The following is a 72,089-nucleotide window of genomic DNA, read 5'->3' as shown; positions in this document are numbered from 1 at the left end:
GAGCAGCCCTGTGAATTGCAGCTTACAGGCATACATCTTGTGGAGGCCTATTTAGTCACCTTGCAATCATCGCCTGCAATTCACTGTCTGTCTCACCTTTTTACAACACAGTCATATATGAAAGTGGGAGACTTAACAACAGCCGAGCAGCTATGTACTTGCACTCTGCAAAGCACATTCTTGGTCAGCTAAAACATGTAATTCCCTTCATATTTGGCTGATTGACCTTGCCCTTGGCTTGTTGTATGAGTGACTTCTTGTTAAGGGTGTGAAGAGTCTGTATGCCATTGTAATAAATCCAGATGCTGTATATATGTTGGATATAACATTTCTCTTGAAGTACATGCTGGCACAGCAATAGCCCTCATTAACAATTGTCTTCAGCTGCTGCAGCTCAACCATATATTTACAAAACTACAATTTATAAACCAATCTGTGAGGCTTCAGTTCAGATATTGTTTGTAGGATGGCACCTGGGTGAAACCTTGGGAATATACCACCAGACTAAAACACTGGTAAAGTCTCCAAATCAAACAGCCAGAAAGGCATCATCTTTATAGACCTACTAGTTAGAGAGGGCATATTGTCCTGGCTGAACCTCCTGGCACCTGTCCACATGGATTCAGATCTCTGTTTCTGCCAGTCAAGATACTTCTCTGAGCTTCACACGATATATGGGGCATGCCTGGACATCTAGGCACAAAGATTTCTGAGCAGAAATAGATGTATAACCTATTAGGCCCCAGGACACAAGACTGGGCCTGACTCAACTACAGGAGACGTTTTCAACTCATCCATACAGAGTTTTATGTCATTAGACAGCACAACAACGCTGAGCATGAACTTGTTTTATATGCATGGCACATAATAACCTGTACCCCTTACCAGCAGAGTGTCTTTTGCCCCTTGTCTTCACTATGATGCTTCTGTATGCCCACTGAATAGAAAGCTTCAGATGACTTGTCCTATTTATAAAACATTTCAAAACATTTTCTTTAAGAGCAAATCTCTCATATAGGCCAATGAAGTACTTCTTGCATCCACGCTGACAAAAACTGTCTAGTTAAATTCTCTAAAGTTTTCTGGGGAAAGTTGTGCCTCCTGGCTTCATATCACCAAGATTATAGCTTTCCAAAAAATACAGAAGAGAGTAAGATGAAAAACTTAATTGAAGATGAAGAAGTGGTACAATGCAGGAAAGATAATCTTTGGGAAAACATCTTTAAAGAGCAGAGAGTTGGGATTAAACAGAATACATGTTAAAGAATCTTTCTACCTGTATGTGAACTCTTCTGAAGATGGTTTCTTACACCCAAAAGTTTTAAAAAAGAATAAAGATTAACAGATTTGTCAAGTAGCGTGTTTTACACATCAGTCTTGTTCTTTCAGTCACAACACTATGTTCCCTCTCCTCAAACTTGTATAACGCAGCACCAGCTGTGAAGCTGCTTCTTGTACAAGAAGGAAATCCTAGTTGCAAAATAAAGTGTCAGTAAACACTGTCTTTAGCTTTGAAGACAGATTATGAAGGCCATGTGATACTGAAAATTAATTTAGCTCTGTTTTCCTGTCTGCTATGCCGATGTTGGTTTGCTAACTTCAGTTAATAACGTTTATGATGCATATTGGTAACACAGCTGGAAATTTCCTATTGTTTTTAACATCAGTGTTCAGGGCAAACAGGAAATACAGGAGTATGCTCATTACACTGCCTCTCTCCCTCTCCACTGTTCTTCACAGAGGTTATATCCCAGCTCTATCTGTGTGGACATGTGAGTAACAGCTCCAGAAAAAAAAGACCCATACAGAAATGCTGTGCAGTACAACAGCTCCAGCAGTCCAATAACATGCAACAAAAGCCAATTTGGTGCATTCATATGCCATGTTCTCCTTTCATCTGAGCACATCCTCTTAGTGACATACCTGTCACAAATGAAGTTAATCAAAAACACTGCAAAAGTTCAATAGTAAGACATCAATGATAAAATGTATGTAGGCCTACCTCCGGTCCAACAGCTTTAACAGGGAATCATCTATAAACATAAATCCAAGTGCAAAGTATATACCTAATGCAAAGTAATGTCCAATGCTGCAACTCAAATAGTTTGAGATGGTAACAGACCACAGTCATGTATCTACTGTCCCTTTTGTACTGATATCAGGCAAGCTATGCTGTCAGTCAGTTTCACCTCATCCAAAATTTTTCTCTTCTGGTTTTGTCAGGCTATTTTCCATCTAGATCATCTTTACTGACACAGGGATGTAGCAGAGAAATGGGAGCCCACATTTAGACAAGCCAAAACTGGTTACACAATCACTGCTTTAATGCTAATAGCTTCATTATATAGAAGATTGTAGGACCTATTTCAAAAGAAAACAGCAACCTGGAATGCAGAAGCAATGGAAAGAGCTAAATGTCAATGGCGAGAAAATCTTCTAATGAATTCCCATTACAGTGTATAGGCAATACAACATCCCATGGAGACAAGAGAAAAATATGATTACGTATTTTGGCAATAGTTACATCATTAATGGAATCTTACCTGCATTTTTTCATCTGCACTTTATAAAGGATATTGAAATCTGTAAAAGTTCCAGGAAAAAAAAAAAGGGAAAAAAAGAAAAAGCTATAGGTATCATTTAAGATACAAAAACATACAATACAATGAAAAGTCTAGCAAGTTCAGTCCATTATGAAGGCAAGAGTAACCACTAACTTGATCTCCCACAGTATCACCTAGGAAGATATTCAGTCCCATTGCTTTGTTGAATTCACAGAGCTATTTTCATAGTTTTACACAGAAGTGCCCCAATGAAGCCAGTGTACCTTTTACATGGAGACAAAGATGTCATTCATTACCAGTGTTAAAGAGTTAGATTCACCCAGTATTTGCAGAAAGGCTGATTACTAGAAGTCTCTCAAGCTAATGGACTGGTACTGTCACATGCACATTGGTTTATGTGACATGTGAATGAAGGCAATTCTGGAGCAGGCTTTGAATCCACTATCACTGAAGGTGTTTCAAGCGAAGAAAAAGAAAGCGCAAAGAAATGGAGAGAAGATGAGACATTATTAGCAATTAGTGCACAGATTCATTGCAAACTATAACATTAAAAGCCATAAACATGAATTACAAGCAATATCATAGTGTTAAAACATTACTATATTATTAGTAGAGTGTCTACCACCCCTGACTAAGATTGAGATTTTGCTGTGCTAGGCACTGTACAAGTGTATAAGAAGAATAAACTGCCCTCAGCAACTGACAAAAACTGATGGATTATTTTCTGACACTTAATAAAATATCTATCACCACAGAGTCTGTATCCACACTCCAAGGCAAAACCCTCTATGTTCACACACTCCTACTTCAGTCCTGTTTTTACCAGCTTTGTTGATTTTGCTGTTTATTTTCCATCTTCTCTGTACTGCTCCTAGATCACATCACCAGTACAGGCGCCACTCACCAGGAGATGGCATCATTAGAAGTTAATAACACTGACTCTTAACTCTGCAGACTAATATAAATGTTAGACTGAATACAGCACTAATAAATGAGTTCCTGAGCCTCACACTACTGATAAAACCTAACATACCCACAGCAAAGCACATCAAGTACTCGAATGCAAGGTGTCAGTTTTTTAAAGGTAATTTTCAAAAGATGAAGCTACTATGGTCTGCTACATTGGCTACAAACCATCTATCTCCCTGTACGTACTAAGGCTGAACATACTGTCAGCACTCTGCAAAGGCTATCCTTACATTACCTGTAGAATCAATGAGAGACAATTTTTCATATACAATTAAGAGAAAGGAAATCTTAGGCTGGTAAAGGAGCATACAACTATATAAAGGTTAACACAGAACTAAAGTTATGGGCAATAATACATTATTTTTTTCAAGTGATTTCCATATTAGTGTTCCACTCATGCTAAATCAAACTTGCAGTGAGTGAGTAAATGTGATCCAGCCTACTTGCATGGATAAGGAATGATTCTTGTATCACTGCTCAAAGACTTACAGAAAGTGAAATAGTTACCTTTAACCTTACTGTTCTATCAAAGAGACCAAGGAATCCACTTGCTGGGTTAAGTGTGTCAGAAAGACAAATTATACCAGTCTTGTGTGCATGGATTCTGAGGTGCTGAATACTAATTTTAAAGGAGTTTTATCAGATAGCCAGATGAAAAGAAGTAACAGGGACTTGTTACTTTTCAAGAGTATATGCTTTGCCTGGCTGTTGGCAATTAAAGTTTGACAGTATGTTAAGATATAGATACAAAATAGGCTTGAATATATTTGTTTTCAAAAATCATTATGTTGTATAAAAATTCAGATCTTGGAACATTTTGTAGAGTGGAGGGAAAAAATAGACTATTGTATTGTCATCATTTGGGAAATCAATAAATAAGTATGTGATGATACACTAATTAAAGCACTTCACAGAACTTGGCCTTCTATTATGATGCTAAAGAGGAAAATATGTCAGTAAATAAAATTCCCAAGAGATAAATTATTTTTCTGCTGTATTTATTGTTTTTCCTTAACAATCTCATGTACCAACTTCAGTCCTCTGCATATGTGATTATCTCAAATATATTGAAGCAAGTACTGTGGTATATGCTGCCTGGTTTCCTTTACTGTATCATTCAGCTCCTGAATAGTGATGAGAACTGCTGCTAGGCAAACTAAAGATTCGCTTTAACCTTAGAAAAAGCTACAGGTAAACATCTCTGCCTATGACGACATCCTCTGGAATTAAAAGTAGAGTGGTACTTTAGATATGTCAGTGTGCTCCAAATCACAGAAATATTGTGGTCAGGAAAAAAATTTATGGTGCTCTGAGCAGTCAACTGCCTTCTTTTAATGACTTGAGGAAAAGTATATGTTGGATGCCTTTTTTCCAACTTCATACACCAGACCTGTGCTCTCATTAAATAAAAAGCTGTAAAAAACCCACAAGTATTTATCCCAGGTATTGGCTAGTGCTGTCTCACTACCTGTTTGCTCCCTGTCAAAATCTACTTGCAAACCCATATGCATTCTGCACGTACTACCTCTTTATTTCCAAATAGCATAGTCAACTCAAGATCACTTCCAAAATACAAAAGTGTTTTCTGGCATGTGGAACAGGCAAGGATCTGTGGCAGACCATCTCCACTGCATCTCTCTGGCATGTGGAACAGGGTTGTGGATCTGTGGAGGACCATCTCCACTGCAGCTTCAGTTTAAACTCAGAAGATCTGAGATCTGATTTCTACCTCTTCTGTAAGGAAAAGAGACCAAGAAAAGACAAGAGAGGGGAGTTTCAAGGACAACCTGAAAATAAGATAGGTAAAGATCAGCTCTGATAGCCATTTGAGTGAACAAGAAATTATTTTTTTGTAAATATATTAAAAAATTAAAATTAATTAAAAAAACAACTAACTTTTCTTAAGGGCGGGTCTATGGAGCAATCTCAGAAAGAAGAAATGCAGGAGAAGTAACATACTTTAAAGTCTGATAAATACTACTACCCAGCATATCATAACAGGAAAGGATTTTTCAGCTATGACTGATTATTGCAACAGACCATTTTATAGATTATGGGTAGGATTTAATCTTGGTTGAAGAATCTATGCTTCTTCCTAGACTGGCTTACAGTATATTTCTTCTAGTGCCATTTTTATTCTCCACCAGTGCTTATGATTCAAGCAGGAATATCAACTCAGAATCTATGACAAGTAATGTTTTTTAATCATTTTTCCATTACCTGGTTAATTAATAACCCTAAATTTCTCCAACATAACTGGTTGTACAGCAACCACAAGCCTGAAAATCCATTCCAGGAGATGAGTCTGTAACTGAAAGGCCACTTTCTCCATAGTACATGTTGAGCTAGCTCATAGCACATACCTTCCTGTTGGAATGTATCTCAGAACGCTGAGATATGTACAAAATGCATGGGAATATATCATGGTGACAAACGTGAAGTCACAGGTTATAGGACATATGTGACTTGAAGGAGTTATTGACATGAGTGTTAGATTTGAACATTTAATAGAACTTTATTTGTATTGCTTTGGTCTATGCAGTCACTTAGTGCTACTATTTAGAGGAACAGCTCAAAGACTCAGACTTACACAGCTGTTAGTAGATAAGTTCAGCACCAGCTAATGGGGAAACCATGGCAGGAAAGGAGGAAGTAGTCATATAAGAGCAGTCGCTTTATCCTCATCACATATGTCTCTCAACTACCTGCATAAGACTGGGAATATGAAGTCAAATGGGGGAATTCTGTGGGATTCAAGCTGCGTTTGCAAGATTGGCAACCTTCTCACCAGGATCAGAGAAACTAGTGGTAGTGATTTCATGGGGCTTACATTATATCGAATGAGATTATTGTTTCAGGCCTGCTTCTTTTATAGAGGCATTGCTTTACATAGTTACCTTAACACTGGCGCATTTTTGCATTCTCTGCATAAACGTTCACATGTACTTAGCACCTCTGAAAATGAAAAGGCCCCGAGAATATCTACAGGAATTGTGGCACAGTTTGAAGTAAGGATAGATACTCAGACCAAGATAACAGACAGACAAACCAATTATGGACTTTCAGAGCTTTCCACAATTTGAGGTCTTCACCCTACTAGTACAAAGCACTCAAATTAATGCACTTCCACTAGGAACTTGCACAGTCATCCCACTGCCTCATCCATGAGTCATCTCCCTGACAAGAAAGTCAGAGACTGATTCATCCCTGATATCTTCTTGAAAGTAAAAATGTATATGATTACTTGTATTTAAAGCCAGAAGGCAACTGATACTTAATACAGTCCACTAAGAACAGGTTCTCCTGTTATATTACAATAGGTAACTTTCAAGAAGAGTTTGGTATGGTAGATTTGTATGTATATGTACAACATACTGTCTAGAAGCTTTCAGCAGCTAGTGTATAGAGGATATTGGAGGGAGGGAGACTTGTTTTGAACCTGAAGTAGAGCAGTAAATACATTTGCTGAGTGTTGAAGCCCTGTGGGTACTATGTTGTCCTCATCAGAAGTGATACTGATGGGTCAGTGACAAGAAAAGTCTTGCCCTCTAGACAAAAAAATTCTAAACACAGAAAATGTGTAAACATAAAAATCATATTGCTTCCTATTATATACCTTGCTTCAGACATAATCTTTCTGTGTTTTGAGGTTTCCAACTTTGCAGATTCATTTAATGAAGTTAGTAATTCTTCTGCAAAACTAGCAGATGAAAGTTGTCTTTATCCACTGTTGTCAGATGGAATTAGATACTCATAGAATACTCTAGGTTGTAAGGGACTTTTAAATGTTATCTAGTCCAACCCCTTTGCAATGACCATAGACATCTTCAACTAAACAGAGCCCCATTCAACCTGACCCTGAGTGTTTCCAGGTATGAGGCATTTATCATATCTCCAGTGTTTCACCACCCTCATCATAAAGTTTCTTCCTTACATCTAGCCTGAATATACCCTCTTCTGGTTTGAAACTTACCCCTTATCCTATCACCACAGGCCTTGCTAAAAAAGTCTGTCCTAATCTTCCTTATAAGTCCCCTTTAAGTGTTGAAAGGCCACAATAAGGTCTCCCCAAGGCCTTCTCGTCTCCACACTGAACAAGCCAAACTGTCTCAGCCTTTCCTCGTAGGAGAGTTGTTTGATTCCTTCTGATCATTTTTGTGGCTGTCCTCTGGATCGAGTCCAGCAAGTCCTTATCTTTCTTGCACTGAAGATTCAAGATGCAATATTTCAGGTGAGGTCACAAGAGTGTAACAGAGAGGCACAATACCTCCTTTCACCTGCTGACTAGGCTTCTTTTTAGGAGCCCAGGATATGGTTGACTTTTCCAGCTTTCCATCCACTCATACCCTCAAGTCCTTCTCTGCAGCACTACTCTTACTCACTTCAATCCCCCAGCCTGTATTGATACCAGGTATTGCTCCAAACCAGGTACAGACATTGCACTTGGCCGTGTTGAACCTTATCAGGTTCATATGTGCCCACTTCTCAGCCTTGTCCAAGTCTCTCTGAATGGCATCCCATCCCTCAGGCATGTCAACTACACCACTCATCTTGATGTCATCTGCAAATTTGCTGAAAGTGTACTCAATACCACTCTCTATGTCATTAATAAACACATTAATCAGTACTGGTCCCATTATGGTTCTCTGAGGGATACCACCCATCTCTGATCTCCATCTGGCCATTGAGCTGTTGATCAGTACTCTCTGGATGTGACCATCCATTCAAGTCCTTATCCATGGAACAGTCTATCTATTAAATCCAGATCTCTCCAGTTTAGACAGAAAGGTATTGTGGGGGACTGTGTCAAAGGCCTTACGGAAATTTGGATAGACATTATCCATAGCTCTTCCCTACTCTGATGTAGTCATACCATCATAGACGGCCACCAAACTATTCAGGCAGGATTTTCCCCATGTTGGCTGTCTTAAATCATCTCCTTGTCTTCTGTGTACCTTAGTGTGCGTGGTGTGACTTCTTGGAGGATCTGTTCCTGATCTTTTCAGGCATAAAGCTAAGTCTGACAAGCAGGTAGTTCTCATGGTTCTCCTTTCTACTAGTTTTAAAAATTAGTGCAATGTTTCTTTTTTTTTTTCTTCTCCAGTCGCTGAAGAATTCACCTGACTATCATGCCTTTTCAAATACCCTGGAGAGTAGCTTGGGAACTACATCAGTCAGTTCCCTCAGGACTCTAGGATGCATCTCATCAGGTCCCATAGACTTATGGGACCCTATTCTGTTCAGATTCCTTAGGTGGTCATGAACCTGATCTGTGTAACGGTGCACAGACTTTTCCTGCATAGACAGTGAAAGGGATTTTACTTCCTCAGTTTCTGTCTTGAGCTCCATCCGTTCATGAGGTGTGTGAAGAGAGGTTGCCAGGGAAGAATCAATTGTTACTAGTTTGCCAGACATGTTCATCAGGAATAGGATACACCCAGATTTATAGCTAGAGTAATAAACTGCAGACTGCTCTGTCTGCAGACATTCTGTCAAATGTATTCTTGACTGTAGTGGTTTTGTGTGGCCAGGTTTTGGTAGTGGGCGGCTACAAGGGTCGTTTCTTTAAACAAAGAGCTGCCAGAGTTTCCCCTGTAGCTGATAGGGCCACTGCCAGTCAACTCTAAGATGGACCCACAGATGACCCAGGCCTGGACAATTAGGGACTGCAGTAACACCTCTGAGAATAAAATATTTGAGAAGGGGAAGAAGTTGCTGTGCAGTTGCTAAACAGCAGCAGCAACAGGGAGAGAGAATGTGAAAAATTCTCTGCAGACACCAAGGTCAGTGAAAAAGGAGGAAGAGGTGTACAGACACTGGAAGAGAGATTCCCCTGTGATCTACGATGCAGCCCACGGTGAGGCAGGCCCTGCCTTGCAGCTATGGAGACCACAGAGCAGAGATCCACTTGCAGCCTGGGGAGGATCTCATGCCAGAGTCAGTAGATGCTGAGAGGAGACTGACTCTGTGGGAAGTTCCAATTGCAGTAAGTTCCTGGCAGGACCTGGGAGCCTGTGGGGGACCCATGCTGGAACAGTCTGTTCCTGAAGAGCTGTTCTCTCTGTGGATGACTCACATTGGAGCAGTTTGTGAAGAGCTGCACTCTGTGGGAAAGACCCACACTGGAGAAGTTTGTGAAGAACTGTATCCCATGGGAAGCACCCACATTGAAGAAGCTCGTGGAGGACTGTCTCCTGTGGGAGAGACCCCACAATGTAGCAGTGAGAAGTGTGAAGAGGCCCACTCCAAGAGGAAACATCAGCAAAGTCCATCTGTAATAAACTGATCAAAACCCTCATCCCCCTGCCTTGCTGGGGGGAAGTAGGGACCTGGGAAGAAGGGAGGGGTGGGGGGAGGTATTTTAAGATTTGGAGTTTATTTATTATTTTCCTATTGTGTTTTGGTTGTTCATTAATAAATCAAACCTTTTCTCCCCAAGCTGAGTCTTTTGCCTGTGGTAGTAATTCCTGCTACCAAAACCTGGCCACACAAAACCACTACATTGTCCCACCTCCCAGTGACTTTCCTTGTATCTGAACCATGTACTTCATCCATCAAGACTCAAACTCCTTTATGAAGGCAGCAAGGTTTTCAGCAACAGAGCAGCATCACAAAAGGTAAACAAGCACAGACCAGGAGCAGAGCATCTAGTGACCATGAGCCATACCTCTTTACTAACATTTCTGTGCACACGATAAATTAGAAGGGAGACAAGATGGTTATCCAGAGAACAGATAACAGAGATCAAACAAGTGCAAGGATGTGCTTTGAGAATACCCCTACACACTGACACAGTTGCAAAAAATTTTCTGAGTCTCTTCAATCTTGTATCCAACCTCTTGCAAAGAGAGATTTTAAAATGCATGCTTAGATAACATTATTTTCTGGATAATTCAACTCCAGAGTAACTTTAATATAGATCAAATTTATACTGAAGAACTTTTTCCTTCAAGTTAAAGACGTTGGGTACTACATTGCGTGAAGGTTCTTTTGGTACTTGCTAAGAATATAAAATCCCCTTACATGCATTTGATGGATATGTTTGACATATTAATCATTTTAAAATTTCATTACCAATTCATCTGTAGATAACAGGCAAGGAGAGGATTCTACTGCTGTGCAGGAAAATATTAATTTCCTTTTTTTATTCTGAAGTCACTGCAGTTTTCTTCCAACAGCTATGGATAAGTTTCAACTCTTGGTACACAATATTAGGCATTAAAATCCATATTTAGGAAGTGGTCTAAGCGATCTAATTTGCCATAGCACTCACAGTTAAAATTATTGATTTTCTATACTAATTTGCATTAGGTATATGCAGTAACACAAAGGAAAAGGAACAGAAAATCATTTATATTTACTTTCATCTATCCTTCAAGTTTGACTGTTTCGCAACTGGTGCATCAGTGTCTCCAAACAATTGACATAACAGGTCTTGCAATTAAACAAGTAGAGCTTTTGCAATGCTCAGGATGCTGCTGAGGTCTGCTGCTATGTAATGGCTTGGGCTGCTCCCTACTCTCTTGTAAATAAGCGATCTTAATCTGACATGACCGAAATTTTACTTAACACATACCTGGCACCTTTTAATCTTGCTAGCAATCTTTGCTCACTGAGGATTGGTTTAGTCAGAGACTTTTGTAATGACAGCTTCTAAGAGCTAATAGTCAGTTTGGGCCCCAGTGTTTACAAGAAGCTTGTTGGTGACAACCTTTCACATCCAACATTACTTTTCATTACTGAACTGAGGACAGAAGTTGAAATCAGATTTCTTTCCTGGAAGCATATAAGAGTCAGAACAGGATCTCAAATCTCACATTTGTGTTCTCCTAACTCTCAAGCCAGCAAGAATAAAGACTAGGCTATCTTTTTAATGCAAACTTACACAGTCTTAACAGGAACCAAGGAGTGACGAGCACAGTCTGCTTTTCAGTTTGGTTAATTGGCCATAGTAAAGCATTGTAGGGCAGCATAGAGGTGCTCTGAGGTGTAATGTAGTCACATCCCTTCCTATGACACATTGGAGAAGGAACTTTTGTACATCTATGTCTAGATGTACAGTGAAGTAGTATTTGCCTCTGTGTTATGTATAGAAGAGTTGGACATTTAAGTTCTGGTAAATATTAAAAGAAAACAAAAAGCCATGGATTAATATGTTTCCTTTACTCTCCACTTCACTATCACCAAAGTGTCTGACATCATCCCATTGAAAATAATATCAATAACAAAACCTCTATGGACATGTATTAATTTTCTAGCAGCATGTGTGAAGTCTCCAACAGCTTAATTTCATCTCATTTAACTTTATCTAACCAAAGAATCTAAAATTTTACTATATAGGAAGTACAATGCTATAAAAAGACACAAAACACTGCATCACTGCACAGTGATACTGTTCTCTCTGGTTTGTGCAGCGGTAGAACAGCTCCAATCTCAGCTCAAACAGCATGTGCACTGGAGTACACTCTGCATAGGCTGATTTTAAGAGAGGATCAAAAACATCTTTCCTGAATTCATTAAATTGAAGCCTGAGGGTGTCTAGAACAATTGAGTTCCAAGCTCCAGTGTCATAGTATGACTGAAAACCAGGCAGAATTTGCAGGTAAATTCAACACACATCATAGAAGCCTTTCTGGACAGACCCCTGTAGAAGTTCATTTGATGTGGACTTTAAGGTAGTTTCAAACACATGGAAATGCTGAGTGTAGGTGAGACCATCAGCTCTTTCCTTCCTTTGTAGTAGAATTCTCCCCTGCAGTGCAAGGAGCCAGGCTAATTACACTTCTATGAGAAAGCATCTGTGTATCTAGCAGCTCCAGTGAGTAAACTTCAGCCTGATGCAATTTAAACTGCTTGAAAACTTCACATTCCTGGAAAAAAACAGAATAACGAAAAAGCTGTAGGCAGGCAACTGACAAGAAGTTTACCAGAAGATACTACTATATCTTTCACATCTAGTTTTTTGGGTCTATATCACAGAGACAATATCATTATTAGAATAACCATTAAACATCCTCAGTAAGTGTTTCAGATGTCATGTAAGGGATGTCAACAAGAGGTTTCATTCAGCTAATAAAACATGTCAGCTCTTCAGTCCACTGCTTTACTGACCTTGAGATTGCCCCATTAAAGTCATTACAAAGAAAACAATTGTGTGTTATAGACATGGATGGTGTGCTGTATGCACCATCCAGAATGCAGTTTAGAGGGAAAATCCAATGTAGATTACAGGTATTCTTGTGTGACAAGTGGTATAATAGCTCTTTCTTAATCCTGATGGGTTTTTTTCTGTTATTTAACAAGTCCTCACTGTTTTTTACTGCCCAAGACAAGGTTCAGGCCAAGAAGGGAAAAACGGTTTGAAACCTTCAGTGAAATTAATTGACCTATCCAATCGTCCGGTCACAACAATTTTTCCCACATACATTAATTCAATACTCAGCGTCATATCCAGCAGGCAGAGCTAGAGTCTTCTCAGCAGACTTCATGTCTCCAAATGCACTTTTGAGATGCCAGTGCAGCATAGCAATATTCAAATTGATCCATGTGCAGCAGGGAAAGTTGGAAACACTGGCCCTCCACATAGATGTGTTACACTGGGTACGGGACAGTGCATCAAGGAACCTCCTGCCTGCTGTCTTTCTGTGAAGTAGCAGACCCACTAAAGGAAGTAGTCTGAGCTTTCAAAGGCAGATTTTAAAAAAACATGCTGTAAATATTTACATAAGCATCAAAACCAATTAATAACCATCTGCCATGGAAAGGTAGACACCTAAACTGATCAGGCTCTTATCTAAGCCATCTACTTCGTTTGGTAATTTGTGAAACTTGAAGAGGACTGCTATAGCTGCCATGACTTGTGCTGCTCCTGGACTAGTGAGGACAAAATCCAGTAGTGACAGAAATCTCTTAACTTTCTGCCTATCATTACATCAACAAAGAATGATAATGATATGAATACCAGACAAAGAGTAAATACAGAAGAAAGCCACTTCAACAACGTAGTACAATACCTGCTTTATAAACTTACCTCTTTGGATTTTATTCCTTCTAACATAGGAAAGAGGCACAAGATATTTACTTAATTAGCAAGTTATTGTAAATTTTGTACAATATCTTCTCCTTTCACCCTTTCCTCTATAACATTAGGTCCAAGAACATACTGAGAGTGAAGGGGCTAGACTGACAAAATACAGGAAAAATGTACCAGGATTACTTGTATAAAAGTAAGAGATGATTGCTGTTTCTATTTCCAACTATCCCACACAAGAGTAACCACAGGCAGTCAGAACACCAAGGCAGAATTGATGTTACAGATCCATAACACCTCAGGCCCTCCAAAGGTTTGCATTTTGTCAGTCATTTTACAGATTCTTCTGTGGTCCCTTCTAGTAACATTAAGCAGATGTTTACAAGAACTTTCACAAAGTAGAGATTAGTTCTGTCATACTAGCAGGTTATGGTGAGCAGCTCTGAAATTTGCTTATGAGACAAACAGGGTCTGAGGTACGGAAACAATTTACATAATTTTCACTACATAAAAGCTTATTTGACAACTGCCCTGCTTTTGAGAGTGAATTGTATCTTTCCAGTCACCTGTTACAGGGCTATCTCTTCAAATATGGGTAGTCCAGCAGAGCACTAGTTCTGTTGAGGTTTTCTGGACTCTGGATTGTAAATACAGTCAATATGGATCATGCAAGATGTATCTAATCTACGGCAGATGATCAGAGTCAGTGCAACATCTATCACCTGTTGACTTTGCTTTACACAGAGCATCTAATTTCCACAAATCCAGAAATGCCAGTGTGTCTATAGCATATCAGACCAGAAACATTTATTCTGTTCTGCTGAAGCCTAGACACAGTCCTCTCCTGAAATTGTATGTTTGCAAATGTTTAGGGAAGGTATTGCCTATATTATATCATTAAAAAACAAAACTTTATTGTAAATTTAGCTAGATGTGTTTAGGGAGAAGGGGAAGTTACACGAGCTCTGAGTCAAATGGCAAGGAAGTGGTTACACTGCTCTGTAGCACCATGGTGGTTAACACCACTGCCGCATCAAACCTGGGCACCAACATGTCTGTATAATGTCATATTATTTTAATATTCATACAGCAGACTGCATTTGTTTGTAGCTTCCAAAACCAGAGTATGGTCTGATTTTCAAACAATAGAGCAATCAACTTTACCTTTGATATGGCTTAATTTTTCAGTGTCATTCAAGTACTTTGGATCAAAAGCTCTGAGGCCATATTACTTTTGTTATTTCATATCTGTACAGGGAAGAGTCATTTTCTGTAGTTTCCTATGATATGAAGAGGGACAACACTGCAGAAAGTTACTATTTTAATGTTTTTAAGGAGTTAAACAGACTGCTCTGTATTTGGAAAGAGTTTAGATTTTTCTTTACAGAGAAAAGAAAACCTAGCAGCGCTAGGTTTTGCCCAGGGTTTTCAGCTGTAGAGCTGACTGCAGAAATATGAACTACAGAAAGCATCCATTTAATGGCTGCTGCTTGTGCTATTTGGAGTCTGAAAAATTACAACAAAGGAAGGTTAAAATAATCAGCAATGGTATAAATACTACTTAAGCCAGCAGTCACATATGGTATATTAGCAATGTAGATGGATTTAATGAAAACTGAGATCAGAGCATACATCTGTCATCAACCAAACCTACAAAATATTTTCCTTGGAAAATGGAATGTGAAAACAGAAGTGCTCATCTGTAATAGTTATAACAACTCCGAATAGAAAAACTAGTGCTGGTTTAACATATTTTGTCAGTTAATGTTAACTAAAGAGGCAATTCCTGTGACGACTGCCTTGAACAGAACAGATTGTGTGATAGGTCGTAATCAAACACACATCCTTAGATTAACAGCTCCAAAGTACTGCATACTTCTGTAAGTCACCCTGTAATGCAAAACCAAGTGTGATTTGTCACACCATTTCAGTCTTCACTACAGCTAAGATAGTAGCTGGAATTTTTCAGGCTTCACAGGAGGAATATTAAAATGGATAATACTAGCATGCATTTTAAAGAAAATTCTCAGCACTTGCCAAGTCATGCTCTCTGAGGTATCTGCCAGTGTGGGAGGGATGCATGCTCTCAAGGGGCCCTGTGTTTCATGGTCATCTCAGGCAGGGGGCTGCAAAGTTCATTAAATGATCTTATCTCACTGCTTGTTCTGTTCAAAATAGCCTTGATATGATGAAGGATTTATGTTACCCTCACTTCAAATAAAAAGTACCGAGGGATGCATTTCATTACTGCCCTGTGACATTGGAGAAGACAGGGCTGCAGTAGTAGTATTCCTCATTTGTTTGTGTCACACAGAGGATTTATTTGCAGTAAGAGTCCAGCTCCAAAGGTAAGTAAGTATTCGTTTTTTGTAGCAAGTTTTTCATAATAAGGTCAACAAGAAATGCACTAGTTCTCTAATTCTCACAAAAGCATGTTCTAGGAAAGATGAGAGTGTGAGGAAAATGCCAGGGAAGACTGCCCAGTTTAGCAGCATTCTAAGGAAGCTGAGTAGCATTGATACAGAAAAAATATGTACGGGCAATTTCCATGCCACAGCTCTGAATAAAACACCAGAAGATGTGGCTCTATATTCTCAGTTGATGGGCTAAATGGTAGCCCAGTTTACACACACCCTCTGCTTGCAAAGGTTTTTTTAACAACAATCTGCAACTAAGAGGCTGCTCAATTAAATTATAGACACCTTCACATGAATCAAGATCATCTTGTCTTGAGTATTTTGTCAGAAATAAATGATCTAATGAAGAACATGAGCCCCCAGAAGGATTTATCTTTTTTGATCCAAGACTATCAAGTCCTCCTGTACTCAAAAATCAAAGAGCAAAATGAATAATTTCTAAAACTTTTTACTAATAAATGTTAAAGTATGTTATACGTTCGGTCTTATGAATTCTGCAGTTCATAGGATCAGGCTTCAAATATACCTGGCAGTGGGGAAAATTTAGTGATCAACAACAGTATATCATATGAGTGAAGAATAGATTCTTTAAATATGTCTTAAATGTGGAAAATTAAAAGCCAGTAAGAGTTGGACAAACTTATGGAAAGTTCAGGAAAGATATTTGAACATTCTGTATTGCACTATGCTTTTGGATGGCTGTTCACTTGATGCTCATCTCTGTGTGACTGTCACAACACTTCTGTTTTTGTGTGCTGGTGACAGGATGTTTGAGAGCACAGACCACCACTACAGTGAGCCAGGTGCAGAGAGGGAGAAGCTGAGGAGCAGAGGGGTGCTGAAAAGATGCTCCAGGGGAAGTTTGGTAAGATCAGCATGAGCAGTTGGGAAGAAATTCAGCTCCAGCAAGAATCAGAGACATTTTCCAGAGGGAACAACAGAGCTGAGGAAATCATCCAGAAAGATATTTGAAAGCAGAGGTGTGAGTCAGTCAGGTTAGACTGAGGAGCTGGCATGGGAGTTGAAGAGGGCAGACATGGAGTCAGAGAAGGGAAAAGCAAAGAAACATCTCATGGAAGTCCTTGGTTGTAGGCTGAAAGAGAAGAATCAGTGAGAACCACAGAGTGGAAGATAATAAGTAGCTAAAAAAATAAATAGGCATAGGAGAACTAGGGTAGCAACACTTGAAAGGATGACCTGTAGGGAAATGAAACTGTTTATTCCTGAAGTGTTTTGGTCAAAAGTTTTGAAGAATTTTAACCTTCAGCTGAGCCCTCTGACACAGAAAAGCAAGGTAGTGAACTAGTTCCCTCCACTTTGGTAATCCAATAATTCAGGTATCTGGTATCCAGGGAAGAGTGATAACAGGTAAAAAGAAGTGAGACCCAATAGAAAAGGAGGACAGAAGGAAACACAGTGCATAGTGTTCAAAGGCATTGACACTGACACTGTGTCAATATGAGATGCAAAAACCACATAGTTACCACCAGCCTGCCCTAATATATTTCTTTGTCATAAAGGTATCATAGGAGAAAAGGTCTGAACTTTGTAACAGTCCAAAACATTTCAAGAAGAGTTATTCTCCAGATCCAAAAAAAATAGACTCAGATACATCAGCTTTTCATAGAAAAGCAATAATGAACTGTTGCAATTAGGAACAAGGAGAATAATTGAACAGAGACTGGTGCATAGTGTCTGAGTGGAAATGTTTCAACTTGCATGTTAAAATTGCTTAACTTGCATGTTGGAATTGATTTACTAGATGCACATATGTAACTCATGCACACAGGTAACTCCTACTAGTATTACTGTCACCTCAGTATGTTTGTCAGTTTTGTATACAGAAAATTCCCATCACATGGAAAAGTCCAATTAATTTGACTGGAGTTTATATGCAAAGAACAAACTCTGACTGAGTGCACATGCCAGTCAGATCATGTACTTCAAATTCTGTCAAACTAGGAGATACTGCTAGCAAAATAATCCCTTGGCTAAAATTCTCTTATTTCATTGCAAACTCCAGATCATATCGTTTACAAAAGAAAAGCACAGCTTCATAGCTGCAATGCTGAAGAGAAAATGGAAGTGGAATAGTACATACATGCAAAGCCACACATTTTTGCTGACGATTTACACATGAATTTTTAAAGAGATCAGCACAGTGTTAGGGACCTGCATGTACCACAAAACCATATCAGAAGACTGTACCAGTTGTCCCCCATTCCCAGGCTGGTTCTCCAGACTAGCTTCAAGAGGTGTGGCTCTGTATCTTGAACACAGGCGAGGCAGTCCAAAGTTGCTGTGAGAAACCTTTACCCATATTTCTCATGAGTGGCACCAAGACCATTCATGAGACAGAGTGCATTACGTGACCCATCACACAAACAAAATGGTACAGGGGATTGAATTAAAATGCTTCCTCACCATAGAATCATTAAGATTGGAAAAGATCTTTAAGATCATCAAGTCCAATAACTAATCTCACGCTGTCAGGCCCAGCACTAAACTAAACCACATCCCACAGCACCTCATCTATGTATCTTTTAAATAACTCTAGGGATGGTTACTGCACCACCTCCCTGGGCAGCCCATTACAACGCTTAATAACCCTCTAAGTGAAAAAGTTCTTCCTAATGTCCAATCTGAACCTCTCCTGGTGCAACCTGGGCCCATTTACTCATATCCTAACATTCATTACTGGAGAGATCGACCCAGGGTCTGAGACATCACTTAGGCTTGAAACTGGTGTGCTTGTCCAGGCAGGATCTCAAAGCTAACATTAATCAGCCTTTTGAGATGTGAATTGCTGCCAGCTACAGAGCAGAAGATAAATAATGGACCAAGATCCCAGGAAAAAGAGAGAAATCATGGCTATGATTGCTAGTCCAGTTTTCCAAAACCAAAGCAGATTTCTTATTCTTTTAAAGCATTAGCACAGACAGTCTACTCTCCTACGCATCATGCAATTTTTTATCAATCTAATGCAATCATATAATAAACACAGTCCACAAGAAATGTCCATGAAAAGATAGATTAATAAAATACTGTATTATTTTCAAAACTCACCTGGACGTGTTCCTCTGTGACCTTATCTAGCTGGACATGCTTTGGCAAGGCAGTTGGACTAGGTGATCTCTAAAAACTCTGATTGTACTGTGCAAGAAGAACAAGGAGGAAAAAATACCTCTCTTGACTCAAGTAGATTCTTTGTAAATTAAAAAAAAACCCAAACTTTAAAATAACAATTTGTGTGCTACTACAGGAAAAATACCCCCACACTTTATTTACCATTTTCTAGCTAAGAAACTTGTGACTTCCAGTTCTGTCTGTGAAATGGTATGTTTCTTTTCATAGCAATGGTTTCTCATAGAACCAGTGAGTTCCAGTCTCAAACGATTGATTTTTTTATTTATCAAAAAAGTGAAAATGTCACATTGAATTGATCTTACATTCTTCTTTCGTTCTACCAACATAATTTCTGAGTTTGAGATAACAGTAGTAGTGTCACAGCTTCCTTACCTTTCTTAGATATCCTTTAGCAAATTGAGTCTTAATAATATAGCCCTGCTGTAAAATTATTAAATTTAAAATAAACAATCATCTTCATGTTTGGCAAAATAAAACCTTCCTGAAGTTTACTCAGCAATTCCTTTTATTTGAGAGCAGCTACTTTTGTTCACCAGCTTGCAACCAGAGTTCTGTCAATGATGATTACCAGAAAGAGTTTCTCACTGTTGTCCTCTTGAAAGATTGTCACTAGAGACTTAAATAAAGCTGCATTTAGTCCTAGCTGTTGCAGGGTAGTTTAAGTCAGACCTAACTGCAAGATTTATAAGAGTGTTGTTACACTTTAACAGTATATTTCTGCCCAATTGTTACAACATTCTTCTGTTTCCGTGTTAAATGAGGTCCTTTTTGCCAATTGAATATAAACTGTATACAAGTGATAACTACTGGAGCAAAGCCACAATACAGGCTTAATTCCTGCTACTCTCCTCTAAAACAAAGCTGAAGTAGGAGGGGAAAATAAAGATTTTCCATCACTGAGGAGATCTTAACACTGAAACTTTATATTAGGACAAGTGAAACACTGATAGACTCGGCTTGATATCCCTGATTGCCCTCACAGAACTGAAGCTTTCTGTCAACACTTTTGAAATAGATGCCAGGACGGAGATGGATTCAAGCACCTATGCACATAATTCATAAAGGCAAAAGAAACAAGGTGGTTTAGCAAAGTTATCATGCAGTTCCTACAATCACAGCACGAATAGGTTCAAATAGAGGACTGAAATGAAAAGTACTTTAAGGTAGGATAATCCCACAGTTCAGAGAAGCAAACCCAGGCAAATTGACACATTGGTGTTTATCAGTAAAATAATTATGCAGAAATTCTAAGTTCAGTTGCTTTGACACATATTTGAGTGTTCATCAGTATTAGGCAGAAAGAAAATAAAGAGGAAGGTTAAAGGCTGAGCAAGGGAAAATTCAACTTCAAGCTATCCATACATTAACACAAATAAAACATTAGGAAAGGACAAGCTTGGGCAATGTTCTTCGTGTGCCTAAGCAAACACACACAAAGAAAATTTCACAGATAACAGAGAGAGAAAAGTATTAATTCCCTCTACTCAAAAAAAGCACCTAAATCTGTACTGTGTAGTACTATACACACTTTGGGTGCTCAATAGCCTTCTAACAGTATTCTAAACACTGCCAGCACCAGGTGTACCATACATAAAAAACTATTTATCAACTTCTCCTTTACTGTATTTAAAATCTTTTCCTGGGGATTTTTTGTTGTGGGGAGGGATGTTGGAGAGACATATTTATAACATACATTTAAGCCAGTACCAAGAATATATGACATCAGACCAGGAGGCAGAGCATTTGAAAACACTAAAGGATCCACTTGGGCTCGTTTATACCTTATAGCAACGAGTCCCTCAACTTTGCCTTATTCGGGAGAGATATTCACCCTCATGTATATTTGGAAAGACACATCCACAGTATATTAAACAATCATTTAGAAGGATTAAGTAATTATGCTTTGAGATCACTTCTGATTAAAGTAATCAGAAGACATTGTTTCCTGGCAGTTTGTTTTGGAGGCTTAGGGATACCTGGGATTTTTGCTTGCTGGTCTTCAGAAATATTGCTGTTCTCAGAGATTAATTTCTGGAGTGGAAAGTCCATTACTCTGACCCAGATGGACATTATTGTGTCTTTTTCATACATTTTAAGATAATCACTAGTACACAAAAAGTTTAGAAGGATAATATTTACTACATGGGACAGGAGATTTTGGTGGGAATTGATATGAATACATATATATGAAAACACAGGTTCTTATTAAGAGAACTTTTGACCTGTAACTGGTTATTCCCTAGCAGAGCTGGAGGCATTCAGCTGTACTTGCAAATCACATTACAGATTGATGCCAACACTTGCACATCCAGCTATAATTTGCTCAAAACCTGAAAAAAGTAGCAAATTTCTTTTGCAAAAATAAGCCTCAAATACTGTGCTTTTATCATTTGGAGGCCATGAGCTGATGGAGGTTTTACAGGAAAACACAGGGTAGCCACAAGGATATAGCAGCAGGAGAGAGACCTCTTCGTAAGGGTTGCCTCTGTTCTCTGCTCACAGAGTCTTTACAATGTGCTTCACAGGTTTTCACAAAAAAGACAAATCTCCAAATAAAATTATCTAAAGATTACTAGTTCCCAATTCTGTTTTTCTCACAATGCCTGTCAGGGAAATGGCAGCAGTTTCCCTAAGCTTTTCCAAGGTAGCCTTGAGGGGCTTGTTTTCTAGCTCTCTATGGCTCTGATTAAAATAAATCACAAATAGTTGCCATGAAGTCAACAACACATGAGAGAGTCCTAAATACTTGTTAAAAAAGTTAAATGTTCTGGAAAATATTATAATGGCATGTTCATGCAAAACCACACAGCAATTTGGAAGGCAGCATGGATATACTCATTGAATATTTAATGAAGTTTTAAAGTAATTATATGATTTTCTGACTGTAATGTTGGATACAGGGGCTTGACTGTTAGTCCATGAAGAGCCACCCTGAGACAGATATACTTTTCCTAGAATAAAGTTCACTCAAAAGTGTATTTTTAAGATAACATGACATAAAAAGTATAGAATGGGAACAGATGTATAAATATATTCAATTATATTTACTCTATTTTGAAGATTGCAGAAGAAGGAGAAATATTTAATAAGTAAAGTAGCTTTCACAAGTCAGTGTCTTAAAAAATTATGTACATACTTTTTATGTATTTTCTTCGTTTCCAGATGAAGCTACGGTACGTGTTAGGATTAACAGCAAATCACCACAGTTCTATTTCTTTATTGCTTTTAATCTTCATCTACAATGATTGCTTTGTCATTTCACTAAAGTGAAAAAAAGTGGTAAAAATATCACACTATATCTGGCAATTCTTATATTTCTTTTCCATGTATGAGAGAAGTAAAATGTGTCTTAATCATTGAGCTACAGAATAAATTAGAACTGCCTTGCATTGTGAGCTTAAGGGTCAGAGGCAGGTGGAAGTGAGAGGTATTCAAAGTGAACAAGTAAGAATTCAAATCACTGCAGGCAGAACTTCCTCAAGTGTAATAGCTAAAAATGAAAAGCTTAACTAGTGAGCCATGCCCACTGTTATCCTGACCCTATAGAAAAAACAAGAACCAAAAAAAAAGGCTGTGTGACCCTAATATTGTGAAAATAAAAAACAGTAAGAGTGTGCTTTAATCACAAAAACAGATGCAGAACCAATAACTCATCATATGATTGTTTTAAATTTCTCCTTTGTAGAAAATGAATAGCCAATACATACGTCACGAAGTGCGAGGATGCGAAACTAGTGACCTGAGGAACTTCTGGGAGAAGACTATTGAACAACAAACGCGATATCTGCAAATTGAAAAAGAACGTCAGCAAAGAAGTGCTCTGACAAAGTGGGTAGTTTGCATCCAGAAAGCTTAATTGAGATTGTGTTGTGATTCTACTTTTTTTAAAAAAGGGACCGCTCTGTACAAGTCATGAAGTGACAGTTGAAAGTATTTTTCTTACATTTTTTAGAAAATAATAAAATTTCCCTAATTGGCATGCTAATACTAATGTGTCTAAGCTATAGCTTCACATGATAAGAGAAGAAAATCACTTTCAATCCATAAATGGGTCCAAACTGTGGAACTTTCTGAAGTCATCAGGACAACATCAAGCAATGCAGGCTTGTCTTAAACATCAAGGCTTATGTTCACAGCAGAGCAAGCACAGATGTGTGCCTGGTCCACCTTCTTTGCTTGTGGCCTTTTTTTTCACATGAACATAATTTGAATTAATTAAGATGGTTTAATTCACATAAGGTAAATCCATCATAAATCAGACAATCCAAGTGTAATAACTGAGCAAGACTACTATCAGCCATAGTCATATTTACCTCAGTTAGTCATATATGGCTTAATCAGCCACACTGAGAAAGATCAGTCTGTTGCAAATCAGTAGAGTTTTGCTTCATGTGAAGTCTCCATAAGTTGAAGGCACATAGAAAAATGTCTGGTTTAGCTTCAGATCCTTCAATGAGAAAGCAATTTTTCAAGATGTCCTTCATACCTTTATTTGGATTAATGTTTGAAAAAATTAGACCAAAATTAGCAAAAAATTAGCCTTGCATCAATAACACTGGATGGAGGAAAACTGCAATTAGAATCATAGAATCATGGAATGGTAGGGGTTGGAAAGGATGTCTAGAGATCATCTAGTCCAACCCTGATGCTAAGGCAGATTCACCCCAATCAGGTCACTCAGGAATGCGTTCAGGTGGATTTTGAAAGCCTCAGAGAAAGAGACTGCACAAATTCCCAGGACAGTCTATGCCAGGGCTCTCTCACCCTTACATTAATTTTTTTTTTCCTTATGTTTAAGTGGGACTCTATGTTCCGTCTTATGTCCATTACCCCTTGCACTGTCACTGGAAACAACAGAAAAAAGTACCTCCCCATCTTCCTGACATACACCTTTTAAATACTTTTAAGTGTTAATAAGCTTAGTCTTCTCTTTTTTAGGCTAAACAGCCCCAGATCTCACAGCCTTTCCTCACAAGAGAGATGTTCCAGTCCCTTGATCATCTTGGTGGCCCTGAGCTGGACCCTTTCCAAAAGTTCCCTGTCTCTCTTAAGCTGAGGAGCCCAGAACCAAACAAAATACTTGAGATGGGGCTTCACCAGGGCAGAACAGAGTGGGAATAGAACCTCCCTTAATCTGCTGGCCAGTGTCTTCTCAATGCATCCCAGAATTAGTATCTAGCACTTTTTATCCATTTGCAACTAACCTAATTTCAACTTCTCAACTTCTTAGCTGTGAAATTCCCACCTTTTCTATTTAAGGCAATCTTTCTGTGGTACCTAGACACTATCAAAAAAGCCCCAAAGTGACACCTATCACCTAAAGGTCTGTGCTATGAATTCAAAAGATGTTTCACCATGCACAGCACTTCCAAGCCAAATAGTGGAATAGTCAGGAAGCAATATGGAGTAATTTTTGAAAAGCATTTGTGAGGACAGGGTGGGCGATACATCATGTGACAGTACCCAGTAGGTGGCAGCAGGCCATCTCCGGTGGGGATGGCCAGCCACTCTGGCATGTAGAGCCACTTGGGAGAGGTCACACTGCGGCTGGAGATAGACCACAAAGCTCAGGTGAGCCCTCATCAGAATTTAAGAACTAGTGCTGAAATGCCATCCAGCAAAGCACTCTAAGCGGCAGTACAGTTTGCATGACAACTGGGGAAAAGCACCGAGGGATAGCACTTGGTGGGAAACCTGAGTGTTAAATCTGTTCCCTGTAAAAAAATGGAGACAAGCTGATCCATGTTTCTGTCCTTAGGCTCAGAAACGAATGGATGGAGAGGCTGGAAAATCGGATAAAGATGTTGAGGACCCAACCTGAAGACTCATCTAGCTGAAGATCCCACACTCCTTAGATGTTTGGGAGAAAGAGAAAAATGTTTTATAGGAAAGCATGATGGTGTGATGCAAAAGCTTAAGTCATTTTTACTTTTTGGGTTAAATAAGCTATAATCAATTAGCTGTCATTGTTAAAAGTTTCATATGTGAAAAGTCTATAGCTGTGTTTAAGATTATGCACCCATCTCTTCATTTGATAAGTGAAAATTGAAGGACTCTCAAGTCTATGAGACTAATAAATTATTATTCATTGAGCTGTGGATGCCTGAAAAATAAGAGTTTAGTTACACAGCTAGTGCTCAACAAAAACATTTCCCTCACTTTTTAGGTTTCATTATAGACTGTTTGAAATCTAATGAAGTTGCTTTCTTTCAAAATTGTTTAATAGGTAATTAAGATTTCATTTTTTTGACATAGCAGAGTCCAACTCAGATTAAGGAAGAGGGGATATGCACAAATAATGCCACAACATCCCAGATCACTAGTGCAACCAAACTTGATGGGAGTTACAGATCTTTAATGCTACATTAAAAGTCTATGAAGCTAATAATATGTATCCTGAGAAATAAGCTCTGTGAGTCACCAACCACAGTTGCTTAATTAGTTAACTTACATTAGCTAACTTGAGACACTACATCAGCAAAGACAAAACAACTTGGAGATTTCAGACTACTTCTGGTTCCTGACCTGGGTTGTCTAGAGATGGGCTAATATCTCTGTTTCACAGAGCAGCTTGTTACATTTAGCTGCTCTATATATGCTCTGCATAGCTGGTCTGTATTTTCCCTCTAACACTTTTCCCCTCTAAGACTGAGAATATACTTCTTATCAATACCTTCAGAAACATGATGAGTTTCCTCCTATACATTCATCATTAGTCAAACGGTTATAGTTCTATTCCTAATGCTTCCTTAGGAAATGCGGCATTTCCTTCAACAGTATCAGAGCATTTCAACAGGCTGGTGGAATAAAATTGCTTCCTTTTTAGGGTCACTGCTTTGTTACCACCAGAATGCTTGGGGTAATGTACTGAAAAATAGATTGTTTTCAATGTGCTAGAAATCTCTTCCTTCAATTGCTTAATCTTTTAGTCCCTTTATATAAGAGAGTTTCATTACTTCTCTAGATATTCCTTTTGTTTCAAAGTAAAGAAGATTTGAATTGCCAGTGGGGTGAGGAAAGAAGAGTGAAAAGGCTGGGGCTGTTAAAATATTTAGAACATTTGGGGTTTTTTAAAGCAAACTCAACATTTGAAATGCGGGATTTTTTCTGTCATTATCCATCACCTTTTAAATGCACTTTTGCATTTCCCAAGGACAAACCAAATCTGTTATGAGAATTTAAACATGTAAGACATGTTTGAGAAACTTAAGAAATCCATGAAAGCAGAAAAGAAAATATGATCTTGGAACATGTAGTCAGAAATCAAGATACCAGCAGATGTGTCATCAAACCTGAGAGCTAAGTTTGTCTGACAGCTCCAAAAAAAAAGCTGCCTTTTTCTTAAGCAACTTTTAAAGTAACATCAATGGAGAGTATGCAGCATAACAATATAATTACTATATAGTTGTGCTTTCATAAACAATCACCATGTAGACACACAATTTAATACTGGATTTTAGTAAAAACTAGGCTTATTTTAATATGCCAGTTCTCACAGTTCAGTCTTCCCATCATATGTCTGTGCCTTGTGCTTACTGAAGCTCTATCTGAACTCCATCATAAAATAGTATTGATTTCTAAACCATTTTTGCTTAAATTAGAGCTTGATCTGAGCTAATGGAAACATTTTGCATCCCATCACTCATTGTGGAAGTGACTGCACAAGCTGCGAAACAGAGGGAATCAGAGCTGGTATATTTTAAAAATGAAAGAGGTAGCACTGAAATATGGTTTTCTTTGCATCTCACACAGTTGAGATCCGATTCTTCTCTTCTTGTAAAGTAAGAGAGAACAAGGAAAATCAATGGAGATGTACCAGGAACTGACTCTTACCTGAGTCACTCATTGCACAGCTCATTTAGTTATGTGTCTAAAGAATGCTTTGAAATAAACGCTTATCAAGGTAGCACATCCCAAAATCATATTTTATAAGTATAAAAAGCAACTTATTTTTTACAAACTGCATCAATTCCAGCCTCAGACCAAATGAAATTCTGAAAACATGTTTCCAGAATTAAGCTGCTTTTCTTCTGAGCTTTGAAATTTCACCTTTAGTGTCTAGATGAAGTATTTCAAACTTAGGTTTCACAGTATTAGGTTCAGGACTTTAGGCCATGTAATCTTTATTTATCTAAGTGCCAGAAACATGTTTTGATACTAATACCACCACTTTTGCAGGTTAATCTACCTAGGAGGTTTGTAAATTACCACCATAAAAGAATATATATCCATAGAAATAAATATCATTTAGTGCCAATCGGCAAAAATAAAGAAGTGTGATAGCATTAACATTCAAATCTAAATGTCAAGAAACAATCTTAATCAGAAACTGGAGCAGACTGCAAGATGAAAATAGTTACAGTAATTTGAAAACACAAAAAATATGCATCTTCTATTTACCTTTAGTCATAAGAGAAATTAAAAGGAAGAAGAAGGAAAAAAAATCAAACTACAATTTCTGTGGGACTCAGAAATTAACCATAATGTTATAAAAAGGAGTAAAGAAACATGACTATAGGACTGGAAAAGTCATCAGCTAACAAATTATAAAATCAACTGGGTTTTACAAAGTCATTACAGTTAAAGAGGATGCTTAGATGCTCTTCAGACTGTTTTGCACCAGTATGCAGTTTCAGAGGAGTGCAGTATTCAGTTAAGCAGGTTAAACTTAATAAACCAAATGTTTATAAAACAGTTCCTTAAAGAAACACATCATTTGTCTTGATTTTTTTCTATCCATATTTTCCCATTGATTCTGAGTGTAACGGCAAGAGATTTTCAGTTATGTCAAACTAATTTTATTAGCTTTGCAATTAAAATGTGGTAGACATTTGCTTATCTTCCTACCTTTCATTATTTTATCATTTCTCTGCTGCATCCTGACAGTAAGTAACAAGAAAATACATGTGGCTTTCTTATTATGAATGCATGATACAACTTTTTGAAAAAGCTTATAGCAGTGACAAAACTCAAAGGTAATAAAGTTTTACTATCCTCTGAAGCAAACACTAAACTGGACCCAAGTCACTTTGAACAGTATTTATGGGAAGTACACCATGTGTTAGCACAAGAGTGACAGATACTCCATTTTAGTCTTATTAATGATCTTTCTAGAGTATGGATAAGGGCTGACAGTTGTAAAGAATGATTCTGTCAGTAACTTGACAGACTTCTTAGCAGTGTAGCCTGAACTAAGGCAGATCAAATACAGTTCTTTGCTCAATAGCCCTTCCTGACTGATATATTTCCCTAACCAAGGCACTCCTTTCTAGAAGCTCTCTAACTAAGGAGCAAATAAGCATAACTAAGCCGCTGCAGCCAAGTTTTTAATTTGAACAACTGATGTAAGTCAGGCATGCAATTCTGGTAATTCTGGTAAGATGGTAGAGACAAATCAGGGAGATGGTGCAGTTATGCCTTTCTGAAGCTCCCTAGCCCAGACACAGCACTGTTTCTGCAATGGAGCCCATCCTGCAGCCCAGCGTGGGATCATCCAGCAGACTATCTTCAACATGACACCCAAAGTCCTGTGTTCCCTACTACAGAAACACTTCAGGTCCTAACTATGCTTATTTGGGAGTCTAGTAACCTTCACTGAAGAAGAGACTGATCTCTTCTGAGGTGCTTGAAGCTGTTCACCTAAAATATTATATGTTTAGGGCAGCGTTAAGTACAAATGAGTTATTTTGTGCTACAGAAAAGCCTACAGGCTACCTGTGAGATTTTGGTCCCATAGTGCACAAGCATCATGAGAGATAATCGACACCACACAGAGGTCACTGTGTAAATAGGATAGAAACAGTGGAGGAGGAATGGAAAGATGGTCCCAAGCCAGAGGTCATGAAAGAACAATGGTACATGGATCAGGTACAAAGTCAGAGTCTAATTTCTCATCAAGAATAATGTGATCCATGTACATAGTAGCCAATGCTCCAACTAGAACTGAAATCCATAATTTCTCCTAATAAGCAGGTCTGAAAAACAAAAACATCCTGAACCAATCCATGAGAGGCGTCATAGCTGTAACAAAATACACCTCATGTTGAGTGAATCACTACTTGTATAACTGGAGTCTTACTATAAAAGCGTGAGGAAAATGAATAGTCAGATGCCAGTGGGATACCAGGTTCATTAACAGCACCAGGAGACCACTGAGTCTGGATAAACAGGATATCTTTAAGGAGGTAAGTTAAAGAAGATAAAGGAGATGTGATGTCTTAAAATGGAAGGATTTTGAATACACTTGGCTGAAAGGCCTAATGGTTACAGGTTTTACTGTGTTGAACTCATCCTCCCACCTTTCTGTATTACACATGGACCCTATCTCAGACATCACTGTTGGTGTTAGCTCAGCTGTGCACATTAATCACATATGATCTACAACAACTGCTCACTATAAGTTACATTACAGAGAGATCAGATCAAGTTATGGTGTTTTGTGAACTTTTCTATTCTCAAACAAGATATTTCCCCATGCTAAATGCTGCAGCTACTCTCTTTTTATATAAAGGGGACTCAGTTTAGGTCAAACTGATTTGCATTCCACAAGTGGAAGTAGTAAGAGAGTCCTGAAGTTTCAAGGCTGTTGAGCAATGCTTATATCTATCACAAAGTACAGATAGTTTTTTGAATGATCTCTGAAATTACAGGTCTGAATTTTTTCCCTTTAGCATGAGATGCTCATTCAGAAAATGGCCCTGTGGGCTGATATAATTCCCAGCATCAGTGCAAACTGGAAGATGGGTGGATCAAGGACAGCCCCACAGAAAAAGACTTGGAGGTACTGAGGGATGGAAAATTGGATGTGAAATGGCAATTTGTGCTTGCAGTCCAGAAAGGGAATCGTATCCATAAAATGAAGCATGCCAAGGGAGGTGATTCTACCTCTCTAACCCACTCTCAGGAGACTCCACCTGGAATAGTGAAGTCAGATATGAAAAAAAGACATGAATCTCTGAGAACAGGTCCAGAGGAGGGCCACAAAAACAGAGGGCTGAAACATGTCTGCTATGAAAGACACTGAGAGATTTAGAGTTGTTCTTCCTGAAGAAGGCTCCAGAGAGACCTCGTTGCACTTTTCAATACATAAAGGGGGTTTATGAGAAAAATGGAGACTGTCTACCAGGGCTTACAGTGACAGGAGAAGTGGCAATGGTTTTAAACTGAAAGGGAGTAGATTTTTAGACATGAGGAGGATTTTTTTTTTTTCAAAGAGTGTGGTGAGACACTGGAAAAGGATGACTGGAGAAGTTGTGGAAGCCTCACCACTGGAAGAGTTCAAGGTCAGGTTGGATGGGGCTTTGAACAATCTGATCTGTTGAAAGATATCCTTGCCTGTGGCAGGAGATTTGGACAGGATGATCTTTAACAATCCCTTCCAAGACAAACCATTCTGTAATTCTATGATTCTATGATTTTCTAGTCCTATAATTAGAGCACGGACAGTACAGTGCCTAAAGTAAGAAGAGAAAATCAAACCAGAGTGCCCAAAGACATGTTCTGCCTGAAAGTCTCTGAGCTGTGATACACCTAGCTCATGGCTCTTTAGGTTGATGCCTTACATTTGCAGGTCACTTCTCTGTTGCCATCCTGCTGTCTGTAGCTGCTGCTAGCTATTTGGAGAGTTATCCTGATATAAGGACAGTTTATAAAGTTCTGTCCCAGGATATCCTATTTAAATCTCTTAAATTCCACTTCTATCAAAGCAACTTACTTTTTGTTAATGAGTAAGTATTTTCAACCTAGTTTACACTTCTACAATTCACCAGGGATTTAGGATATATATTACTAATGCAAGCACACTCAGAGCATTTCTCATAAAGAAAAAACTCCCTCGACTCTTCATCATCCTCTGCAACCATTTTCTTATTACTGAGCACTGTGTGCAAGATCTTGGTTGCAAGTGTTTTAAAAGCACCGAATCTTTCCCAGAGGCTTGCTTTTATTCCCACTTCACTCCTTGCACATATTCTTTTTTATAATCTCATCACATTTCTGTCCCAGAGGAGTCAGTGAAGTAGCCCTGGTGTCAGAGATCACTGGTGAAGTTTACTCTGAGATTTGAGTGCTTTGTGTTTGTGACCCTTTGCCCCTTTTCTGCCTCAGGAAAGAGAAAGAACAAATCCATGGAGTTGTCTAATAGCAACCTGCCAGCGTTCACTGTAGAAAATAGAATCAGTTTTGAATTGTAAAACTAGTATTGAATTTTCAGGCACTGATTTCAGCTACTTTAAAATTCATTCACTATCTCTAAAACCAGGGAGCAGTCACCAATTGTTTAAATATTTTTTCTTCTTATTCCAGAATGAGAGTTTAATACCAAATTCTATCCCAGAACAAATTTTTATGGACAAGTAATAAAGTCCTTTGAAACTAGGGGATCATAATAGAAATGCTGACACAGCCTTACCCATGGACAGGAAAGAACAGTGCTGGTATAATTATTGAATACAACCTATAATCTTCATGATGTTTTAAGTCAAAAGGAAAATGAGAGGCTTTGCATAATGCTGAAAATCTATGAGGGCTTTGATGTTGGTCTAATCCTATACTACCTAATAGTTCATTTAACATTCAAGAAATGTGAATGAAATTTCATGTGGCATTTAAGATTATTGTAATTAGAAAAGCTAGAGGAGAAACCAACTGGAAAAAAAAAATTGTTCCCTATTTCACTTAATTTACCTAGATTAAATGCTGCTGTTAGTATATCTAAGCAGTGTTTTGTAATATAGGTCATGTTTTAAAGGGAAGGTATAGGAAATTATCAGGTAGTCCATTGAAAACGAAAAGCAAACAGAAATCAGCTCATATAATCCTTGTATTGTTTGCAGGTAATTAATAGGTAGTGCAACACTGAGGGTCAAATCCTGAGATAGCCTCTTTACAAACAGAGAACAGCTTTAAAGCCGAGGATCAGTTGTACTAAAAGCAAGAGCAGCAGGACTCTGGATTGCTGAATGGTCCTATGAACAGTATCAGCTGCCCCGTCAAAAAGAGCTCTGCAAGTGGTTCCTCAGTGGTTAATATAGCTACACATGCATAGATCTGCATATTGAAATGGCACCAAAAGACCTAGGCAGTCTTATTCTTCCCTTGTTATATGAAATAACAGCTCAAAAGCAGCCATAGTAACAAGAACCATTTAGTCAGAAATACCAAGGCTTTTCTTACAGGTCTGGGGGACCTACTGATCTGTGGGAATACAGAGACCCTTTAGCCCAGTTGATGCACAGTGTAAAGAGAAGCAGCCATGCTCAAGAGAGGAGCTCTGCAGCACAGTCCAGGTAGACTAGCAAGACAGTCTTTGCTTCATGCTCATCTTTTGCGTATTGCAGGATTCTCAAAGAGAGCAAGGTTTCACTCCACTGAATAGAAATCTCAGAGGGCCAGGAGGTTGGCCTTTTCTTGGAGATTTCTCAACACAAGCTCACAGACCACATCTGTGGTCTGCAATTTAACAACTAGATAAGCAAACAAACAGTAGTGACTCATAGCACCACTTCTAGCCATGAGCTGTGCTCTCCCCTCTAGCCTCTGTGCCTCCCTCCTTGTACTCACAGAGCTGGTGGGGAGGGTGAACAGTGAAGTCAGAGAACCCATACAGTTGAAATGAATAGATAGATATACATTTTTGCTTGAGTGGTGTTCAGCTAGATCTGCTCACTAATCTTCTCTCCATGCTCACAGACGTCTACAGGAGACAGAGGGATGCCACCAATGAGGCTGATGGAGAGCAGAGCCACACAGCACACCGTCCATCTTGACTGTTTAGGGCAGACTTCACGGTGCTCATGTCCCAGCTATGTAACATACTACCTCCCCAGTCTGTTTAAATGCAAAAGCATTTAACTAGCAATTGTTACAATGAGGTTTTTTTAAAAATAAGAAAAATAAAGCCAAGGCACCAAAGAGTAACATATACTTAAAATTTTGTGATTTTTATTACCAGGTCTCAGACCATTTAAAGATGATAATTACTACCTCATGCTTTCACCGATACAGAAAATAATGCAGGGAACTGTTGTGTTTTTAGGGCACATAACAGGCCAGCACTGGAACTTGCTTATGATCCCAGCTCAGTGCACCAGTCCCCTGTCTCCCAGAGAACACTGCCTATTTGTCAGACACAATCAAAAAGCACACAAACAGGCTAAAATATTGCAAACTTTTAGTCTGCATGTCTTTGGCTTATTAATAAATTACATGTCCTAGTACTATGATTTATTCCATTCGTTGTTTTCCAGAAAAAAATACTCTATCATAATCCACAAGTAACAGATCTGTCCTGGATAAGTTCTTCAGTTCTCTTTAAATCCATGTTTAATTCCCATGCTTAGGTTGCAGTAGAAACACCCTTTACCACTGCTGTTTTAAACTCTTATCCCACCAGAATTTTTGGGCAAAGTAGCTACACAAGAAAAATCCAACATACATACAACATATAGTACAACAATCTTTATGAAAGTTGATTCAGGCTGAATTTTTTAGATTGTGGAACCACTGGTACCAAAGGTCTTAGTTTTAGATATCTTTTGTAGAAAACATGTATTTATCCATCCTATATTCACATTAAAATGAGTTATTCAAGAAAGTGGCCATCTCAAGTCATAGAATATTATATTCAACTAAACAATCATAGATTGGTTTGGATTGGGAAAAAAAATCATCTAGCTCCAATACTCCTACTATGTCAGGGGCACTCTCTCCTAGACCAGGTTGCTCTAAGCCCCATCCAGCCTGGTCTTGAACACTGACAGGGATGGAGCAGCCACAGCCTCTCTGAGCAACCTGTGCCAGTGCCTCACCACTCCCTCACAAGTTAAAAAATTCCCTCTCCAGCTTTCTTACAACCTCTTTAGGTACTAGAAGGCTGTTGTAAAGTCTCCCTGGAGCTGAATGACCCAAACTGACACAGTCTGTCTTCATAAGAGTTGCTCCAGCGCTCTTATTATCTTTGTGGCCCTCTGCTGGACTCACTCTGACAGATCCATGCTCTTTTTGTGTTGAAGACCCCAAAGCTGGATGCAGGACTGATGGTACATACTCTCGAGAGGAGAGCATAGTGGGAGAATCATCTCCATGATGTGCTGTCCGTGCTTCCTTTGATGTAGCCCAGGATATGTTTGGCTTTCTGGACTGTAAGCGCACACTAGCTCAAGCAGTGTGGCTTGGATGAGTGGACACAGAGGTAGATCGAGAGCTGGCTGAATGACAGAGCCCAGAGGGTGGCGATCAATGGCACAGAATCGAGCTGGAGGCCTGTGGCCAGTGGAGTTCCACAGGGATCAATTCTGTGGCCAGTCTTGTTCAACATCTTCAACAACAACCTGGATGAGGGGACAGAGTGTACCCTCAGCAAGTTGGCTGATGACACCAAACTGGGAGGACTGGCTGATTCCCCAGAAGGCTGTGCTGCCATTCAGCGGGATCTCAACCGGCTTGAGAGTTGGGCAGAGAGGAACCTCACAAGGTTCAACAAGGACAAGTGCAGAATCCTGCATCTGGGAAGGAACAACCCCATGCACCAGTACAGGCTGGGGGTCAAGCTGCTGGAGAGCAGTTCTGCAGAGAGAGACCTGGGAGTCCTGGCTGATAAGCTAAATATGAGCCAGCAATGTGCTCTCATGGCCAAGAAGGCCAATGGCATCCTGGGATGCATCAAGAAGAGTGTGGCCAGCAGGTCAAGGGAGGTTCTTCTCCCTCTCTACTCTTCCCTAGGGAGACCTCATCTGGAGTCCTGTGTCCAGTTCTGCGTTCCACAGCTCAGGAAGGACAGAGAACATCTAGAGGGAGTCCAGCACAGGGCCACCGAGATGATCAGGGGAATGGAACATCTTTCATATGAGGAAAGGCTGCGGGAACTGGGGCTGTTTAGTCTGGAGAAGAGGAGATTGAGGGGAAATCTCATTAATATTTACAAATATCTAGATGTTGTGTGTCAGGAGGTTGGGACATTCCTTTCTTCTATAGTAGCTAGCAACAGGACAAAGGGCAATGGAATGAAGCTGGAACAGAAAAAGTTCCACTTAAACATAAGAAAAAACTATTTCACTGTGAGGGTGCCGGAGCAGTGGCACAGGCTGCTCTGTTGTGGAGTTGTGGAGTCTCCTTCCTTGGAGGTCTTCAAGACCCACCTGGACATGTTCCTATGCAATCTGATCTTGGTGGACCTGCTTCTGCAGAGGAATTGAACTAGATGATCTCTAAAGGTCCCTTCCAATCCGTACCATTCTATGATTCTATGACTACCATGTCATATTCAATTTTTCATTCACTAGTACCCTAAAGTCCCCCACTGCTACTCTCAATCCACTCATCATCCAACCTATATTTGTGCTTGAGATTGCCCAGACCTGTGTGCAGGAATTTGCATTTGACCTTGTACTTCATGAGGTTCACATTGGCCCATCTCTCAATCCTTCTTTACACATGTTTTGGACATTTTTTTTTAACTCAAGAGTAATATTTCAAGAAAATGGAAACAAATCTCCTCAGCTTCACAGTACAAATGATCTGAAACAGACTTTGTTTTACCCAAACAGAGTGGCTTTCAGGTGCAAAAGATTGCCTCCTAGTGTGATTTTCACACGCTGGAAAGGACACATAGCTGAGCTGGGAGAATGATTTATCTAAAGTGCTAATGTTCTTCCAGAACATCAAATGTTAAAACTGACCTTGAAACAGTTTATCATTCAATTTGATCTTTTTCTTCGGAAGACTCAGGAAACCTGGTATGCTGAAGCAAAAACACAGGGTTAAGACACCAGGATGATCAGGGGACTGGAACATCTTCCTTATGAGGAAAGGCTGCAGGAACTGGGGCTGTTTAGACTAGAGAAGAGGAGACTGAGGGAGGATCTCATTAATATTTACAAGTATATATATGGTGGATGTCAGGATGTTGGAGTATCTCTTTTTTCTGTTGTATCTGGTGACAGGATAAGGGGTAATGGAATGAAGCTGGAACACAAAAAGTTCCATTTAAACGCAAGAAAAAAATATTTTAATGTGAGGGGGATGGAGCATTGGAACAAGCTGCTCAGGGGAAGGTATGGAGGCTCCTTCTCTGGAGGTCTTCAAAACCCACCTGGACTCATTCCTGTGTGACCTGATCTAGGTGGACCTGCTTCTGCAGGGAAGTTGGACTAGATCATCTCTAAAGATCTCTTCAAACCCTACCATTCTATGATGATTCTCTGATCAAAACACAGCAGCTGCATAGCTCTGAAGCAACTATTTTCAAAGCTTTTATTATTTCAATGTAAATATTCTCTCACATGCCCACAGCTATGCTATTGGAGTGCTCAAAGCTGTGCAGCCTGAACCATTAAGATCACACAGCAATCAGGCATGAAAATAGGCAAGGCAGCAAACAACTGCACCAAAATGACAAGGACGATGCAGTTGGCATACTTCTCACTTGCGCCCAGAAGGACATCTCTCTTGGACAACATAGCAGAGACACAATACCAGCTTGTACAAAAGAGATATAGAATAAATGGGCAAAGAAAATCCATTTCATTAGTCCAGGTACTCTGCCTAGCAGTTAGGCCACATTCTCAGCAAGAAGCAGATACAGATTCTCCTCACTCCCAGCAAATTGCTGACTGTGTCTCTGTGAAAAAAGCCCACTCAACTGTTTGATGGTATTTGAAATTAATTGTGAGAAAAATAAATTCACCAGTGTGAAGTTGACTATGTATATATATATATATATATATATATATATATATATATATATATATAAGGAATATGTGAAATGTTAACAGCTTTCCTCAACCTGTAAGTTGCATACAGAATCTTTGCATCAGTATGATATGTATATTAGGAGGAAGATCTCCAGAATCTCCCATCAGTCTCACAGCTTGTCTTGAAAATGGGGCACAGCATCTTCACATCCTCTAAAGGCAAGATGTCACCCTGCTGATCTTCGCAAAAAGCCCAACAGAGGTTCAATAGATGACCTGTTTCACAGGTCCAGACTGAGATCACAAAGTATTAGCATTAACAATTTACAAGTGTAGAGTTTCAGGGACCATTTTCCTCACTTTCATAAAAGCTGTCAGGTCACCTATAACAGATGATTTTCCTTAATAGTAAACAGCAACTTTTAATCAAATAATACATATACTACTCCCCATGATAGTTTAATGTTTTATAGTTACACAGAATAATGTTCCGACATAATCTACCTCCTTAGAAAGCTCTAATACCCATTAGCTGCCATGTCAAACATGACTCTGAACTCATTCTATGAGGCAATTAGTTAAGTACACCACAAATGAATGACTAGAAGCTTCCTAGTATTACAATCCAAATTACACGACATCGAGCTGTCAGCCTCTGAAAGAGGACCTGCTACACCTCTATCCGTCTTCTGATACATGTTGAAAAGGGATTGGCTAAACTGAATGTGCAGGTTCAAAATGGAAGAGACAATCATAGCTCACTCATGCATTCCAGTCATTGCCTCTCTCCTGGACTCCATGGAATTTCGCCAGTTCAGTTTTAGCAGGTGATCACTCCACTTTCCTCACCAGATTACAGTGCCTCTCTTCTGATCTTCTTCAGGGGTCACCAATACAGTCCCATTTTCCAGCAGGTCTTTGATCTACAACCTTACAAATCTGGAAAGAAAATGAATCACCAGCATCCTAGCTAAACTCCTTATGGAGGTGAAGATCACCCTGCTTCAGGCTTTTGGTGGTTATCAGAGTCCTCTAACCTTTACATATATGAATGTTTCTACCATGGGGAGACAGTATGATGATTTACAAAACTGTTTGATATGGAGACAGTGTCACTAAAGCCATGTCTCCATGGCAATATCACATTAATCTACTTTCCTCACTTACAGGAAAGAACAGAAATGTTAAATACAGCAGAAGCCACCACAATTTATCTTAACACGTATAATTTTCCTTTTAAATCCTCTTGCGCCTTTGCAGTTCTACCTTTGTTCTTATTAACTGATTTGTACTACAGGGAGATGTCTCGGGATACAAAAGCCATCTCTTGCCATTTTTCTTCTCCTGAATGTGGCATATCCACAAGAACCTATACAAATTATATGAGAAGTAAAACTAACAAACTCCTCTGATTATTTTCTTGGCATTAATTATTTTTCCAGCCTGTCTGGTGGCAAAAACCCCTCTGTAAATCACAGAATGGTAGGGGTTGGAAGGGACATTTATAGATCAACTAGTCCAACCCCCCTGCAGAAGCAGGTTCACCTAGATCAGGTCACGTAGGAACATGTCCAGGTGGGTCTTGAAGACCTCCAAGGAAAGAGACTCCACACCCTCCCTGGGCAGCCTGTGCCACTGCTCTGGTACCCTCACAGTTTTTTCTTTTTAAATGGAACCTTATGTTCCAGCTTCATCCCATTACTCCTTGTCCTGTTGCATTGTTTTTCATGAGATTTCACCTGCTGTAAAGCTTTTGTGCATTAGTGATATTTGAGGCCAAGTAAGCCTTTAATTTATGGGTTTTAATATTCCAGTTTACAGACTTTCTCTACATATGCTCGTTCTTTAAACATCATACCAAAAAACATATTTCATTGTCAGACGCACTAGTACACACTTTCTAAACACATGTGAGCAGGGATGTAGTGCATGGACTGGAGGCACTAAAGTAGGCAAGAAAAGAAAGAGCAAGTAAACAAGGTGAAGGCGATATGCCAGGGAAATAGATACAAATTTTCAAGCCAGCAGTGGAGATGCCATGTTCATCACTGAGGTTTAAACAGTGAGAATTCAGAGAAATGTTCTTACCTCTGTCTCTTACAGCAGTGTAAAATTAATACCTGAAGGAAAGAGCTGAAAACCTTACTTGTAGTTGTACTGTAACATGGCAAAAAGCACTTGGAGAAAAAAGTTCCCTCTGTAACATTTTTTAACTGGATGTTAGTGAGCTCTCCTCCACACTGCTTCATTCGGACTATCTACAAGACACTGTACGGCCATCATGTCACATCCTATAGCACTGCAGAGATGTACTTACACATTTCCTGCAGTCAGCCTTACACATACAGGTGAAAAAGGCAATAGCTTATAGTAGATACGTGAATACTCTGCTGCCTTCTCTTGGGCTGCCTATTAATTTATGAGACAATGCTTGGGATAACAAAGGCTATGCACACTGGTGCCAAGGAGGGCATTCCGGGTGTGGAGCTCCAGAGTATGGGGCAGTGTCTGGACCTTTGATAAATCCTTCAACGATATCTTTTAACAAACTCCTTTAGGAATTAATATCGTCCTGAAGATGATTGACTCTGGAAAGAGTCCAGCGCAGGGCCACCAAGATGATTAGGTGACAGGAACATCTTTCATACGAGGAAAGGCTGCGGGAACTGGGGCTGTTTAGTCTAGAAAAGAGGAGACTGAGGGCAGATCTTGTTAACATTTACAAATATCTAAATGGTTGGTATCAGGAGTTTGAGACATCTCTTTTTTCTATTGTAGCTAGCAATAGGACAAGGGGTAATGGGATGAAGCTGGAACACAAAAAGTTCCACTTAAACATAAGAAAAAATTATTTCACTGTGATGGTGACGGAGCAGTGGAACAGGCTGCCCAGAGGGGTTGTGGAGTCTCCTTTTTTGGAGGTCTTCAAGACCCTCCTGGACCTGTTCCTATGCAATCTGATCTTGGTGGACCTGGTTCTGCAGGAGGGTTGGACTAGTTGATCTCTAAAGGTCTCTTCCAATCCCTACCATTCTATGATTCTCTGATTCTATAAAGTTTACGCTATATCTTGGCTTTTAGCCCTGTGTTCAAGCTCTAGGTACATTCAGGTTACCAGTACAAATATTTGTGGTGTCAAAGTGTAACAAAGATCAGGTAAATAATCTCTGGTAAAACAACTAAAAAAAAGTCTTAATCTGTACACTTCCCAATACTAAACTATTTCAGAAACAACATCTGTAAGTCCAAAGGACTTTAAAAAGAGGTATTCATTGACATTTCTGTGATAGAGCATGACAAGGTAGGAAAAAAACCTAAGCTCATTGCTCTTCTTCACTCTCATCTACTTCTGCAAAGACATAGCAGAGCCCTGAAGCAATTGTCCTTTTGACATCTTTAACTCACTAACAAGAAATGAACTCTCACTTTGAGTCAGTACCATGCTTGACCTCTCCTGGGAATAGGCAGATCTTGAAAAACAAGATGTTATATTCTCTTTTTTAACTTGTCTGGGAAATAGATTTTTTCTAAATACCAATTAGTAACTCTGAATTTATATTTGTTTGACTGGATAAGGCTGAGAACAGATCAAAACATTTATTACAACAGCATAGTACCCCATCACAAAACATATTGGGTTTATTTGCATATTTACAAACCTATGCCATGGCATATAGCGCTCATGCTCGGTTTAATAAAGCAAGGCCTTGTACAAATTGCTCATACAGTTCTTCTCAATGACTTGTTTCTTATCGTTAGACAGAAGATTCTATTGGCTCAAAGAATCACAGCATCTGAGAAGCATCAGCAGATGTTTGTAGTGTGACCCAAATCTGGAAAGGATGCACATACACTTTTGTGTATGTACATACACAGGTAAATACTCTTAAGTACGCACACAAAGACTCTCTCCCTAATTATCTACACTAAAGGGAGATTTTTCCAGTTACCCTGAAAGTTTTGACAATGGGAAGAATCATAAGGATATACTGAAAGTATTAGCACCATTTCCATATACAATTTTGCCTGTCAGTTGTAATTTTAACCTCTGATTTTTTTTTTGCTTGCCTTGACCATGACCTTGTGCAAAGAACCTACATTTAGACAGCTTATTCCTCTTACAATTCCTCATCTACTGCTCTTTAAGCCTGAATGCCTCAAGCACCCTAGAAGCCTTCATTTCCTTCAAAAAACACATGCAGAAATGCCTACATAGTGCTGTCATTGGGCTTCACAAAATGTGCAGGTAAAGTCTGTAAATTACCTCTTGCCAAGTGTAGAATATGAAACTCCTACTTGACAACAGTGACCTAGGGTAAAATTTCCATGAGTTTATGGAGAAGAGTTATATATCATATTTACAAGATTCAGACAGTTGAATTTCCTGTTATAATGTGTGCATCAAAAAGATGAGAACCATAATCTTGGTAACTGTGTTGAAAATGGTTTTAACCATTAGATAGGCAGGCCCATTATCCTGAAGCCATTTATAATACTACCTTCTCAGCAATATGTTTATGAACATCTTTATGTTACTCATCACATTTGTGGATGAATATAGGCTCTTAACACTATTCTGTGCAAAGGAATACTTTCCTCTGTGTTTTATAAATGAGGAACTGAACTACAGAGATATGAAACAACACACAGGTAAGGGAACATTAGCACTGTCTGGATTATGTCTTTTGAAGAGGTGTAATTATCAGCTTTACTCATTTTACACAGCATGTTCAGTTATGCTTAGAATGCAGCTAGGGGTTTCAGTCACTCCTGTGCTCTAAGAATACTGGATTTGATCATACCTTTGACATAAACACACCTCAGCAGGAGAGAAGCTGCAAAACTACTTAAAACAAAAGCAGGTGCAAGAAATCTGTAATTTGTATTGATAAAACTGGGGGAAAAAATAATTAACAAGTTTAGCATTATGTTCTAATGTTATTGATATTTAATCTGTGTTTCAGAGAAACCACACTGGTTTCAAAGGCTCAGGCAAAAGCCAATCCGATAAGACAATGCCAAACTAGGAGCAGTCTTTCTGTTAACTACCTTGCTATTTCTACACCCTCCATCCTGGCACATGTGCAACACATTCCTACTCCAGGATCCATTAGGTTTTAAAAAGGTGCTAAGTTTTATTTCACCTACCCAATAACACTGGCTTTCAATTTACCTTGCAGGAAAAAACAAACCAAACCAAACCAAACAAAACAAAAAAACCCCACAAAAACAATGAAAAAGAAATCAAAAGCAAGAGCAGGAAATTGTTATTTTTATTTTAACGAGAAAATATTAGAATATTTATCTCTGAGGTTCAGTACTACTTCTTGTTTATTAAAAAAAAAGTTTAAAACAACAGCATTTTAAAGCAATCTTCAATAAGCTGATTTTACATGAAGATTTCTAAGAAAGTGTTCCATCAAAATAAATTGCCTACTAATAAAACCTTACCAAAAGTGAAACTTTGAAGAAATTACAAGATAGTAAAGATAATAAATAGGCTTTGATTCAAATAGTGTAGTAAAGATTTTGAACTTCCTAATAATGGCTGGTAAGTAAGCAAGCTAGTATCACACTTAGCATTCATGTGGTATTCCTTGACACTACCAGGCTTACTGCAACTACTGCATATTTATTCCAATTTTAAATTATATAGAATTTTTAAATTGTTGTTGTAAAGAATCAAACAGGAATTCACAAGTTTTAAAATTTTTCATCTATTTTGTATATTGCCAGAATTTTCATCTTGTGAAACAAAATGGCAAACAGTAATTCATACCAGACAAATGTGATAAGAGTGCATTGAATCACTTCCAATGGGATTATTCAAGGCATCTAAAATCTAATCCATGCTTAAGGCCCTAGATTTCAGCCACAAATCCTACTCATTTGCCTTGGAATGAGTGGAGCTGTTCATCTAAATGACCTAGATGTGCTGTAATCACTGGGGAGCTTTCAAAGACAAGGTGCTCAGATACCAACTACTAATTATTATTTACAATCATTAACCTAAATCAAAGGTGGTAGAAATGACCACCACTTCAATTTGCAAGTCTAATTCTCCTTAAATTGTCCCTGGCTGCTAAGAATGGTAATTGTTTCAAAGTCATTTGTATGCGAGTATGCAGAAGGTATGTGGTAAGACAAAGCATCAGTTTGGGGGAGTAAATCATTAGAGGAGTAATGAATTGCTCTGCGATATTAGTCCAATAGAGCAAAACTACTCCTGTCTCATTATGCCTCTTAAATGGGTGCTCCTTCCCAGTTGAACTCCAAGGACAAAATCAGACAAGTAACAGGATTATTACAGTATCCATCTGATCAAATTTCCAGGGTCTAGCCTGAAAAGTATTTCCTAAATGTAAACCCCACGTGTCTTCTTCCTGCTGTGTCAGTTAATTTTAACCCCTGGCACCAACAGTTATAAAGCTCCTCTTCATTAGTAGAAATTTAGGAACTGGTCTGCCTGCAAGTGCAGAAGCATCCTTGGAAAAGTGAAGCCAGAAAACAAAAGCAGTATCTATCAAGATACAGGATGCAAACCAAGTGAAGCCAAAAGGCTCAGGCCTAACTCATCCATTTAAAGAGTCAGACAGTTGTTTCAAGAAGGCAGAGATTTGACATTACCACAAATGATAAGTGAAAGACTTGTTCTTTATAACATGGAAATGTTCAAGAGGGTAATAGGTTCTATTGGCATTGTTCACACATAAGCTTGCACTGGTTTAGTGATAATTTTTTAGTCAAAGCAAGGCAAATTCTGACAATGTATTTTTGCTTTAGATTAGGTCACAACAGATTAGGTTCAAAATTCATTTTCTGACCTCCCAGGACAGTAATATTGTCACGCTAAAATAAACCACAGTAATATTGTCACGCTAAAATAAACCAATCTAGAAAATAACACATGTAATATAAAAAATATACTCTAAACCAAAAAGCCACATGGAAAATAGAAATTGTTAAAATAGAATCAAGTTTAAAATATTACCTTTCAGATGAAGTCCTGATTTATTCTAGGGATTACAGCATATTGACCATATAATTCTATATTTATGCCATTACCTAGACCTGAGTCATGGCAATGATGTTACACTTTGAGACAAGAGAAAAGGAGGAAAAAGAGGCTTTCATGTAGGAAATTCAATTTAGCTTTAGCTCTGTTGTCCCTAGAGACCAGTTCAGGGCAGGTCCTGTGATAAATCCACTACCCAATGCCATTGCAAATTGCTGGGTTAATGAGGAGAGGTCAAGTAGGGAAATGAAAGGTAAGAGTAGAAAGGTGTTGATCATCTGTAAATGACTTGCTGCAGGGAGTACACTGTTAAAGCTCAGAGAGTGAAGTACACCAATTTTTTTCTTGAATTATGAGCAGAGGATGAGCTTTTCTTTCATTTCTATATTTCACCAGAAGCTTCCTGTCAAACTAATTCCTTTTTTGTGTACATAACAGAGTAAAGTTACAGCAGAAGAATTTCATGTAGAAAGGAGAGAAATACAGGCAGAACATAGAGAAAAAAATTAGTTTTAGAAAAAGCTTTTAGTTAACATTTCTTTTTAAATAATAGAAGTGCAGTTTTTAAAATCCATGCTATTGCTTACATTTAAAAATATCAATTCTGTTTAGTAAATTCTTGTGTTTTCTGTCTTTTAATATTCTTTCCCTAGTAGTTACTTAAAACTAGGGGTATCACTTTTCTCACAATATTTGTGTTGTACCTGGGCAATGGGTTACTTCCCTTACCTTTATATGTTTCAAAATTACAGTTACATTTATTAACGTCATTATATAATTTAATAATTGTTTTAAAAATTCTTTATTCATGTGTCTTCATCTTTGAATTGTCAATTTCTTTTAAGCGCCACTACCTGTATAAATGCTCTAGATTGAAACACGTAAGATATAACTTCCTTTTTTTGTTGGTTTTTTTTTTTCATGGCTTGTGGTTCTATCAAGCAAAAAAAAAAAAAAACCCACAAACTGAAGAACGTTGTAGGCATTCTCCTCCAACCCTATAAATAACTAAAACCTTTGTAGGTTTAAGATTTTTCTGCAATGCTGCTTTCTGACATATTCCATTGGACTAACCCTATTATATGATGAAGGATCACAGAATCACGTGGATTTCAGAGTGAGCAGGATCTGAAGGTTATAGGTTCTGCCTATTGCCTGCTCCAGATCCACAATATGTGCCCTGATTGCTTGTCGCTTTTCATGTAAATAACAACAAAAAAAAAAACCTCAGTGTTTTTTATGTTACTATTCCACCACTTTCTAAACCCACGTAATAACACTGGATTGAGTTGTGTAGCAGAAAGACAAATAACTAATATAAGATATAAAACATACATAATCTTCTCGATCAATTTCTTAATATGTATCTTTGGTACTCGTTACTGTCATTAGAAACAATTTTATGCTGTCAGTTTTTCTAAGGTGTCCCATATGTTAACTCTGTGTTTTAGTTGTCCCCAAGACTATCAGTCTTTTTTTAACCTGTATGTTTAAAGGGTGTGGAAGGAAAACTGTAACAATTCTCCAAATCAGGAAGATTGGAGCATATCTTTCAACACTTTTAAGGACATTAATAACCTCAGTTCCAAGAGGAAAATTATAAACTTTTCTGACAGCTTATCTTTTGTTGGGTTAACATATGTTAAGTTGCTCATTGCAAGAGGATGTAATTGTTTTTCATGTTCATCATCAACGTATTTCTACAGGGAAGGGAAAGGCACAAAGCACAGTAGTCCATTTTCCGGAGGATACCTTCAGTTACCATCTTTTAAAGGCACAATCAAAAGTACAACAGGCATTTGTACATGCTGATAGCCATATTAGTTAAAAACTTAAAGAAAAACAAAAGCCCTACGTGTTAATTAAAACATGCAGACTCCATGGAAAACACTTTTACACTACAATACGATTTCTTCAGCAAATAGCAGGGAGTCCTTGAATATGTGAAGTCTGGTAGGTAGCCATTATGTAGCCAGGGGCAACACTGTTTCCAGGCCCATTCATGAACACAAACACACTCTTCTGTGCTCCGGAAGCCATCACAAATGCTTGCTAAAATATCCTGTAGAGAAATGGGAAGTGTGGCATCATTGTTTCATTACTTTTGTCAATGGGTGCAGAAAGCTAGAAAGGGCTGATCATTTTGTTTTAAAAAGGAACGAGATGCAGAAAGGAGTTCACAACTATGTGCCAAATCCTTCCCCCTTCAGAAGTGATGCTACAATTTGAGGTTGCAATGGCCAGTTAGACACTGGATGGTATGTGATCAAGAAAATATTTTTCACCTCTTCCTACCAATTTAAGCTCCACGGCATGTAAAGAACATCTCCATGTGTTTCATACAGGGCCCACACAGGGAATATCAGACTCCCTGGCTAGTGCCTTGGAACATGCACCAGCAGCACTGGTCATCACCACCTGTAAATTCGCTTGTTTTCCCGTCATTTGGGGAAAAGAGAATTCTAAAATCCTAAATTTTTTATTCTAAATTCCTACAGGAAAAAAATATGGCAGTAATAGTGATGCCTCTCTAAGCCTGTTCTCAGTGCTATTAAAAAGTTGGAGAGCTTTATTTGCCAACGGGAATATGAAGAGATCCATGCTGAAAGCTATTGCCCTGATTCAGAGAGAGCTGTTTCCTTTTATGTTTCCTAACATTTCCCTCAGCTCCCATGGAAAGTGCATAGAACTGGTACTTTTATATTTGATATGTGTCTTACCAGCTTTAACTGCAGCTGTATGTGCAGTGCCTGCTCACTAAATATATATGACACTTGTGTCTCTTAGCTATGGGGAAGCATATTACAAACATATCTGAAAATACACACTAGTAAACAAAAGAGTTTGCTTCTGGGTGTCACCTTCCTAACCACTCTCTTTTCTTAAGAATCCACATCCATCGAGTCTGGAAATAGTCTACCTGAGAGTTGTAGTCGGTTGGACAATCACCAGAGTCTTTCCAGACTTGGTAGTCAGAATAACCTGTGCTGTTTTAAAAGAACATACAAAAGGTCAAGTCCTCGACTGAATGCCTCTATGAACTTCAATCTGATTAAGCACAGGAACAAAAATAAAGATTGAAAGCAACTGTATCTGCTGCTGAAAGACTAATTAGAATGTATGAGGACTTTGCTTAGTTTAGTCTTTGACCTTTCAAATCTTCTAACAAGTCAGGATAACTGTGTAGAGTCTTTGTAATAGGCAAACAAAGCAAATTTTAAAAGCTTCAGGCTTAAATTGGTGTCCCTGTTATCTGCAGCTAAAGTGCCTCATTTGCTCAACAGATTTCCTGCAAATTTTAATTTCTGACTATAGTCCAGGAGTTTAACAGAAACTGCTGCCAGAAGGGAGCAACCTGTTTCCTGGGGACTTTCTATGTGTGTACAAAGTATTTTACTGGCAGACATTGTGAACATCATAAACATATCAGGTGAGCAAAATTTGGAGTGGACTTTTTCCTAGAAATGGCAACAAGCTTATTTTCAAAACATATAATTCTACTTCCCAGGCCTTTTTTTTTTTTTTTTGTCTGCTGAATTTTTTAAGGGTTGTTGTTATTTCCTAATATCACAAACTCTGTGGCCTGCTGAGGCATGGGGAGGGGACCAAGGATGGCTGCCTGCTCTGCCAGTGTGTCCATGGCGTCCTTCACTGTTTTCCTCGAGGTCTGAGAGATGGCTGTGGTAAGACACAGGATATCTTACCTGATGGGATTAATAGCCTTCTGAACATAAGCCACAAATGTGGCCAAGTGGCCAAGAAGGCCAATGGCATGCTGGCTTGTGTCAGAAATAGTGTCTCCGGCAGAACCAGGGAAGGGATTATGGCCCTGTACTCTGCACCAGTGAGGCTACATTTTGAGTACTGTGTTTAGTTTTGAGTCACTCACCACAAGAGGAATGTTAAGGTGCTAGAGCATGTCCAGAGATGGGCAACAAGGCTAGTGAAGGTTCCAGAGAATGAGTCTTATGAGAAGCAGCTGATGGAACTGGAGCTGTTTAGTTGGGAGAAAAGAAGGTTCAGAGGAGATATTATCACAATCTACAACTACCTGAAAGGTGGTTGTAATGAGATGGGGTTCTCTTTACCCGGATTAACAAATGATAGGACAAGAGGAACTGGCCTCAAATTGCTCCTGTGAGGTTCATATCAGATATTAGGAAAAACTTCTTCACTGAAAGGGCTGTTAAACACTGGAATGAGCTGCTGAGGGAAGTAGTTGATCACTGTTCCTGGAGATATTTAAGACACACGTAAATGAGATGCTTAGGCATTGTCATGGTTTGACATGACAGTCGTTTCTGGTAATGGGGAGTGGTCTGTAAAGTTGGCTTCTGTAAGAAATTGCTCAAAACTCTCCCCATCTCTGAGCCAGACCCACTTCTGAGGCTGAGCCAATTTGACCCCTCGATGACCACTTTTTAAGAAGAAGCTGAAAGAGGAGAGTTCTTCCTGTTTCTTCCCTCTTCTGTCCTTTCTTCTTTTCTGGCTGGTGGTGATGCAAGGAGTGGGAAGAGAGAGAGAAGCAACCATGCGGACTCCGAGGTTAGTGAGGGAAGAGAGGAGGAGGTGTGCTGGAGCAGAGACTCTCTTGCATCCTGTGGAGAGGACTGGTGAAACAGGGATTTGTTTGAATTTTGTTAAAGACTCCATATCAGGGGCAGTGACTCACTTCAGTAAAGACCCCGCATTAGGGACAGTAATTCTCTTCATCAAAGACCCCATGCCAAGGGCAATGACTATGGCCAGAAGACATTGTGTCCTGTGAGAGGGACTTCATATTCACAGAAGTCGTAACTGTGGGGAAGAACCCATGCCAAAGAAGCTCATTAAATTATGCCCAGAGGAGGCTGTGTCCCATATGGGGGACCTTGTATCTGCAGAAACTGCAACCTTGGAGAAGAGTCCACACCAGAGATATTCATTAAGGACTGTGTCCTGTGTGAGGGACCCTGTACTGGCAGAAGCTGCAGCTGCTGGGAAGAACCCACATCAGCCAAGTTCATTAAGGACTGTGTCCCGTGGGAAGGATCCCATACCAGAGCAGAGGAAGAATTCCAGGAGTTGTCCTCATCTGAGAAGAGAGAAGAGGCAGAGCGACTAACTACGTCCTCCATTCCCTGCCCCCCTGAGCCGTTGATGGGGGAAGAGGCAGAGATATTGGGAGCAGTGAGCTGGGCCCAGTAAGAAACGAGGGATGGGAGAGGGGGATCTTAAAGTGCTGGTTATAATTTTCTCATCATCCTACTCCCTTTTTGCACTTTGTTCTGTTCTGTTTCTTGCAGGTAGTAGAATAAACTTTCCTACTTTCCTCCCTAAGTCAAGTACTGGAGTCTGTTTTGCCTGGAACTGTAATTGGCAGTGAGCCCTCCCTGCCCTTGTCTCAATCCACAACAACTTTAGTTATCTTTTTTGCCTCTCATCTCTCTGGGGCCTCCACCGTCCTAGGGAGGGTGGGGGTGGATGGCGGGCAGAGAGCAAGAGACTGTCGCAGTTCTTCAGTGCTGGCTGGGCTAAACCATGGCAGGGACATGGTTTAGTGGTAGGCCTGGCAATGTTAGTTTGGTGACTGGAGCTGATGATCTTAAAGGTCTTTTCCAACTGAAATAATTCTAAGATTTTATGATTCTGTATACAAGCAATATACTAGATAAGAAAACTACTGATTCTCTATATCCAAATGAGGTGATGATAAAACTTAATTCATGAGCAACTATAGTCAACTTCTTAAAGAGGCTCTTAGATCTAAATAAAACTCTTACAACTGCATGAATTTATCTATGTTTATGTGTGACAAACAAAAAAGGTCGCTTTATGAAACATTTACCATGCTAAGTTATTAATGACAGAATTAAGCAAACAAAAAAGGACAACATTCTGATTACCAAATTTGTTAATTTACTTAATGGTTTTACCAGGTTAATTGGATTTCATTAATCTTCTTAGAATGAATTTTTCTATTCCAGGTCCCTTGAGGACTTTCCTTGCACTGGAAGAAAAAGCCTGAGAGCTTTATTACTCTGACATATTTGTTTCACATTAAAACAAATTTCTACATCTCTAGAGGGAACATTACCTCCAGCTACTTATTCCATATGCCCTTGCAAAGAAAAATATGGCAGTACTTAAAAAGCAACATTCTGGTGAAATTATCTGAGATTTACATATGAATACTCAGATATTTTCTCTCCTAAGCATCATAAAAATCTCATCAGTCATTTCTTAAACATTCTGAGTGCTGCAGTTTGCTGCTCTTTCAAAACTGTGAACATTGTCTTTAAGGACCCTCCATCACTGCCTGTTCAGCTGAAGTGGCTTCTGGGAAGGCTGGAAGGAAGTAGTTTAGAGCAATAGAGGACTTGAAATAACCCAGGCAAATCATTTTTGTTTATGCTTAATTTAAAGCTGTTTAAATGGAAGAGTTTTGTTTATTCAGGTCTCAGAAAAGAAAATCTGCATGACTGGACACAGGTCTGACCCAAGTCTGAAGGACTGAGCCTTGAGCATAAAGCCTACCTCCTTATCGCACTAGTCCTGTTCCCACTGATTTGGCATTTTCTCTAAGGACTGACAGAAATGAACTCAACAGTTGTAGCCTGACTGACAAAAGAGTTCATATATGGAGGTTCAGGAAGCCAGAAGCCTCAGATCTCACTGATTATCTGCCTGTGGTGGGAGGATTGCAGGGTACCCTCATATCTACCTACCCCACATCTTCACAAAGGGAAGGACTGTAGCACTAGAGAGTTGGTGTGTTTCCTGGAAACTGAAAGGAAGGTGAAAACTTCCACTTCTTAGTATCCTAAAATGGTCTTATTACATCCAATAACTGAAATATTGTTTAGTATTGAAGGGCCAATTCTCCCAGCGGAGGAAAAAACTTTGTTATACTCTTATCTATTTTTTATAACTTTCTGCTAATTGTTTCAGCTACTGAAAAGATAAAATTTTTTTTCAGTGTTACATGTAAAGTTGTTGCACGGCAGTGTGTTTGTTGGTTTTGTGTGTATTTTTGGTTAAGGAGTTTTGTATTTTGTTTCAAGAGAAAATTTTCTCTTGTAACATGGTTTTAAAAGTTTACATCCAAAATATTGCATTTTTAGGTGAGTATTTCACTTTTCTAGTTATTGTTGTAATGTGTAAATAACTTTTCATCTCAGCATTAATTCAAACCTTTAGCATGTTCTATTTCTTACAAACAAGAAGCATACAGTACTAATGCTTTTCAGAATTTTGAAACTTTATTTCAAACACAAATTATGTAGAAAATACCCTGTTTAACCATCTAGTACAGAGAAAAGAAATTTTGAGATATCAAACCTTCTTTTCAAAACCAAAACCAGCATTGCTGATTTTCTTTAAAATTTTTATCTTGGAATATCTTCTCAGTTATACTCTTTTTTATTATTATTTCAGCAGAGATGGAAAGTTAGTAGGAGAAATACTTACATCTTAAAATAAAGATGTCCTTATTTTCAATATGCACACTCTGAGCCTTTTCAGTTCTGATAAGTAATACCTGATCAAAATGTTTACTTTCTACTTCAAAGAATTTCATTTGGAACTAAAAATGAGAAAAGAATAATCACAAAATTCAATCCAATTCATTCACTTTTCATATGTTTTTTCCTCTAGGGAAGAGTCTGGCATTATTACAGAGCAGATTTATAACTATGTTTATCACAACAGAACTTGCACCTCACAAGCCAAACGTTAAAATATGTGTTTAATGGTGGTTTATTATTATTTATTTATTAAGCCTGATGTCTTTAAAAATAGCAATAATTGAATGAAAAACTGTTATTTGCATCACTTTTGGGAAGTTGCTTATGATACACAGACTACTTCAGCAGGTTCATCAGGCTAATATTTTTTCTAGAGCACACATAACATCCTCGAGTCTTTGTTGTTCCATTAAGTCTCTGCAGATTCAATGACTGATTTAAGAGCATCTTTTGGGAGTTTGCATTTGTTTCATTTGGGTGTTTTTTGGTTTAATTTGTTTTTTTGGGGAAGGGTGTTGTGATTTGGGGTTTTTTTTGTGTTGGTTTGTTGTTTTGGGGTTTTTTTCAAGAGGAGATTCAAAGGAGTAACTCTTTGCCTATATGGTGGTTTAGCCAGGTGTCCACCAAGTCCTAATGTCACTCTTCCTCCGAAACTGGACAGGAAGAGAGAGAAATACAATGAATGGCCAGGCAAAACTCCTATAGCCTATCTTAACACATGAAGTTAAAATCTCTCATTATCTCTCAACACACTTCTATAAACAAAAGAGCTCAATGTTTGCCATTGCGTATATGTCAGTGAGGCAGGAGTATGAAATACAATATGTTCATATCTAGATGGATTTGGTTGCATAAGCAACAATGGAAGGAACTCAAAAGTGTCTTAACCAATATTTTCTTCAAAGATTGTCTGGCTCCCTACATGGCCCAAGCGTTTTTATCGTTTCCTCCATTATGGCAACCTGATTCAAATACTGAAATTCTTCCAAGAAAAAACTAAGAAGCCATCAAGTGTTCAGAAATTGGGTTTCTTTATCCCATGCAGCCTTGTCTGTGACAAATAAGTTCTATCTATATAGGGGACAAATTCTGTTTTCAGACAACTCTTCAGAAACAATGTATACAACTGCACTCAATTAACTCTGACAATAGTATCTGTCTCTACACTTCCCATCCCCATCTACAGAAACATGTAGCAATATCAACAATCTAATTGACCTAATAACTGATTGGTGTTGTTCCAGGCTGAAAAAAAAAAAAAAAGAAACCCACTGTAAGACGTCCCATAAAGCCCTAACTGGCCATCCATGTCTTACCAGTTTGTAAGACAGCAAACAGTGTCATGTAGTTCATAGCAGAAGGTTGTGATAATTCTTTTTAAATCCTAATATATTTTTTTCTGGCAAGGTTTCAGCACTTAGGAGGATACATTTCATGTATAATTTTTCTTGCTCATGGACAAACAAAACCAAGAAAGCAAATAGAACAGTGATTCTCCACTCAATGTTCATTAGATGTAAATGTGAGAAGAATAGTTCAATGGAACTCAGTTTAGTTCTGATATCTCTCTCATCACAAAAGGAGAATGAAAGATACCAGAGAGAAAAAAGTTCTACTTACTGTAGCAACAATAAAATTAAATTAAACACATAGTTCCACTGCATACATTATCCCACCATGGAAGTGATCATTAGTTTTTATTATGCAAGTACAGCTGATGGGACGGGAATACACAAGATTGGTAAACATCAGTAAAAAGACAGTAAATATTTGTACTTCTGTTTTTCTGATGGAATCTATTCATTGCAACTAGTACTCATTAACAATTTAACTGCCCAGGTGACTTTTCTTATTATTTCAAAACACAGATTTTTTTTCTATTCTTTATCTTACTTTAAATATTAGTTATGTTGAAATACATAACTAGAGTTTTAGATTTCTCTTAATATATTTTCTCTCTGCACTTTTTATGAAACTGTGAGCAAAGTCAAATTTTATTAAAACAGTTATAATTACAGGTTCAGCTCCTCAGCTAGAAACAACTGGACCTATCCTCTTTCTCTCTCAGTGAAGCAATGAGCCCATTTTGCCTGTGGAGCTTGTCACAGTCCTGCACAGGACTAGACAAATGACAGGCCCAGCTCTGGATTTGAACCACAAGTCTGTATGTGCTTTGCCAATGACCCAGATGCATGGTGGCTCCTGCATTCTCTAGAGGGGATGTGGCAGCATGTTACCATAATTTCTGGCCTCAAAGATATCCCAAAGTACTCTGCTTTGGTCAGTGAGCTTGGAACAGTCCTACTGCTAAACTGTTCTTGGCGAAATGACAGACTACGAGATGTGCTAAATAGGCCTGCTCAAAGTCTTATCTGCTGAGACAGCATGAGAGACACTGATTGATTAGAAAGGCAGTGTTGGCGGCCATACATAAGGTCTGTGTTCCGTTGGCGTAATTGAGTTTCCCTCTCCTGGAGGGACACAGGAAAAGCTGCCAGGAAGACCAAAGAAGCCATGAACAACTTGAGCAGGGACCAAGTCTTTCTGTCTGACCCAAGCCCTTCTCACGATGCTATAAAAATAAGTAAATTTTTGAGAACATACATTGAAACTACCTCAAAAAAAGATATCAAGATAGTGTCTTTCTTCCCCGACATACCACAAAACAACAGAAATTTCAAAAGAAAAAAAAATAATTATCACCATAGAATAAAATCTGTGACACTTCCAACTGTGAAAAGGGGTTGTGAGCTAACAGGTCTTTGGTTTCTTGATGTCCTTTATGAACTTAACATTAAAGCAATCTGTGAAAGTTATCTGAGAAGCCACACTTAGAAGTTAGGTCTCCTATCAGATTTTTATTGTGCACCAGTTAACAGCTGCCAAGTGTTGCAGCCCATTACATTTCAAACCTCCGTGTTCTGCAAAGTCCAGCTATGAAGAGGACAGCTAATTCCCTGTGCTGGGATGTACTAACTCATTCTGTTTCCCTTTGTGTAGTTACATGTCTGATTTCAGACAGTACTTGCACATTGTTGCGGTGAAGGTCAAGCAGGATATTGATTTTTATGGTGAGTCTAAAATCACAGACCTGACCTACAAAATTTCCATGTACAAAATTCCACATCTTTCAACAGAACTTTCCCAAAATTTAGAGCTGCAGGTTCAGACCCCAGCAAACAGTACTGTCATCATTATTTAGACCATATTTGCACAGTTGGATACTGCAATACCCAGAATGATCAGACACTGAGGAAATTATTCAGTGGCATATGGCTGACCTTCCCATCTCATAGAAAGTTTTGAAATATTGCTTATATTTCCTTTTTTATATAATTACAGAAAAGTATTTAATGTTGTCTTACACTTGCTGAAAACAAGGAGGGCATTAAATCTGCATTACAGAAGAACCTGAGTACTGCTCACAGCAACAATGTGGCTTAAGTGGAGTGTTTTATCATTTGACTTAAAACTACACTATTGCAACATTTTGGAGGCTTGAGTGAGCAATTATAGAAGTAATGTTTCTGTAACACTACAGAAACAGAAGTTCTCTCAGAAAAGTAAAAATAAACAAAAAAATTGTTCTGAAAATCTTGCCCTGAAAGTATTACATATATTTTCAAACATTTCTTAAAATCCACTGTTTATTTTGCCAAACTGAGTCCCAAGGATACTTTATATAATACAGTGAATTTTGCCAGATGAGAGAACTAATTCAGCTTTAAACATGGATGTCAAGAGTAAACAAAAACTGCTGAGAGAAATGTTGAGACCTATGTCATCAATACACTTCTTGGTTTTTTTACACCCATCTTGTGCTTTCATGGACATATGACAATGTATTACTCCTCAACCACAGAAATGTCACTATTTTTACATCAATTATCTTTGACTGATGGTCTTTATCACTAGCCATTCATAATTTTTCTTGCTCTTCTGTCAAGCTTTGGTCACTCAATTAAACAGTAGATACCAAGATGTGAGACTTAGGTCCCCAGTCATGCAAGAATAATTAACAATTTGAAAATAATAATGGCAATTTTTAATATTTAATGAGCTAAAATTTATTCACATAATCTATGTTTCCTCCTTAGAAAAATAGCACCAGAGTTGGGGTCTTCTTATGTTTGTCTGAAAACTAACACATCCTGGGATGGCAATGAAGGAATATGAAATGTAAAGTTTACCAACTGTAGTGAGATCAAAGACCTTTTTCCTTGCCTGTAAATTGCCACCAGAAATCTACTGTCACACACCACAATGCTGCAAGACCTGTATTGGCATATCTATGGTCAAGAAATTATATAACCTCATATTGGTTTTCAACACCTGCACTATTTACAAGCATTTGAGTCCTCGTCATCTCAAGCCCTGAGCACTGCAATGCAGTCGTATGACCTGTTAACCATGAGGATTCATTTCTGTTGTCGTGTTTTACTATAATTAAAGCTGCCTGTTCAGTCATTTATAGCAAGTCTGAAAATCCAGCTCGAAACAGAAGATCGGGGAACATAGACTTTCCAAGGCACACATGGAGTTCTCAGGGTATATAAATAAAACACTCACTTCACTTTTTCCATTTTAATAATTTTGTTTTCCCCCATCTCTTTGTTCCCATTCTCTTCCATCCCCACTACTCAGATAGATGTCTTCCAGCATGTACATATTTCTATACTTATTTCTAAATTTTAGAAACTCCTTTTCCAACGAAAAGGAGGATAAGTATCTTCTGCCTATGGTGGGAAGTGATACAGGGTTTGGACTGGTCAAGGAAATCCACAAGAGGTAGTTTCTCTTTTAACTCATTGTTTTGTACAGACAGTACCATGCCTTTGAACCTGCACTGAAGAGGAAAGTCAGTCATAACAAAATACAATGCTGTATTTATCCTAGTCCTACAGATTTAGAGCTGGGTTTTTAAGAAGCCCTTGCTTGCCAACTTAAGAGAGTTTTGGTGGAGATATATTTACAAAGGAAACAAGTAAAACAAAAGAAATTATGTAGACAAGGTGAACTGTAGACATGTGGATGTCAGAGAAATAAAAAAATAGTCACAAAACAAATAAAAATGTTCAGAATTTCTCTGGAATGAGTCAGGTCTGATTAAGAATATTTGACAGATTCAGAAAATGTCTTTCATTGGGTTATTTAGACTAAGATCTGGAACACACTCTGGAAGTAAAGGATAGCAAGAAAAAAAGCAGAGTATGAATATGAGAACACGATAAGAAAAAAATATGGAGCAAGCCAGTAACTTCTTATGGTATATCTGTGGAAGATACAGTGTGGTAATAATATAGCAATTCTTTTATGTTCTGATTTCCTGCAGTAGAGCAGAAATAAAGCTGCTTTCAAAATACACATGGGAGTTCTTTAAAATACACATTAAAACCTGTGGAGGTAGTCAGATATTATGCCAAAAGTTGGGGTTTTTAAACAACTGTTTTTAAAATAAGTTAACACTAATTATGGCAATTGAGAAAATAGTAGACTGAATGAGAGAAAATTTATTACTCACTGGCGACACAGCCACATCAGCCTGATTTAAAGGTGACTGAGCTTCTATGGCAAAAGCACAGTATGAAAGATATTTAATGTTTGCTGATTATTCCTGGAGTAGAAACATCACAATAGCAGATGTTGTCCCAGCATTTGTTCATGCCCAAGAGTGGCCTAAAGAAAGCACATTAAGATGAAAAAGGAGATGTGGAGGAAATGAGTAACTCAGCAAAATTTTCTGTCTCAATCTCCGGTGTAAGTATGGAATAGGGCAAGTTCAATGCAGTTATTTAAGAAATGGTTTTGAGGATCAGCTACAGGGTTGTGTTTAACAAATTACTTTGGTCCTTGAAAACTCATTGTTCCCATCCATAAAATTAAAACATTAATACTGATATTCCAAATAAAACACTGCAAGTCCTACAAATGGAAATCTCTGTACATAAACAGAGCATCCTTCATGTTTCCTTTATTGATAGCTATGTTGTCCTTACTTTCTCCAAATTTCTCAAGAAGAAAAAAAAATGTCACATCTCCTCTGGTATTACCTGCTCAGTGTTAGATTATAGTTTATTTTAGGTTCTTGCTTGAAATGTAAATCTAAAGAGTAAGTTTTAGTTTGGTGTACAGTATTGTGCTTTATGGGTCAGCTGGTTATATGTGCTTAACATTTTACTTTTAACACTGACAATTTAACAGGAGGATTTTGGTCAATTTGTTGATGTACAGCTTGCAGATTATTAATAATCATGCTCTTATCAATAGAAAAAAATGACAATAAGTATTACATCAATGTTAAACTTTCTCAGCTAAGACACAGCATTTTTCTGTAAAATGAATGTATGTGCCGTACTTACCAGCTCATAAACAAGCACAAGGCCAATGCTTTTCCAATGACAACAGAGAGATATTCCAGTTCTTTCTTCTGCTCTAGAAGTCCTTATTTATAGGTTTCAGAAATTGACATTCAAGTCCTTACAGGAAACATTTCAAGACATAGCTTGACTGGAGAAAACACAACAGCTGAGAAATTGCATGATGCTCTATGTGACTTTGTTACTGAAGAAACAAAAGAGGGGGGAAAAAAAATCTCTTTTGCTATCAAAAGAAACCAGACTAATATTTCTTTCAGTCCAAGAAGTTGTGTCTGTCTTACATAATGATTGAAGTACACTTTCATTTGTGTTTGCTTAGACAGGAGAGAAGCTATCTCTCTGTCTTGTACTGGGATAACTCTGCACTGACTTCACGAAAAGTGCAAATATCTTTGATTTATTCTGGTTTCAACAAGATTAAAATTTGATCCTTTTTCTTGTATTTGTTTATAAAACACATGAAAAATGATATGTTTTTCAAGTAATTAATAACTGAGAGACCAAACTAATAATAAAAAGCTTGTAAATTAAAATGTCAAGTAGGCTAACGCAACATTTGATAAATGACTATGTTTTTTTATGGGGATTACATTTTAACATTCTAATAGCTTGACTATAAGGGACAATTACTACATTTAAAGTAGGCTGAGCAAAACATAAGTGAATTCAGATCTAATGTTAAACTGACCTGGATGTAGCATCTCAACAGAAATATATTTCTTAAACAAATATAATTGCACTAAATTATGAGGAGGGATGTCCCTCTTTTTTCCCCAATATAACTATTCATTTAATTTCCTTTGATGTTTTTTCTTTCTTCCTTTCTGTGCTTTCCAGTATACTTGGAACCTTTTCCTCTGAGACAGTTTAGAAATTGCTTGACCGCTTCTAAGGTAATGAATTTGCAAAACTGATATTCATTGTCACCTGAGGAGCTCTTATGCTGTGAAACAAGAAACCATAAAGTCCACATCCCCGCTCAAAGCCTTGCACTCATAGCATATCACAAAGACATAGAAAAGGATTAAAGTGACACAAAGGCAGAAAATATAAGAATTTGTTGTCTTGGTATTGGCTGCAATAGAGTTGCTGCAATTACCAGCTGGTACAGGGCTGTGTTTTGGGTTTATGCTGAAGAGAATGTTGATAACACAGGGATGTTTTGGTTATTGCTGAGCAGGGCTCACACAGAGCCAGGACCTTTTCTGCTTCTCCCTTTGCCCTTCCAGCAAGTAGACAGGAGAGGCACATGAAGGTGGGAGGGAGCATGGCCAGGACAACTGACTCAGGCTGGCTAAGGGGCAATTTCAAACCATGGAGTGTCATGTCCAGTATATAAACTGGGAGGAAATTACAGGAAGAGGTGGATTGTTGCTTGAGCATCAGTTACCAAGCAGTGAGCAATTGCACTGTGGAGGACTTGTGAGTTGTTTTCCTGTTTTGGTTTTTTTTTTTTATCTCTGTTATATTTATTTTCATTACTATTTTTCTTATTATATATTATTATTGTTGCTATTATAATATTTTTTCATTTTATTTATCAAAATGTTTTTGTCTCCAGTCATGAGTTTTGCTTTTTTTCCCAATTGTCTTCCCCATCCCACTGAGGGCATGCAGGGAGTCAGTGTCTGCTTAGTTGCTGGCTGGGGTTAAACCACAAGACTTATCTGTAAAAAACATATTTGCTAAAAATTTTCTTTAAAAAAAAATTCTCCTTGGTGGCTGCAAATTTTTCTTGCAATAGTAGTTTAAGGAAACGGGTTATTTGAAGTGACCACAAGGTGTCCAAAACATTGTTTTTAGGATCCAGAAGGAAAATATTAAGACTGACAAAGTTGAAGTTATTTTTACTCACCAGCTGGCAAACTGAAGGAAACTCATCATGCTAATTATCCAGGGTCCAGGACCCTGGAGTTCCCAAAGCCTCAGGCTGGCATTGATTTTTATTTTTATAATTGTCAAAATGTTTTTATTTCTAAAAAAAATCCTTACTTTTCTAAATCATCTGTCCCACACTCACGTTGTGGTTTAACCCCAGCCAGCAACTAAGAACCATGCAGCCACTCACTTACACAGTAGGATGGAGTGGAGAATTAGGGGGACAGAAAAGCAAAATTCATGGGTTGAGATGGAACAGTTTACTAACTAAAATAGAAAAAAAAAACCCAAAAAGAACAATATTAATATCTTATTTTTTAGAATGATTATTGCTGTTGTCATTGTTGATGTTATTATTGCTATGAAAAGAAATAGAGAAAGCAACAAAACACAAGGGAAAAATAAAACAACCACCCAAGTGATGCACAGTCAAATTGCTCACTTCTCACTGATCAATGCTTAGGCAGTCATCCACCTCTTCCTTCTAACTCCCCCCAGTTTCTGTACTGGGCGTGCAGTTCAGTCATATGGAATAGCCCTTTGGCTTATTTGGGTCACCTGTCTTGGCTACAGTCCCTCCCAGCTCCTGGTACAACCCCAGCCCACTAGCTGCCTGGTCAGGGGTGGAAGCAGAAAGAGTCCTCACTGTGTGAACACTGCTCAGCATAAACCAAACATCATTGTGTTATCAATAACCTTTTCAGCACAAATACAAAACACAGCCCTGTACCAGCTAGTAGGAAGAAAATCCCATCTGAAACTGGAACAACTCCTAAAGACATAACTTCTCAGCAGACATCTGTGCCTTGAAAGAGAATCAGTAGATGGTAACACTTAAACATGTTGTTAGACATCATATGTACCTTTAGGAAAGCACACCCAATTGTATTATAACCGATTTAATCTTTATTCTCAGCCTTTAGGTTATCATTTAATTTAAACTAAAGATGCTTTGGCAATAGGGTGTTCACTGTTTTATCGATATTTGCACAAAAGTCATTGCAGCAATTACTTTTCAGCACAGCTTCTTGCCCATTTAGAAACATCCATCACCATGATGGACATTTGTTCTTTTTAAGTATTTGTGAACAGCTTTATTTATGCCATTTTTAGACAATGTTTTTCTCATGTAAAAATAGTTCTTATTATTTCCTCCTAGATTCCTGGAGTTAAATATTGTTCTAAAGTAAATTATAACTGGGACAAAATGAAAACAGTGTTTGAACAGATAAATGATGTAGTTGATCAGACCAAATGGAGAGAGCAAAGAAGAGCATTCAGAAAACACAAACTTATGTTCTCCTTCATGAGTGAAATAATACAGTCTGGCACAAGTGGGTCTTAGCTGCAGGTAAGCTGCCTCCGGGACACTCCTCAGCATTTTTCTCTTCAATCTTAGAATCATAGAATCATAGAATGGTAGGGGTTGGAAGGGACCTTTAGAGATCATCTAGTCCAACCCCATTGCAGAAGCAGGGTCACGTAGATCAGGTCACATAGGAGCATGTCCAGGCTGGTCTTGAGACCTCCAAGGAAGGAGACTCCACAAACCCCTCTGGGCAGCCTGTGCCACTGCTCCGACACCCTCTCAGTGAAATATTTTTTTCTTATGTTTAAGTGGAACTTTTTCTGTTCCAGTTTCATCCCATTACCCCTTGTCCTGTTGCTAGATACTATAGAAAAAAGGGATTTCCCAACTTCATGGCACCCACCATTTCAATATTTGTAAACTTTAATAAGATCTCCCCTCAGTCTCCTCTTCTCTAGACCAAACAGCCCCAGTTCCCACAGCATTTCCTTGTATGAAAGATGTTCCAATCCCCTCATCATCTTGGTGGCCCTGTGCTGGACTCTCTCCAGCACTTACCCGTCTCTCTTGAGCTGAGGAGCCTAGAATTGGACACAGGACTCCAGATGAGGCCTCACCAGGGCAGAGTAGAGGGGGAGAAGAACCTTAAGCTTGGCCAACAAGTCTTTAAACTCTTCCTCTTCCACCCAGGGCAAGTCCAGACTTTGCTGTCCAGGCCATCCTGTTATTCTTGATGGGCTGGGCTTCCTGAGGGTCAGCCTTGGCCTAAAGACTGAAGCAAAGAAGGTATCCAGTAGTTCAGTCTTCTCTGCATCCTCAGTCACCAGGTCACCCTCAGTGTTTAGCAGCAGGCCCACATTCACCCTTGCCATCCTTCTGCTGCTGATGTACTTCAAAAATGCCTTGTTACTGTCCTTAACATCCCTGGCTAAATTTAATTCTAGAAGGGCTCTAGCCTTCCTAGTTGCACCCCTGCATGCCCTGGCAATGTTCCTATACTCTTCCCAAGAACCCAGCCCCCGTTTCCACCTCTCATAGATGGCTGCTTTCTGCCTGAGTTGTCCCAGCAGATCCTTGCTCATCCATGGAGGCCTCCTACCTCCTTTTCCTCCTTTCTTGCACATTGGGACACACTGATCCTGGGCCTGGAGGAAGTGGTGTTTGAAGAATGACCAGCTCTCATGGGCACTTCTGTCTTCTAGAATCATATCCCATGAGATCCGTCCAAGTAGATCTTTGAAGAGGCCAAAGCTGGCTCACCTGAAATCCAGGGTCATGATCCTGCTTTGTGTTCTGCCCCTTCCACACAGGATCTTGAACTCTACCATCTCATGGTCACTGCAGCTGAGGCTACCTCCAACCTTCACATCTCCAACCAGGCCCTCCTTATTCGTCAGTACCAGGTTCAGCAGCACACCCCTCCTTGTTGGTTCCTCAGTCACCTGCAACAGGATCTTGTAATTAAGTTTCTCGTGAGATCACATCCCAAACCATTCCATCAATATGTTTGTGTGAGTGGGGACTCTTTTCAGCAGACTATCTGGCAGAGCAGGAGAGGAGCTAGCTGCTAGCTTGAGGGATGTGATAAGTGACTCAGGCAGGATAGTGGTGGCCATTACCTCAGCCTTTTTGTCTTTTTGTAGATGAACTAATTAATGGAAAAAAACCAACCAAACAAACAAAGAAGCTACTGCACTACTTCCTGATCAAGTCAAAGTGTAATTAGTAGATATGAATATGTTAATATGAATAAAACATCAACTCGGGAAATAACAGTTCTTACACAATTCCTTTCTTACTGTCAGATGAAGTATAGGTTTGTCTACACTGGCTATTTTCACAAATTTTATGGCTATAATAACCTATCCACTGCTTCTCCACTTTGAAGGGTTATTAAGTTATTAAGAGTGTATTTTGAACAAATTGAGTGTCCTGATGCAGCCTCTTAGGTAAGCATTTCTAAGCCACTTTTCCTTGCAACAACAAAGCCAGCTTTTCAGTTCCAGTAGTATAATTCCAGTGAAAAGCACTGACCTGATTCAAACTCAGATTTCAAATTCAGATTCATCCAAAACATTTTCACAGGTTAATTTTACATTGGTAGACTTCCTGTTGGTCCCCAAACATCTGTTCATCCCAAATTACAACTAAAGTTTCACAAATATTTCTTTTATGATATCACATCGTTTCCATTTCTCTCTGAGCCTTGCAACTTCCCTCACATAAGACCCTTGTGTTGTCCTCCATCAGGGACATTTTCTGTACTTAAACTTTTGCTTCACATTGTTCAGTTCTTTGCATCTTCCTTTAAGCTGTAGATCATAGTATTATAGCATGTCCTATTTCTGTAGATACCAGGCTTCCCAAACTGCATTTTTTGTTCAATAATTTCACACAGCTTAGGCAGGACCAGTGACACGATACAGCTGACTTTGTTAGAGAGACATGCTTGCCAATCCAAAACAATACAGATGAAATAATGTTGCATCATCCAGCATAATGTCTGCCTATGTGGTCTCAGAGGTATCATTCACAGGGCCAACACATTCTTTTCACCTTGTTCACTACTACTTTTTCTGACATGTTTCTCCTAGAAATGTCCATGCTATATGTCTCCCTTTCTGGTGCACACACAGAGCATTCAAATATACCCTACTACTAGTAGCGTTGTCCCCTGAAATAGAAAGTACAATAGTAATAAGAGCCCTTAAATCCTCTGGGCTGTTTATCTGTCTAGTCACATAGAAAATGTTCATCGCCCAGATTTTCAAGATGAAGAAGGGTTGGCCTGATGACCAAAGCCACAAAACTGAAGATACATCCACACAGCATAGCTGAAAACTTGGAAGTAAGGAAAAGGAGGACATGGCAATCAGACCAGATTGAGCAAATTAACGTGATAGAAATCTCCTAAGTAGCTGGTTGCTGCATTTCCTGAGAAGCAAAGCAAGAAGAATAATGTTGAGACAATAGGAACACTCTCTCAGACCATAGAAAAGCTGCAGTACCATTTAAACCAGCTACACATTGTCCTGTTCCATGCATGTTGCATCCATAACATAGCCCTTTGTAAGGGAGCTCACATCATGTACCACCATCCCTGCAAGCTGGGAGGAACTTTGTGTTAGTAAAAAACAAAAAATCAACTGTCGTAATGCAATTTAGTCTTCATTACTTTTTATATCTGCTTCCCTTTTTACCTGAAAGTTATATGTAATACACAAAAGAAAAACAGAGTTCTGATAAAGAAATGGAAGTGAAACAAAAGAATGAGAATGGGTCCATTCCCTTCAGGTTGTCAAGTACATAAAATGAAGCATAACTGCAGAAGGAAACTGGGGTTTTGTAGCCTGCTAGACTATCGAGAGGTCACTACATTTAAGTGTCCACTGAAATCTTCAAGGGCCTGTTAAAAAATAATTCTCTTCCTTTCAGTGATACATAGGGCTTGCTTATGTAATGCAAACAAGCATCTTACTGACAGCATCAAGATAGCTTGAGAAGTCTAGCTGTGTAAAATTCACTATAAACCACTTGCATATAATTAGAAATAACTTAGAAATAACTTGAAATGGATAAACTTATGATTACTCACGTACTTCTTGGATCATCCCAGCAATTACTATTTTCCACTCACAGTTTGACTGGTAATAGATTGACAAGAATCACTGTTGTCAGTCTGAAACAAGAAGGGTAACTGTCATTTCCATGCTTTGGGGCATCAAGTGTTGCCCATCTGCACCAAACTAACCATGGAGCTAATCTGTACAGATACTACAAGTTCTCCCAGACTCAAGTTGTGCCCTTTCTGACAATATTCTTACATTAGCAACACAATCCATACGTTCCTGTCATTAACTCAGATGTTGCAAGGAAGTTTTCCTGGCTTTGGCAATCTACATTTAGGTTCATACCTTAGATCCACTAGAGGAGCATTTTGTGCTCAGCTGTTCCCCACCTTCATAATGTACTTGACAGTGATAAAGTATTCCTTCAGTCATTCAGATGAAACAAAACTGCTCTGAGCCACTTATGTAAGTGCATCTCAAAAATACAATGACAGCTGTGGGAAATTAGGTCCATGGTTTCTCAGCATAGCAAATGGTTTAGTGACTGTCTGTAGTTAGTAGTAGTATAGACTACACATCAACAAGACAGGATGTAGTACTGCCAACATTAATACTTTTGTGCATTTTTTACAAAACTGTGCAGAGATTAGTCAGACCCCAACTACAGGCAAAGCAGTCTCTTTCCACACTCTTTCTTGGTTTTAATGATGATATTCCACCTATATATTGTCATCATCCATGGGATTGTATCCATGGTAATGATCAGGTAGAAAGAATTTAACAGGGCTGCTCCATGACAGGGTGTCATGGTTTAGCAAGGAGCCGCTTTTCATAGAATCATAGAATGGTAGAGTTGGAAGGGACCTTTAGAGATCATCTAGTCCAACCACCTTGCAGAAGCAGGTTGGTAACAGGAGGAGCAGGTTGCAGTGAAGACCCGGTAAAAAGTTCTTGGATTTTCCCCTGGCTTGTGGGTTCAGACCTACCTCTGGCCCAGCTGGGCCAATCTGGCACCTCTACCATCACTATTTAGGACAGGAATTTGGAAGTGCTTGGCAGGAGGTGTAAGACTGGTACAGGATGGAGGAGACCATGTGGATCCTACAGTCAGAGAAAGAGGAAGGAAGGAGAAGCAGCAGACCAGAGACCCTTCTGCAACCTGTGGTGAGAACACAGCTGTGTCCCTGCAAGCCATGGAGGGCAATGGAGGGACTGAGTGCCACCAGCAGCTCCTATGAGTGTGCCCGAATGGACAGAGACTATGTGAGGAGATGACCATGGGGCAGGCCATGTTGGAGAGCTTGTGGGCCACAGAGCAGACCCACAAGAGAGGCAGAAAGGAGCTGCAGCCTTTGGGAGGAACACATGTCAGAGCAGCCCATGCAGGCCTGCTGTGTGTGTGAGGTACCCTGCGGAGGAGCAGGTAGGACTGGTGAGGAACCCACCTACCCTGAGGAGAAGCTATCAGGAATAGACTGACTGAAACCCCCATTCCCTGTCCCCTTGAGCCATTCAGCAGGGGAGGAGATAAAGACACCAGGATCAGGGCTCTGAGCCCAGGAAGACAGGAGGGGTGGGAAGAAGGTGGTCTTAAAGGGCTGCTTGTGCTCTTCATTGGTGTACCACTCTGTGATGTTTTCTGTTTGCTATGTTTTAGAGTTTTATGTTTATGCTTTAGTTGGTGTTGGCTTAAATTATTTTCTGTTTTCTTCCCCAAGCAAAGTAGCCTGGTCTGTTTTGTCCTGGACCATAAGCAGCAATTAAGCCCTCCCTGCCCTTTGGCAATCCTCAGGTTTTTGGTACTTGAGGCTAATAGTGGTCTTTTGTTCCCTGATGGGCCTAAACCATGACACAGGGAATCAAGTGTGACCCCAGCACAGGCAATATCTTTGCCAAGAAGTCATTTCAGAATGGTAGGCCAAGGAGGTTCGTACATCAAGTGCTGGTAACAGCATCCATCAGCAACACCAGGAATGGTGAAGAGATGAAACAGGTTTAGTGTACATTCAGGAGAGTGCTACAGAGATAGGCTATCTGTAATGTTGTAACTAAACACTTTTGCCAGACACCTGGTTTGTGATGTAAGCTTGAGGTCTATCCAGCGGCAGGATGAGAGACAGAAATTTGTTTGACAGAGCTCAGGCAGCAACCAGATTTCTAGTCCTGAGCCAAAACAGGTTGAATGGGCACAGATGTGGGTCCCAGGTGAGACTGGGCAGGTCTATGAAGACCTGTTGAGGTCCTCCAGGCCCTGACAGTAAACAGTAAGGAAACACATGTAAATAGTATGGTTCATAGCCATACTCTGCAATTACTCATCCAAAGCATAAAAAGACTCATATAAATGGGAATTTCTGCACCAGCTAGCAAAAAATTACAAGGTAGTGATAGGGTGACAAAGTGAATTACAGAATCACAGAATAGTAGGAGAAGAAGGTATCTTCAGTCCCCTTGCTCAAGCAGGTCCACCTAGATCAGGTCGCACAGGAACATGTCCAGGCAGGCTTTGAAAACCTCCAGAGAAGGAGACTCCACATCATCCCTGGGCAGCCTGTACCAGGGCTCCCTCATCCTTACAGTAAAGTAGTTTTTCCTTATGCTTAAGTGGAACTTTTTGTGTTCCAGCTTCATCTCATTACCTCTAGCCCTGTCACTGGACACTACAGAAAAAAAGTGCTGCCCATCTTCTTGACATACACTATTTAAATACTCATTAAGTGTTATTGAGATCCACCCTCAGTCTTCTCCAGGGTGAACAGCCCCTTTCCTCATAAGAAAGATGTGCCAGTCCCCTAATCATCTTAGTAGCCCTCGAATGACTCTCTCTAGAAGTTCGCTGTCCCTCTTGAGCTGGGGAGCCCAAAACTAGAGACTACTCCAGATGAGGCCTCACCAGGGCAGAGTAGAGGGCAAGATAAGTATTATAATATAACATTCAAAAAATGATCAGTTATACCAGAGCTTTGGTCAGTGCAAGGCAGCACTACATGAAACCTATTAAGAGCTCTAAATCATTATTAATGAGCAAAAGCATCTGTCAGAGCCATATTGGGAGAGGTACATTAGACTTGTTAACTTCATAGGTGAAACTGTCAGGTTAGGCTATAAACGTCCAAAAGTATAGCAGTATTTATGTTCTTTTAAAAGTGAAATAATATACTCAAAATATGGATTTGTCTGACAAGTTTATAGAGTAAATCTATGCAACTTCTAAAGATAAGTTCCTGTGTGACCTACTCTAAGAGGCCCTGCTCTGGCAGAGGGATTGGACGGGATGATCTTTCAAGCTGCCTTCCAACTCTTAAGATTCTACGATTCTGTGATTTCTGCGTTCAACTCTGTACTAGCCTAGTCCTCTGCCTAGAGTATCTCATGTTGTCTTGCCACTAGGCTCTACTGAAATTACACAGCAAAACTGCAGGTGAGTTCTCAGACACGTTGAATTTGGTCAATTTCAAACACGAGAATACAAGTAAGATTTTGAGATCTGTTTTATGTCAGGGCCACAGTGAAATCACGATTTTACAGGAATTCCAAATAACTCACTTGCCATGAAAAAACAAGCCTTAGAATGCCTAGTAGCCAAAAAGTGATTGCAATCTATACTTCATGTGAGATAGTGCAAAACCTCCTCCAAGTCATGCAGGAGCTTAAACAAGTGTCGTGTTGACACTGTCTCTAAAGCACAAAGTATTGCATTATTTATATAAAACAGAGCAGCTCCAAGACAAGAAACTGTAAGAGCTACACCATCATCAGTGACTTGAGCAATTACCTAGGGTCCAGAATCAGCTATCAGATAGAGCAGTCTGTCCTGGAGCAGTGAATTTCACAATAACCTTCCATTAATAGTAGTGGTACTGACTGTCTTACTGAATGATTGGTTGAAAAAATAGTTTTACTGTTCATCTAAACTAACTATGGCCTCAATAGAGACATTTAATGAGACATTACACTCTCCCTCTCTTCTTCCTTTCTTCTCATCTACTAACCACCTCCAGTAAACCACAAATAACCTTTTCCCTTTATAAGAAATAAGGCAAATTTTGTTGTCATTCCTTTATTGCCTTCTCTTTTGCCACACAGAGGAACCAACTTTTTTCTGAGATGGACTCAATGAGGTCTATCTATTTAAACTTAGAACAATTGTTCCTAACTGATATTTAGTTTACTGCTTCTATTTCAGACACTGTGCATTTTTTCCTGCTTATTCTAGCTGATCTAAGAAAAGATATTACCTCTGCATATGAATCTCATCCAAACTTCAGGCATTGACAGACAACTGGAATACAACCTACTGTGTTATAGGTGTTCTGTCACACTTCAGAGATACTGGTCTGAACTTACACCATGTAAGGCTTTCAGAGAGTCTTTTGAAGATTAAATGAATAAAGATCTGCAAGCAAATTAAATATATACAAAGTAGGTTTGCCAAATTCCAGTTATGGCACATTACTTCTGTGCTTTTCTTCAATCAAGACAAATGTGGGAAGATATATATGAACCAGATAAATTGTGAATGTCAGCAAAATATTTAAAGTGGTGCCACAGGAAAAGATGAGCTACATATGTAAAACAAAAAAAAAATCTCATACAGGATAAGAAATGGCTAAAATCAACACCACCTTTTAGCAAAAGTACCCTACCTGCAAGATGGTTAAAAAAGGCATTCCTCACCAGCTGTCTAAGCAGCACTCTTACTACTGTTTTGAGTGGTGACATTTGGCACTAAATGAACCAATGATCTCAGAAATATCCCAGAGGACAAGGTTGTCATCAGCAGAGCAGACTGTATTTCAAAGACACGAAAAACAGGTGACCTGAAGGACTGAAACAGAGAAAGTGACACAAAAGGTGGGTTATGAACTTATGATCCAATGAAACTTCGTTTTAGAAGCTAAAGCTTTATCAATTATAAAAAGTAAGAGGAGAATGAGGTGGATGTATTCATTGATTAGAGAGTGTTTATGAGCACAGTACATCTCTGGAAAAGATAAATGTGATTCCAGATTCAGATGATCATATACAAATAAAATGAGGAAGTGTATACAGTACTAGTATTCAACTGGAATATAACATACAGTTCTCACTGCCTGCATTCAGTGAGACTGCAAAGGCCATGAGATCTTTTGAGAGAATGAGCATGAGAAGAGTCCAAATTCTTGACTGATTTGTCTTCAAAACAAGGAAGAAGAGGCAAGATGATTTCTGCCTGACATACCATGGGACCAAGGAAAGGGCAACTTGTCTCTTGAATAAATTCAGGCTGTAAATTAGAAGAATACTTTGTGCAGAAAAGTTCTGTAGCACCCTTTCACTGGAAATACCTGGAGTAAGAAACAACTCATTCCAACATGGAACTTGCCACATTATCAGAAGAGTTATGCAGTAAGGTTGTCAGTAAAGCACGGAGCAGAACATTTCGCTCAATCTTCTCTCCCTTTGTCAGAATAATACCTTACTTTCCTCTATATTTCTATTCAGCCAGTGGTACCAGTGGAGGAAGGAAGAATCTGTCCAAGAAGTGGAAGTGCTAAATTCTGTAACAAATTATATACACTATGATTCCAGCTCGCAGCTGGCTGAGTTCAAATTCCTGCCCTATTCAGTGTATTATCAGCTTAGCTGGAATCCTGTCATGGAGCCTACCCGGTGCTCTTACAGACCAACACTTCACAAGGGGTGAAAAAGAAATCTATTTATATGTCAGTCACTCAGTAGCACAATTCTGAGACAAGCTGTGTTATTCAACAAGTTCTCTTCAGATCTATCCATTTTCTTGGAGGGGTTGGTAGTCAATTCTTGCAAGTCACAAGAAAGTTATTTTTCAGTGATCTGCACTTGTCAAAAAATAACTATTTCTCTAGAGCCAACTTATGACATCAGTGGCACCTGCTAAAAGTTATAGCACAGATCAAATGTGGCATTCAGAGTTTGTGCCCTGTAACTGTCTGGTCACTCCAGTTGGTCTGTTGCAGACTTCACAAAACGAGGCTACGGGTTTGGGTCTTTTTTTCCCCTCTGCCATTAAACTAATTCATAATAGTAGATGTCATCACTCCCAAATAAAAATGAGTGACAGATGAAAAGATTTCATCAGTTATTCCTGGCAACTGGAGTCCTCTTGAAAAGAGGAACCCAGAGGTAAAACTGACACTATCCAGTAATCACTCAAGAAATCCATACTTTGACAGAAGAGGAAGCTACTATACAATCAAAGTAAGCATTTACATTCCTGTATTTTGGCCAAGATAAGACTTTCTCTACCTATCTTGATTATTAAATATGCTTAGACATACATGCATATACATTTCTTTTACTTTCTCTTAAATCATGTGAATATAAATAATGCTTTTTTCTTCTTCCTTCCGTGACCTTGAATTCTGTATATTATGGTGTGCTTTATTGGAAGATAATCTGATCCTGTCTGATTTACAAAATATCAGAGGCATCCTGCCTCTGTTTCGTTTTACTGACATCTTAGCTTCAATTATTAACCTGCTATTTATTCCTATGGCTAGTTTTGGTATTACTAGAACTTCTGTATTACATAAACTTTAGCTGACATGAAAATCACCATAAAATTGACATGTAAGGGGTTATTTACACTTATAATGCATTCTATAAGCATAATTTAAAACTTTTTAAAACATAAAGGTTTTTTTTTTTTAAAAAAAGCATCATAAACAGGCTTTGAACTCATATACTTTACTGTAATAATGTTGGAAAATCTTCTATGAATAGGCAAACCCCAGTGAAGGACAAAAGGAATCAGACTAATTATTCACTTGACATGGATAAGATAACTCATGATCATGATATCACCCAAGGGACTGAGTCCAGTTGAAGCCAAAGATAATCTCTCCATTGTTTACAATACTCTTCAAAATACTCAGAAGTGATTGTGGAAATTGTTTCAGAAATATGTTCCTATTCAACATTAAAATTAACTGAATTCTTAAATTCATTGCAAGCATTAAAATTAGCCCCATCTCCACCTTTTAGAAAGCAAAAATTTTTTAAGATATGAAAACTCAGTCATTCTCGTTAAAGATTTTTTTTCAGCATTTTTTTTAAATAATATTTATAACATTCAAACATTATTTTATCTTGCCAGTTGAATTATTTTCCAGCTAAAAAAAAAAGTCACTTTTTATTAGCCAACCAATTATTTGTTTTAATTAGTAATCATTCAGACTAAAAATTGCTTTGACATTTTTCTCGAAATATGTTTTGTGAACAGCTTTATTGAATGCATTAAAATACTTCTCACTAAAGAGGAAATTATTTTCAGGGAACCTCATTGTGTGCATAAGTACTCTATATATAAAATACCAAATTCTTAAGACAGTGGCTAACTTAAGTGATATATTAAATAGATTGGAAAAGGGTAAAAAATGTCTCCTGAAGTTTCAGAGCTTTTCTTCTTTGCTTGTTTGTTATAGATAACATTTACTACACATAGCACTTTTGTTCAAAATATCAAGAGATATTTCTGACCCCAAAAACCTTCTCTGACAAGACTCTAAAGAAAGTAAGCAATTGCAAAGTGTGTATAAGATAAATTCCTTGCATTAGATGTTTGTTCATATTAATTTTATACCTCCATGGAGCTTATC

At 38.7% G+C, this 72,089-nt stretch overlaps 1 protein-coding gene across 1 annotated transcript; it reads left to right on the top strand.

The window, feature by feature from the left end:
* Window positions 1-22,815: 22,815 nt before the first annotated feature.
* FAM240A (family with sequence similarity 240 member A) lies at window positions 22,816-24,964 on the top strand. The gene is made up of 2 exons (XM_010196701.1): window positions 22,816-22,955; window positions 24,886-24,964. Exons 1-2 carry the CDS (start codon window positions 22,816-22,818, stop codon window positions 24,962-24,964), a joined length of 219 nt encoding a protein of 72 aa, XP_010195003.1.
* Window positions 24,965-72,089: the final 47,125 nt, after the last annotated feature.

This window comes from Colius striatus, chromosome Z (genome assembly GCF_028858725.1).
Source record: "Colius striatus isolate bColStr4 chromosome Z, bColStr4.1.hap1, whole genome shotgun sequence".
NCBI lineage: Eukaryota > Metazoa > Chordata > Aves > Coliiformes > Coliidae > Colius > Colius striatus.
This window is presented reverse-complemented; position numbering and strand designations above follow the sequence as displayed.

Excerpts from the sequence above, each read along its gene's own strand:
- FAM240A (XM_010196701.1), top strand. The coding sequence starts at position 22,816 with ATGAATAGCCAATACATACGTCACGAAGTGCGAGGATGCGAAACTAGT. Across the intron at positions 22,956-24,885 it reads CAAAGAAGTGCTCTGACAAA|GCTCAGAAACGAATGGATGG; the intron begins GTGGGTAGTTTG and ends TTCTGTCCTTAG.